The sequence below is a fragment of the Mustela nigripes genome, chromosome 10 (assembly GCF_022355385.1).
Source record: "Mustela nigripes isolate SB6536 chromosome 10, MUSNIG.SB6536, whole genome shotgun sequence".
NCBI classification, from domain to species: Eukaryota; Metazoa; Chordata; class Mammalia; order Carnivora; family Mustelidae; genus Mustela; species Mustela nigripes.
Window position 1 is genome coordinate 39,746,439 of NC_081566.1, and position 69,840 is coordinate 39,816,278.

The 69,840-nt window shown below is 49.3% G+C and overlaps 3 protein-coding genes across 3 annotated transcripts in view; all 3 read left to right on the forward strand.

Moving 5' to 3' along the window:
• The window catches only part of TIMM17A (translocase of inner mitochondrial membrane 17A), a 13,776-nt gene extending 12,435 nt beyond the window's left edge, over positions 1-1,341 (forward strand). The window contains exon 6 of the mRNA XM_059413094.1: positions 591-1,341. Coding sequence (XP_059269077.1) covers positions 591-676 — 86 coding nt within the window. The 3' untranslated portion in view covers positions 677-1,341. The remainder of the gene's footprint in view (positions 1-590) is intronic.
• Positions 1,342-17,305: 15,964 nt separating this feature from the next.
• Positions 17,306-34,524, forward strand: RNPEP (arginyl aminopeptidase). Its single transcript, XM_059413095.1, has 11 exons — positions 17,306-17,828; positions 21,511-21,651; positions 21,964-22,112; positions 26,160-26,276; positions 26,938-27,173; positions 29,175-29,288; positions 30,170-30,282; positions 30,446-30,554; positions 31,783-32,007; positions 32,791-32,933; positions 33,899-34,524. The coding sequence occupies exons 1-11, from the start codon at positions 17,382-17,384 to the stop codon at positions 34,055-34,057; spliced, it is 1,953 nt and encodes a 650-aa protein (XP_059269078.1). The 5' UTR covers positions 17,306-17,381; the 3' UTR covers positions 34,058-34,524.
• Positions 34,525-37,984: 3,460 nt separating this feature from the next.
• ELF3 (E74 like ETS transcription factor 3) lies at positions 37,985-43,085 on the forward strand. Its single transcript, XM_059413096.1, has 9 exons — positions 37,985-38,128; positions 38,567-38,737; positions 39,105-39,326; positions 39,565-39,651; positions 39,854-39,973; positions 40,168-40,257; positions 40,435-40,551; positions 41,445-41,640; positions 42,279-43,085. Exons 2-9 carry the CDS (start codon positions 38,575-38,577, stop codon positions 42,391-42,393), a joined length of 1,110 nt encoding a protein of 369 aa, XP_059269079.1. The 5' UTR covers positions 37,985-38,128; positions 38,567-38,574; the 3' UTR covers positions 42,394-43,085.
• The last annotated feature ends 26,755 nt before the right edge of the window (positions 43,086-69,840 follow it).

A 69,840-nucleotide genomic window follows, 5' to 3' on the forward strand; every position in this document is an offset into this window, starting at 1 on the left:
CACCCTTCACACTTGCTCTTTCTCTCAAATAAATCTTAAAACAAAACACTTTTTTCCCTCAGTTCACAGGCCCTCCCATCCTTTGAAAACTAAATATTATAAGACTTTGTTCTACAGCAAACTAGGGGATGTCTTCCCATTTCGGAACTCATTCTCTAACTGGTTGTATAAACCGGGTTACTGATTGCTCTTAAAACATGACTAAGATACTTAAACTTTGTGAAAATAATTTTAAATAGCTACTGAAAAATATGTCAAGATGTGCGAGATTTTTGCCATCTTTATAGCAGCCTGTTACAGCAATTGCTTTAAAAACTTGAATTCACTTCTTGCTATAATTAACCCATCGGACTTTCCTGGCATACCCATTGAGAGCTGTTCATTCTGGAGCATAAGGGAAGCCAGGCTGTCGTGATTTACCACATTTGGAGGCACTCTCATGAAAATTTAGGCAGTAGAAATTCAGAGGACAGCTCTAAGGTAGCACATTATTTTTACTGAGTTGATTGATTTGCTCTCTACAGAGACTTGTTCTTTTTAATTGTGTAATAGTAAGGTGGTTTTAAGATTCTTTTCTTTCTTAACTGCAGGTCCTCAGTTCACTGAAGACCCTTCTCAGCTGCCTTCAGCCCAGTTACCATCTTCACCTTTTGGAGACTATCGACAATATCAGTAGGACTTCTTTCCCAGGATTTCTGTAACAGAATGAGCTGTAGTTCAAGAAGGAATTTCAGAAGATAAGTTATAGTCTGTTTTTAAAGCCACAGGTGGGACAGCTATGGCCAAATAGGCTTTGAAGAGACATTTAGCTCTTTTTTCTATTTAAGGGAACATTGCAGGGGTGGGGCGAAGACATTAAAAGATAATACATTTATTTATTCACAGTTGGATTGCATTTGTGATCAAAATAAATGTCTAATACCTTTAAAAGAAAATATAATAAATGCTTAGAAGATGAAGGACTACAGGGCAAACAACAGTGAGACGTGACCATCATTTCTTTGGGGATTTCTCTGCCTGGTTTTGTGTGTTCTGTCAGCCAAACAATAAAAAACTGGAATTCGCTCTTTCTTTTAAGATAAGTTGTACAGTTCTACTTTTCAACCTCGAATACTTCAGATAATGCAAATTGTGTTGAAAATTGCATGATTTATAGTTAGGCTCTCATCTCACTTGAAGTAAATTATGTATGAGAAGAATTATACAGAGTTAACACGGATTGTCTCACAGTAGATACTGTGTGGATTGAAGGGTGAGATGAAGTACCCTTTACTTTGAAAGTAAAATATGTGATTTTTTGGTTTTGAAGATGTCAGATGTAAAATTTCCTTTACCTTTGAGGCTCCTGTGTCTTGATTCTTTTTTTTTTAAAATATATAAAGATTTTTATTTATTTATTTAGAGCGGGTTTGGGGGGACGGGGTGAGGAGCAGAAGGAGAGAGAGAATCCCAAGTCGAATCCATGCTGAGCATGGAGCCCGACTTAGGGCTCGATCCCAGAACTCTGAGATCATGGCCCAAGCTGATACCAAGAGCCAGACGCTCAACTGACTGAGCCACCCAGGTGCCCCTCCCGTGTCTTGATTCTTGATAATCAGCAGCCTCACCAAAAACAACTTCCTTCCAATTCTACCTAATTCTATACAAGAAGAATTCATGCAGGGTATAGTAAGCCCTGGAAAAGTTTGGTATTTACTGTGTGCTTGAAAATAAAATGTATGCTGGTTTTAATGTGTTCCAAGTCCCCTGAAGCTAATCTTCATAAAGGGTGTATTTTGGGGTCTGATTGAGCCTGGAAAATGGATTAGCATTTCAGAATAGGCCATTTTACTGTTAATATTGGAAATGACATGTGGCCTTACAGAAGGCATGATGCTGTTATCCATTTTCCTACATCTGTGCAAGATGGAGAACAAAGCCGTGTGGCTATGGCGAACACATAGTTCTCTTTTGGCCCAATGCCATACACATAGTAAGCATTTAATTACTAATTGTGGTTTCATCTTTTTTCTGCTTGGTAGGATATATATAAAATACTATTTATCATTTTAACCATTTGTAAGTGTAGAGTTCACTGGCATTTAAATATAGTTCAGTGTTGCATAATCATTACAATTATGTATATCCAAAACTTCTCATTATCACCAACATCAATTCTGTACCCATTGAACAATAACTTCCCATCCCTGTGCCTCCCCCCATCCCTGTAACCACAGTGCTACTTCCTGTCTCTGAACAAGCCTATGAGGTACCTCTATAAGTGGAATCATACAGTGTTTGTCCTTTGTCTTATTTCATTTAGCATAGTGTTTGAAGGTCCATCTGGTTTTTCTTTTTAAAGATTTTATTTATTTATTTGAGAGAACGAGTGGGAGGAGGGGCAGAAGGAGAAGAAGCAGACACCCCGCAGAGCTGGGAGCCCAGCACAGGACTCCATCCCAGGACCCTGGGATTGTGACCCGAGCAAAAGGCAGATGCTTACCTGATTGAGCCATCCAGGTGTCCCGAGGCTCCATCTATTTTGTCACATATATCAAAATTTCATTTCTTTTGATAGCTGATTAAATATTCCATTGTATGTATATACCACATTTTATTTATATATTCATCCACTGACGGATACTTGGGTCACTTCCACCTTTTGACTGTTGTGAAGAATGCTGCTGTGAGCGTGGGTTAGTCCCTGCTTGCATCCCTGCTTACTGTTCTTTAGGATACATACCTGGGAGCAGATACTGGGGCTTCTGGTAGTTCTATGTTTAACTTCATGAGGAACCGCCAAACTTCTCCACAGCAGATGCACCATTTTATGCTCCCCCAGCAATGCACAAGGGTTCCAATTTCTCCACATCCTTCCTTACCCCAATTATTTTCCTTTTCAAAAAAATTATAGTCATTCTAGTAAGTGTAAGGTGTTACCTCATGGGTTTGATTTACATTCTCCTAATGACGGGGCATCTGGGTGGCTCAGTGGGTTAAAGCCTCTGCCTTCGGCTCAGGTCATGATCCCAGGGTCCTGGGATCAAGCCCCACATTGGGCTCTGCACAGCCAGGAGCCTGCTTCCTCCTTCTCTCTACCGGCCTCTCTGCCTACTTGTGATCTCTGTCAAATTAAAAAAAAAAAAAAAGAAATTCTAATGACAAATGATACTGTGCTTATTGGCCATTTGTGTGTCATCTATGGAGATTTGTTCTTAAGAGAACTCTAACTTTCAGCCACAAACACAAGGGGATGGCTATTGGAAGAGCAGTTCAAAGCTGAGAAAATGTTTAATTGCATATAGTTCTCAAGATCTGAATTCCTTCTCTTAAATGGTATATCAGTTTGGAAAGTAAGTTCCTTTCTTATGAGTTCTGATTCTTTAAATATTGGGTATTATGTGATGTTGATATGTTTTTGCCATTTTATTTATTTATTTTTATTTTTAAAAAATATTTTTGTTATTTATCTGACAGATCACAAGTAGAGAGGCAGGCAGAGAGGGAGAGGAGGAAGCAGGCTCCCCGCTGAGCAGAGAGCCTGATGCAGGGCCTGATCCTAGGACCCTGGGATTGTGACCTGAGCTGAAGGCAGAGGCTTTAGCCCACTGAGCCACTCAGGCCCCCGGTGTTTTTGCCATTTTATTGGTTAACTCTGGTATCTTAAACTCAGCATTCTGAAGCAATCCTTGGTTACAGATGAGATTTCTGGAATTAGGAGTAGAGTAGAAGAGAAAAAGTTTGAAAAAGATGGAAAACCAGTTCTTTTTGAATAGTATTTCTATTGCTATTTTTAGAATGGGGAGGGGCAGAGGGAGAATCTTAAGCTGGTTCCACACCCAACGCAGAGCCCAATGCAGGGCCTGATCTCATGACCTAGAGATCATGACCTGAGCAGAAATCAGGGGTTGGACACTTAACTTACTGAGCTATCCAGGTGCCCCAAAGAGAAGAATTTTAAATTTCCACCATATGCAGGACACCTGGTAGAATAAAACCTTGCGGGGCGCCTGGGTGGCTCAGTGGGTTAAGCCTCTGCCTTTGGCTCAGGTTATGATCTCAGCGTCCTGGGATGGAGCCCCGCGTCAGGCTCTCTGCTCAGTGGGGAGCCTGCTTCCTCCTCTCTCTCTGCCTGCCTCTCTGCCTACTTGTGATATCTCTGTCAAATAAATAAATAAAATCTTTAAAACAAACAAAAAACCTTGCTAGCATGTTTCCCAGGCTTCCTGCCTCTCCTACTTGGTTGATATTCTCCTTACTCTTCACATCGTGCAGTTAGGAGAGGCTTCGCTTTCTTTTCTTTTTTTTTTTTTTTTTCCTTCAAGATTTATGTATTTGACAGAGAGAGAGAGATCACAAGTAGGAAGAGAGGCAGGTGGAGAGAGGGGGAAGCAGACTCCGCTGAGCAGAGAGCTTGATGCCAGGACCCTGAGATCATGACCTGAGCTGAAGGCAGAGGCTTAACCCACTGAGCCGCCCAGTGAGGCTTTGCTCTTATGGAAAGGCTTTCTACCTTTAATGCTAGAGCCAGCTTGCAGACAGTGGTTCAAACTTACCTAGAGATGGGAGCTAGAGGAAGAAGGTGTAAAAGGGGGAAAACCAACTATTCCTTTATGTTTCTTCTGAAAACCCTGTGGAGCATGGGTGCCGTCCTGGCACAGGTGTTTTCGCAGGTGTTCTTTTTCTTTTTTTCTTTTTTTTTTAACGGTTTTATTTGACAGAGACACAGTGAGAGAGGGAAACAAGCAGGGGAAGTGGGAGAGGGAGAAGCAGACTTTCCACTGAGCAGGGAGCCCCATGTGGCGCCAGTCCCAGGATCCTGAGATCATGGCCTGAGCTGAAGGCAGACACTTAACGACTGAGCCACCCAGGTGTCCCTTAACAGTGTTTCATAACAACCAGGAGCTTCTGTGCTGCCCTCATCTTTGCTGGGTCATTCCTGGTAGTCTTCGAAGACCCAGCTCAGATGGCTTCTCTGCAGCCGACCAGGAGTGCTTGGACTGAACCAGGTCTTCTTTGCCCATCTGTCATCACACCAGCACAGCAGGGGGTGATTGTCAGCGGAGTTTTACAAGGTACACCCATACACACGCTGCCTAGTTTCTGTTATTTTTTTCCCAAGTTTAGCAAATAAGAGAAAAGGTGGTTTAGATTTTAATAAACGTCTTAAAAATACTGACTTGAAGTCTGTAATAAGTATTTTAAAACTAATTTTTGGTATACTAAAATAGAGCCCAGAATATCAAAGCTAAAATAAGCAAATTGTTTTAACAAATAATTGGAGGAACAAGCAGACAGGAGGTTTTTCCTAGGTCTTTCCTGGAATAGTGGAGTGAGTTGCTCAGTTTCAAGGTTGAAATGCCCATCTGAAAGATCCCATCTGCTTCTCCTGTTTTTGATGAGCATCTGACACTTGGTGTGAAATTGGCACGTAATCATTTCTGAGTCAAGAGATTGAAAGACGTGTGGGTACGGCTGCATCTACCATTGAAAGTGCATCTGTTTTCGTATATGAAATGTCTGCAAACTCTGAAAACATGGGCATAGCTCCACCCTGTGGTATCTTCGTTTGAGTTAAAGCTGTCTAAATTCTCAGTCTGTTAATTATGGGTCAGAAAGCTACATGTAGCTTATGTTTGTAAATATCTCATTGGAACACAGACACATCCTTTCATGTATGTGCTGTCTGTGGCTGCTTTCTTTTTTTTAAGCATTTCTTTTTTTTTTTTTTTTTTTTTTAATTTATGTATTTGACAGAGATCACAAGAGAGGCAGGCAGAGAGAGAGGGGGAAGCAGGTTCCCTGCTGAGCAGAGAGCCCGATCTGGGGCTTGATCCAGACCTTAGCCGAAGGCAGAGGCTTTAACCCACTGAGCCACCCAGGAGCCCCTTTGGCTGCTTTCTTGCTACAATATCAGACTAGAGTAGTTGTAAGAAAGACTGACCTACAACCAGCACAGGAGAAGCAGGATTGAGTCTCAGTAGGTGTTGAAATTGGATTTGAGGACAGGAATACATTTTATAATAGTTACGTGTTAAATATTGAGTGAATGGATTAATTATAAGCAGATGTGTCTGTACCGAATTTAAAAGTCTGAAACATTTTAAAGAAGTTATAAGCTATTTCAGGCATACAAGCGTAATTTTAAAAATATCCATGTACCATCTACATAGCCGAAGAAAGAAACCTGCCTCAAACAGTTGAAGCCTGAATTTCCTTCACCTGCCTCTGCACAAGAATTAGCTGTGATCCTGAATTTGATTCTTGGCATTGTCAGGTATCTATGTTTGTATGTATGTATTTAAGATTTTATTTATTAGAGCACAAGCTGGGGGTGGGAAGGTGCTTAACTGACTGAGCCACCCAGGCGCCCCGCCATGTATGTATGTATGAATGTCTGTATTTATTTATAAAAAGATTTTATTTCAGAGAGAAAAAGATCATGAGGGCAAGCATGAGTGGGTAGAGGGGGAGGTGTAGAGGGAGAAACAGACACCCTGCTGAGCAGGGAGCCCAATGAGGGGCTCAATCCTAGGACCCTGGGAACATGGCCTGAGCCAAAGGCAGACACTTAACCAACTGAGCCACCCAGGCATCTCTTATTTTTAATTGGCCATTTTAATTTGAGATAATTTTAGATTTACAGAAAAATTGCAAAAATAGTTTCAGTATACCTTGCAGGCAGCTTTGCTTTATGTTAGCATCTTGCATAACCATAAGATAATGATCAAAACTAAGACATTCATATTGCTTATATTAACTAAATTACAGATGTAATTTGAATCTCTTGAGTTTTTCCTGTAATACCCTTTTTCTGTTTCAGGATCTAATACACAATCCCAAATTTTATTAGTTGTCAAGTCTCCTTAATCTCTTGGCAATTTGTGACAATATCTCAGTCTTTCCTTGTTTATGACCTTGATACTTTTGAGGAGTAATAGTCTGTTATTTTGAAGGAACCCCAGTTTGGGTTTGTCCAGTGCTTTCTTAAAGTTCTGCATTATTGGAAAGGACAACACACAGATCTGCCCTTCTCGGTATATCATATCAGGGGATACGTGATGTCTATACTTATTACTAGTGATGTTGACCTTGATCAATTGATTAAGGTGGTATCTGCTGGCTTCCTCCACTGTAAAATTACCATTTTTCCCTTTGCAATAAATATCTTGGGGGGAGGATACTTTGCATATGTCATGTTTTGCAAATGTCATTTTTTTTAAGCATTTGCCCACTACCTTTGCCATGTAGTAGTGATTTTCTGCTTTTCTCTTACCTTCCACATACATTAATTGGAAGTCTGCTGTAAGAGCTGCCTCTTTTCTCTCATTTATTTGTCTATTTACTTAGTTATTTATGTTCGTATAGATTCATGGGTCTTATTTGGGGGTTATAATGCAGTATTACTATTTATTTGCTGAGGTTGTTCTAACTTTGGCCCTTGGGAGCTCTTTCATGTTGGCTCTTAGGCCCTTTGAACATTGCTTTTTGTTTTTTTTTGTTAGTCCTTAATTACTTCCTAGCACTACAAGATGCTCCAGGTTCATCTTCTGTTTCCTTGCCCAAGCCCTGGAATTAACCTTTTTTTTTTTCCAAGGAGCTCTAGTTCCCTTCACTGGATAATGGTATTTGGAAACCAAACTTCTGGTTGGTAGGTGTGCTCATTGCTACTTGGATGTTACTGCTGTTAGTTTCTTTCAGAGCAAAAAAGCTAGGAAATGTATGAAGTATACTAACCAATGCACATTACACATCTTTGTTTCACATCCATAAGACAAAAACTGTGAGTCTTTCCAACTCCAGTCCAGCATCATAGGATTCATTCTAGCCTTCTCTCTGTATTTCTAAGAGAAATAAAGAAAGAAACCTGACTCTTGTTATCCACAATAACTTGCTTATTCAATCCTAGCTACATAAAAGGTGATTTCAGAATGGCTTAACCAATACCTCTGTGAGAAACAAATTTGCCAGCTAGAGTACAGCGTTTGTTCACAGTTCTTTTTAGTGTTCAGTATTTATTCAAGACATTTTCCAAAGCTAATTAGGTCCACTTCTTTCTTACCCACCTTCTTCAGTATGGCCATGTGATTCATTGGTAATACAGTCATACTTGCTGTAGTATGTGTTCCATCTTTCACATCCTGGTGGATTTTTTGTTTGTTTTAAATTTACATTCAGTAGAATTCACTCTTTGTGGTGTGCAGTTCTGTGGTTTTGATAAATGTTGACAGGTATCCACTGCCACAGTTTGACATACAACAGTTACATCATCCCCAGATTTTCTCATGCTGTCCTTTTGTTGTTAATCATTCCCTCCAACCCATGGCAACTGCTCATATGTTTTCTGACTCTGAGTTTTTCTTTTCAAGAATTTCATATAAATGGAATTCTACAATATGTAGTCTTGGGTCTGGCTTTCATTTACTGAAGGGCACTGAAGATTTGTCTATGATGTGTGAATCAAGTTTGCTCCTTTTTATTGCTGAGTAGTATTCCACTGTGCAGATGTACCATTATTCATTTATTTACTAGCAGAAGGACATTGGGTGGTTTCCATTTTTTTAGCGATTATGAATAAAAGTGCTGTAAACATTTGCTTACTGATTTTTGTGTGAACATGTTTTCATTTCTTTTGGTAAACACCTAGGATTACTGGGTCATAAGGTAGGTATATATTTAAATTTACAAGAAATTCCCAAAATGTTTTCCAAACTGACTACCATTTTGTTTTTTGTTTAAAAATTTTATTTATTTGAAAGAGAGAGCACAAGTAGGCAGAGAGAGAGAGAGAGTGAGAAGCAGGCTCCCTGCTGAGCAGAGAGCCCAATGTGGGGCTCCATGCCAGGACCCTGAGATCATGACCTGAGCCGAAGGCAGCGGCATAACCCACTGAGCTATCCAGGTGCCCCCTGACTACCATTTTGTACATGCATCAGGAACATAGGAGAGTGCTGGTCGTTCTGCATCCTCACCAGCACTTGGCAGTACCAATTTTTGTTCTTGTTTTTTCAGTTTAGCAGTTCTAGGTACATCTTGTTTTAATTTGAATTTCTCTCATGACAAAGGTGTTGGGCAGCTTTTTGTATGTTTATTTGCCATCTTTGTATCTTTTTAGAAAAGTGGTTCAAATCTCCACCTATTATTTTTCTTATTATTTGGTCTTGAGTGTTCTTTCTATATTGTGAATACAAGCCCTTTGTCAGACATTGTATTTGTAAGTGTTTTTTGCACCTTTGTCAAAAATTAGTTGTGTAGATCTGTTTCTGGGCTCTCTGTTCTTTTCCATTCTTCTACATCTCTACCTTCCACTGGTATTACACAACAGTTTTATATTGTTTAGAAACTGGATAGTGTGAGTCCCCCAGCTTTATTCATCTTTCTCAAAATTGCTTTGGCTATTCTAGTTCTTTTACTTATCCCTATACATTTTACAGTGAGCATGTTGATATCTACAAAAACCCCTGCTGGAATGTTTATTGGGATTGAGTTTCATTAGTGTTCTATAATTTTTAAAAAATATTTTTATTTATTTATTTGACAGACAGAGATCACAGGTAGGCAGAGAGGCAGGCAGAGAGAGAGGAGGAAGCAGGCTTCCCACTGAGCAGAGAGCGGGGTGTGGGGCTTGATCCCAGGACCCTGGGATCGTGACCTGAGCTGAAGGCAGAGGCTTTAACCCACTGAGCCACCCAGGTGCCCCTAGTGTTCTGTAATTTTAAGCATACAGATCCTGCATAGATTTTGTTAGATTTAAACCTAACCATTTTGGGGGAGGGGGTAGGGAGAAGTTGGGGGGCTTATGGACACTGGGGAAGGTGTGTGCTATGGTGAGTGCTGTGAAGTGTGTAAACCTGGCAATTCACAGACCTGTACCCCTGGGGTTAATAATACATTATATGTTAATAAAAAATTAAAAAAAAAACCTAACTATTTCATTTTGGGATGTTATTTAAATGGTATTGCTTTTAAAATTTCAAATTCCATCATTCATTACCAGCAGTGGAAATACAGTCGATTTTTATCTATTGACCTTGTATCCTATAAACGTGATGAACTGTTACTAGTTCTAGGATCCTTTTTGTAGATTCTTTGAGATTTTTTCTGTAAACAGTCATGTTGTCTGGAATAGAAGCAGTTCTGTATTTTCCATCTGTGTGGCTTTTTTTTTATCTTCTCTCTCTCTCTCTTTTGACTTATTGCACAGTGTAATATTGGATAGTAGTAGTAAGAGAGCACATCTTTTCTTATTCCCCATCTTGGAGGAGAAGCATTCAGTAAAATTTTTGTGATTCTCTTTGTAAGGTTAAGGAAGTTCCTTTCTATTCCTAGTTTACTGAGTTTTTGTTTGCTTCTCTGTTTTGGTCATGAATGGATTTTGTCAAATGCTTTTTCCGCATCCACTGAGATGATCTCATGGCTTCTCTTTAGTTTCTTCTTGTAGTGGATTACATTGATTAATTTTCAAATGTGAACCAGGTTTATACTGCCAAGATAAACCCTACTAAGCTATGGTGTGTTATGCTTTTTTATGTATTTCTGGATTGATTTGTTAATGTTTAGGTGATCAGTTTTACATTGACATTCATGAGGAATATTAGTCTATTATTTTTTCCATGAGGTCTTTGTCTGGATTTGGCATTAGAGTAATGGAGATCTGAAAATGAGTTCGGAATTATTTCTACCTTTTCTGTTTTCTGAAAGACATTGTATAGAATTGGTATTTTTTTCCTTAAATGTTTGATAGAATTTAGACATTTGATAGAAACCATCTGGTCCTGGAGTTTTCTTTGTTGGAAGGTTTTGGGTTTTTTTAGTGATTTTATTTACCTATTTAGAGAGAGAGAGAAAGAGACCCCGTGTGAGTGGGGAAAAGGACAGAGCTAGGAGAGAAAGCATCCCCAGCTGACTGTGCTGAGTGCAGAACCTGATGCCAGGCTCTGTCGCAGGTTCAAGCCTGTGACCCTGAGATCATGATGTCCTAAGCAGGTATCAAGAGTCGGAAGCTTAACCTACCGAGCCACTCAGGCGCCCCTGGTGGAAGGTTTTTAAACTACAAATTCAATTTCTTCCTTCCTTCCTTCCTTCCTTTCTTTCTTTCTTTAAAACATTTTATTTATTTATTTGACAGAGAGAGAGAGAGATCACAAGTAGGCAGAGCAGCAGGCAGAGACAGAGGGGAAAGCAGGCTCTCCGCTGAGCAGAGAGCCCAACACAGGGCTCAATCCCACCATCCTGAGATCATGACCTGAGCCGAAGGCAGAGGCTTAACCCACTGAGCCACCCAGGCGCCCCCAAATTCAATTTCTTTACTAGATACAGGACTTTTAGATTATAAATTCCTTCTTGGGTGACTTGGTAGTTTGTGTCATTTGAAGACTTGATCTATTTCATCTGTGTTGTCAAAAATTTTTTTTTTAAGATTTTATTTATGTATTTGATAGAGATCACAAGTAGACAGAGAGGCAGGCAGAGAGAGAGAGGAGGAAGCAGGCTTCCTGCTGAGCAGAGAGCCCGATGCGGGGCTTGATGTGGGGCTTGATCCCAGGAGCCTGGGATCATGACCTGAGCGGAGGGCAGAGACTTTAACCCACTGAGCCACCCAGGCACCCCTGTGTTGTCAAATTTATGAACATAGTGTTGTCTGCAGTATTTCTTTTTGTTGTCCCTTTTAATGTTCAGGAGATCCATATGGATACCTTCTTTTGTTCTTGATACAGTTTGTATCTTTTCTCTTTTTTGTTGGTCAGTTTAAAAAGATGTTTATCAATTGCATTGATTTTCTCCAAAAAACAACTTTTGGTTTCAGTTATTTTCTGTGTTGTTTTTGTTTTCAATTTCATTGATTTATGCCTTCATTATTCTGCTTGCTTTGAGTTTAATCTACTCCAATCTAGTTTCTTAAGAATGAAGCTTAGAGGGGCGCCTGGGTGGCTCAGTGGGTTGGGTCTCTGCCTTCGGCTTGGGTCATAGTCCCAGGGTCCTGGGATTGAGCCCCTCATCTGGTTCTGTGCTCAGCAGGGAGCCTGCTTCCCCTCCTCCTCTCTCTCTGCCTGCCTCTCTGCCTACCTGTGATCTCTGTCTGTCAAATAAATAAAATCTTAAAAAAAAAAAACATAAAAATAAAAAATAAAAAAAAAGAATAAAGCTTAGATGATTGATTTGAGAACCTTCTTTTCTAATATAATCATTTAATGCTATAAATTTCAGATATTTTTATTTTATTGTTTATTTATTTATAAATAGTCTCCACATCCAGCATGGAGCCCAATATGGGGCTTGAACTCATGACCCTGAGATCAAAACCTGAGCTCAAGACACTTAACTGAACGAGCCACCCAGGTGCCCCTAGTTCGGAATAATTTTAAATTTACATTGACCCATCCTCTTTGAACCATGGATTATCTAAAAGTGTGTTTTTCAATTTTCAAATCAATGGGTATTTTTCAGATATCTTTCTGTTAAATGATTTCTAATTTAATACTGTTTGAGAACACTTTGTATGATTTCTGTTCTTTTTAATATGTGAAGGTTTGCTTTATGGCCCAGACTAGGGTCTATTTGGTGAATGTTCCATGTGTTCTTGCACGGGATGTACACTCTGATACTGTTCTATGAAGGCCAGTTGGTGGGCTGACAGTGTTGTTCAGACTTTACATATCCTTAATGACTATCTGTTCACGTGTTCTATCAATTACTGAGATGAGTAGTGAAATCTCCAGTTATAGTTGTGGATTCATTTGAGAGAGAGAGAGAGCATGAGAGGGGAGAAGGTCACAGGTAGAAGCATACTCCCCATAGAGCTGGGAGCCTGGTGTGGAACTTGATCCCCGGGACTCCGGGATCATGACCTGAGCTGAAGGCAGTGGCTTAACCAACTGAGCCCCCCAGGTGCTCCTATCTCTTTATATTTAAAGTGATAGGATAGCAGAAGCTTAACCCACTGAGCCACTCAGGTGCCCTACAGTTGCTTTTATACATGCCAGAGACACACAGCACATTGCAGCTGCTTTCACTTTGTACAGCACACTTTCAGAGCAGAAGTCAGCAAACCAAGGCCCATTGGCCAAACTCACCCTGCCACCTCTTTTTGTATGGCCTGCAAATGAGGAATAGTTTTAAAAACTTTTTTTAATGGTTGGAAAAAATCAAAAGAAAAAACAATGATGACGTGTGAGAATTACATGAAACTGAAATTTCAGTGCCACCAAATAAAGTTTTATTGGAATATAGCTACAATCATTTCATTATGTTTTGCCAATGTCTGATTTCATACTTAAAGGCAGTTAAGTGGTTGCAGCAGAGACCATAAGGCCCGTAAAGCCTAAAATATTTGCCTTTTACAGAAAAAACTTTTTGCCACCCTCTGCTTTAGAGCAATTAAAAATAAGAAAAAGATTAATTTTTAAAAAAGATTTTATTTATTTATTTGCAGACAGAGATCACAAGTAGGCAGAGAGGCAGGCAGAGAGAGATAGAGGAGGAAGCAGGCTCCCTGATGAGCAGAGAGCCCGATGTGGGGCTCAATCCCAGGACCCTGGGATCATGACTGGAGCCAAAGGCAGAGGCTTTAACCCACTGAGCCACCCAGGCGCCCCAAGAAAAGGGTTAATTTTATTTTACCTACAGTTATTCCATTTCTAGCACTGTTCTTTGTGCGAACCCAGGTTTCTGTCTGATACCATATTCCTTCTGTCTGAAGAACTTCCTTCAACTTTTTTTTATAGACTAAATCGGCTAGCCCTTAATTCCTTCAGTTTTTGTCTGAGAAAGTCTATTTCCTCTTTATTTAAAAAATTATTTTCTGTAGGTTAACAGGTTTGTTTTTTTCTTTTAGTGCTTTAGGCACTTCATTGGTGTCTGGCTTGTATCATTTCTCTCTTTGTATCATTTTTTTATTTTTTTAAAGATTTATTTATTTATTTATTTATTTGACAGAGAGAGAGAGAGAGAGAGAGATCACAAGTAGGCAGAGAGTCAGGTGGAGAGAGAGGGGGAAGCAGGCTCCCCACTGAGCAGAGAGCCTGATGCGGGATTCCATCCCAAGACCCTGAGATCACGACCCAAGTTGAAGGCCGTGGCTTAATCCACTGAGCCACTCAGGTGCCCCTGGCTTATATCATTTCTGACTAGAAGTTAACTAATTATCTTTGTTCCCCTGCATGCCTTTTATTCTCTGTCTTTAAGATTTTCTCTTCACGTTTTTAAAAATATGATATGCCGAGGTATTCTTTGTCTGGCATTCATGCTTCTTGGTGGCCTTTGAGCTTCTTTGTGGTTTCATGTCTGTCCTTACTTTTGGAAAATTCTTGGGATTATTTCTTCATATTGTACTCTCCTCTTCCTGGGATCCCAGTTATTTAAAGATAAATAAATCTTTAAAAAAATAAAAAAATGATATTGTCCAGCAGCTCTTGGATGTCTTTTGTTTCCCATCCTCTGTTGTTTTTCCTTTATATTAAGTTGGGTAATTCCTACTGACTTATCCAATTCTCTTCTTTGGCTGTGTTGAGTCTACTGATGAGCTAGGTGAAGCTAGGTGAAGACATCTCATCTCTGCTATTGTCTTTTACATTTTCACTTGATTTTTTTTTTGTTTTGTTTTTAAGATTTTATTTATTTGTCAGAGAGAGAGAGAGAGAGAGAGAGAGCACAAGCAGGGGGAGAGGCAGGCAAAGGAAGAAGCAGGCTCCTCACTGAGCAAAGAGCCCAATGTGGGACTCGATCCCAGGATCCAAAGACAGACACTTAACTGACTGAGCCATCCAGGCATCCCTCACTTGATTTTTTTGCAGAAATTACCCATCTTATCTTGCATATTATTCATCTTTTCCATCAGTCTTTAACGTATTAATCATAATTATTTTGAATTCCCTGTCCCAACATCTGGATCACATTTGTGTCTAGTTCTGATGTTTTCGTGTATTTCAATTTTTTTTTTCCAAACCCGACCTAGTGTAGGTATAGCAGACACTGAGGTATATAAAATTTGTATCTGGAAATGGAAATACCTTTCCTCTTGCTATGCCTTTAGTGGAGGTAAGGGATAAGTTAAACTAGTTGGGGTCTGGTCTTGGTCTGAGGTCTGTTGCTAAGGTTATCTAGGGTGTACCAAAGGTACCAAATTCTGTAGTCATATCTGGGTAGATGCTTGTTTTCCAGGCAATGTCTGCCTTCAGCTTTAGAACTTCTCTCTGCATTGCACTAAAGAGGAGGTCTCTGTATGCTCTTTCTTGTTCTCCTCCTGTCCCTCTCCCATTGATATTCTACTCTGACTGGTTTATAGAAGCTTGTTAGCTTGGGAGGTGGGTGGTGGTGTGTTCCTGGTTCTGGTTAGGCCTCAGGATCTCAGGAGGGTAGCCTTCTCATTTTTCCTGTTCCTCCTCCCTTGTAGTTCTGGAGTCAGCAAATATTCCTGCCTTTCCCTTTTGAATAGATTTTCTTTTTCTCATTCCCTTCCCCTACAGATTAAATATTATGCTGTTTAAGGGGAAGGCATCCCAGTGGATTTGTGCCTGTACAGCTGTGGTTGTTGTACCCTCTCGCCAGGTCTGCACCACAACACACACTTTGTTGGGGCTCTTTCTGATCTCTGTTATGTACTTTGAGAGAAAAACCTGTAAGAGGGCACAAACTCCCAATTTCTGTAGTCCTCAAGGACCAGCCCATGTCTGGCCTTCACCAATTCATTAACCATCCTAACTGAACTATTACATATGTCTGGTTGTGTCTACTCCAGGTATGAGGCCCTACTCTGCTTATCCTTCTGGTGCCTTCCTTTCTTTAGATTCTTGGCCAGTAGGTTATCCTGGGACTGCAATTCTCTGATTGGTTTAGAAATATTATAGATTGTAATTTATCTAGTTTTTTCTTTGAGAGGGTGAGTGTGTGTGTGTGTGTGTGTGTAAAATATTCCCGTACATCCCCTAGTGGAAGTCAGCTGTCTGTATTTCTACTATATCTGCAGCTATTACTAACCCATATATAAAAGAATGTAAATGGTATGCTGCATGTATTCTTACAGTTTTGCTTTCCACTCAACATGATATTTGTGTTCAGAAACAAAGGACAGGGGCGCCTGGGTGGCTCGGTGGGTTGGGCCGCTGCCTTCCGCTCGGGTCGTGATCTCAGGGTCCTGGGATCGAGTCCCGCATGGGGCTCTCTGCTCAGCGGGGAGCCTGCTTCCCTCTCTCTCTCTCTCTCTGCCTGCCTCTCCATCTACTTGTGATCTCTTTCTGTCAATTAAATAAATAAAATCTTTAAAAAAAAAAAAAGAAACAAAGGACAAATTATTATAGCAATAGCAATATCCAGAAGATCATCATTTGAACTGCTTCCCCTTGCCCCCAAGTCCCATGGGTGGATCGAGATGGACGCCTGCCTATGGAATGGGTTGCATTAGAGGAGAAGGACCTGAGCTTAGGAAACCTGGAACTGTTAGAGTAGGCAGTAGCAAACCTGTTCTTTGCTTTAAGGGAGGCATTTCCTTTATTATAATAGACGATATGTATTACTTCCCTTTGTTCCAAAGGAAGACACTAGATCTTCTCAGGTTATAAGCTACAGTTGATCAACGTTGTACTATGGACATTTGGGGTTGGACACTTCTTAGTTGTGGGGACCTGCCCTGTCATTGTAGGGTGTTTAGTAGCATCCCTGGCCTTTGCCCGCTGCGTGCCAGTAGTTCCTCTCCTCTCAGGGCTGACTATTCCTTGGCAGAAGAACGGAAAGATAAGTGTGTTCGGAGCCCCTGGGAATGGATGAACCTTGATCTGGTGTGGAACTCTGTGTTTACCAAGTGTGTTTAGACAAATTACCCGATTGTGTTATCACCATTAACTCGTGAGATATTACTCCTACCTTACAGGTGCAGAAAGGGGTTTGGAGAGATCCATCTTTGTTGGAGGTGATATGCCCAAGGACACACACAGTCCTACTGATTGGTTCAGCGCAGAATGTGAGATCCCGAACTCAGACACTTCCAGTTCAGGGGTCAATGTACATCCTGCTACCTTCCTGCAAGATTAGGGAACGCAACGTCAGCAGAGAAAGGTGCGCCACAAGGAGTACTGAAGCATCGCAGTAGGATGAGTAGGGACAAATGTGGACCAAAATATCCCACAAAATACCTTTTTGTCCAAGGTCCTGAATAGACCTTGTATAAAGGTCTATAGACTTCGTATAAAGCTGGAAATTGGGCGACCTGGAGAGCAACGGAGAGGTGTGGTTAGGTGTCAGGTTTTTGGAGAGGGGAGCGACCAGCGGAGCGGGGCGGGGCCGGCGGGGCGGGGAGGGGCGGGGCCTGGCCTGCGGCGGCCCGGCGCGCTCGGGGCGTGGCTTCCCGGCGGCAGTCCGCGAGCTGGTGGGCTCCCAGCACAGTCGTTCAACGGCGGCGCTGCGGGATCATGGGGAGCGACGGGCCTCCGAGCGACGGCTGCGCGCCCCCGCGGCCGCTGCACTCGGCGCAGGCGGTGGACGTGGCCTCGGCCTCCAATTTCCGGGCTTTCCAGATGCTGCACTTGCACCTGGACCTGCGGGCCGAGTTCGGGCCTCCGGGGCCGGGCCCAGGGAGCCGGGGCTTGAGCGGCACCGCGGTCCTGGAGCTGCGCTGCCTGGTGCCCGAGGGCGCCACCGAGCTGCGGCTCGACTCGCACCCGTGCCTCGAGGTGACGGCGGCGGCGCTGCGGCGACTGCGGCCCGGCTCGAAGGAGCCGCCCGCGGAGCCCGTGCCCTTCCACACGCAGCCCTTCTCGCACTACGGCCAGGCCCTGTGCGTGGCCCTCCCGCAGCCCTGCCCGGCCGGCGAGCGCTTCCAGGTTCTGCTCACCTACCGCGTCGGGGAGGGACCCGGGGTGAGTTCGACCCCGGGTCCCTGCCCCGCCGCGGCCTCACTCGGCCCCTTCCTGCCCGCCCTTCCCCCTCGTTGCTGGTCTCCCGACCCGCACTCATGCCCACCCTCAAAGAGAGAGAAGATTCTTCCACCATTGCCGGGAGGGGTCCCGGAGCTCTCCGGTGCACGCCCTCCCACCCTCCGCGCCCTCTCTTCCTCCCGGGCTGCCCAGATCTCCGTCTTCTGGCTTCGGGCCAGCCTCCGAGCTGTGCACCTCCGTCTTTTCCGCCCTTCCTGCCTCCCCAACGGTTCTGCTTCCTTCTCACACACCGCGCTGTCTGGCTCCGGTTCTGCCTGCAGAGGAAATCCTATCCTGTGCGGCTTTCTGGATCACCGACTCTTTATAAATCGAATTTGACGTGTCACCGGGCTTTGGGGCCTAGGTCCCTGATAATGAGTTACTTCGTTTTTCCTTTCTAGCAGCCGGGGACAAAGCCGGTTAATTAGCTCTGAGTGCCGACTCAGCCCTTTGTCCGCGTGCTCTTGCGGTGCCACAGGCTGAAGTAACTCTGAACCCCAGAGAGTTATTTTGTTTTCTTACGAGAAGTCCTAGATCGGTGTAATGGAAAAATTTGAGTAAAAATGAGAACTGGAATTAGAGTGTTCTAAGCTTTGTAGTAAGTTGGTCCTGTTCTTATTCTTGGTTGATTCTTAAATATTGATTGACTCTTAAATATTAAATTTTTGGGGTGTGGGACAAATACTGGAACTAAAAGGATGGGTGGTTATGTGGCCTACAGTTGTAAGAGTTTGGAGCTCCTTCATAAAGAGTCCTGAGGCCATGGTTGCAAGTCATGTCTCAGGCAGAGTGAGTTACAAGTTCCAGGGGTAGACTGCTTGCCTACAATCAAAGTTTACTTATCTAGCTAGCAGTTCCTTTCACTCTTAGAGCTGGCCGAAAGGACGGTTCTGTTTCCGTCTTTATTCAGGGAATAAAGGAACCCATGATAGAACTTGTTTAAAAAATGAAAAGTCCAAAGCAATGTAAATTGACCTCCAAGGCAAAGGAAAAACCCAGTGCCCTCTGGGGATAACATAGCATTGGTAAATGCGTTTGGTTGCTCTGTTATGTGCTAGCTTCTGGTTTGGGGTAGGAACAGGGGAACTGGAAATGTCAAGCCATCTCTGAAATCGCCTACTGAAAATGGCACCTCAAATTGTACTAAATAGCTTTCATTAGAGACGTAAGAGCAGACACCCGCACTTTGCACTGTGAAGATCTACGTTAAAGAAACCCGCATTTATTCCTTCTTCTCATTGCCACCATCCCAAGGGAGGACACTCACCTTAATCACTCACTGTACATTATAGCCCCACCCTAAGTTGAGACTCTTTCTTACATAGTGGAAATACTTGTATTACCAGGCTCCTTCATGTCATTATATGTCCACTATGTCATTATAAACAAAACCCCCCCAAAACCTCGAAGATGAAAAATAAGGAATTATGGTACGCTAGAGGGAATGACCAGTACTTATGAACTTGACAAAAGTTAAATTAGTTGTCTTTATAGAAGTGCCTAATATAGTGCCTAGTACCTAGTGAATATGTGTGTTAGTCTTAACTAACTCGTTAACTCGTTAAATTTCTTTCAATAATATGATTAAAGGCAGTTTAGGGGTGCTGAGTGGTTTAGTTGGCTAAGTGGCTGACTCTTGATTTGAGCTTAAGTCATGATCTCAGAGTTGTGAGATTGAGCCCTGTGCCCGCAGTGGGCTCCGTGCTGGATGTGGAGCCTGCTTGAGATTCTTTCTCATCCTCCATCTGCCCCTCCCCCTGCAAATTTAATCTAAATTAAAAACAATTTAGATTAACAAGAAAAGTGAGCAGATAGTAATGGAGTTTTCCTATACCCTTCCATACACAGATTGCTCTATTAACATTTTGTAAGTATGATACAATCTGTTAAAATTAATGAACCAGTACTGATACAGTATTATTAACTAAAGTTCATAGTTGGGTTTTTTGTTTGTTTGTTTGTTTGTTTTAAGGATTTTTTATATTTGACAGAGACAGAAAGAGAGTAGCTTCAGAGGGAGAAGCAGGCTCTCCACTGAGCAGGAAGCCTGATCTGGGACTTGATCCCAAGACCTCGGGATCATGACCTGAGCCAACTGAGCCACCCAGGCGCCCCTGAAGCTTAGTTTTTTGTTTGTTTGTTTTCAGTTTTTTCCTAGGCTTTACTTAGTATCATTTTCTCTTCCAGGATCCCATCCAGAATACTACAGTGTATTTAGCTTTCATATATCCTAAGGCTCCCCTTGGCTATGACAATTTCTCAGACTTATCTTGTTTTTGATGACCTTGGCAGTTTTGAGGAGTATTGTATAGGACGCCTCTCTATTGGAATTTTTTTCCCCATGATCAGACTAGAGTTGTTAAAAAATTTTAAGAAGTTTATTTTTTTACAGCAGCTTTAGGTTCACTGCAAAATTTAGTGGAATGTCACAAAGGCAAAGTGCTGTCTTCACATCGCATTCCGCGTACCTGGTACCACCATGATTTCTGACTGTTTCTTCATGACCTCACTCATCTGGCCGAAGTAGTGCTGTTTTTTCCACTGTGGTATTCCGTTCTCCTCCTTTCCATCTGTACTATACCCTTTGGAAGGAGGCTCATTAAATTTTCACACACACACACAAGAAACTCAAGCAAAGAAAAACCCAACATCTCCACGTGGTGTCCTTATGCCTCTTTAAAGTAGGTCTCCAATACCCATGTTCAAAGCCTTCCAGTCCACCTGCCAAGGCATGCCTCCCACCTCTGTATCTGAAATACCTCCAGTTCCCAAGGATGTCCCATCCATTCCCTTCTTCATGTTGCTGTCTACCTCCTTGAGAATGTCTTCTCCTTTCCTTTTTGACCATCTCGATCCTACTCACCTTTAGACCAGAAAGTTTTGCTTCCCCTTTAAAACCTTGCCAGAATTATTGAATCCTTTTCTAAATTCTAAGTGGCATTTGGTGCTGACATAGCCTCTGCTCCCTCAAGTTAGAGCGATGTAGGAAGTATGTATAGTTTGGGGGGCCTGGCTGGCGCAGTCGGTAGAGCATGCAACTCTTGATCTTGGAGTTGTAAGTTTGAGCCCCATGTTGGGAGTAGAGATTGCTGAAGAATAAAATCTTTAAAAGAAATTTAAATAACATAGCCAATGCCTATGATAGAAAAATACATTTATTCTGAAAGGGTAAGTTTCAGGAATGGAGAATGTTGTTCAGAATGGAGACTCCTCCGACTTTCCTTCTGCTTTTCTGTGGCTCTTATCTCAAGTTGAAATACAACTGCTGCTCAATTGGTTTTTGTTTGATTTTTAATGAGAAACTACTATACCGTGAAGGACTCAGGGGAGGAAGACAGGATGCCAGGGTCAGAGGCCGTGTCTGGAATTCTTAAGATACCCAGTGGGATACAGTGAGAAATAAAGCCTTTGTGGTGTTTCTATTATGGGAGGTGGATGTCAATACCTTGGCGTGGGTTCCAGGGTGGATTAAATACACAGTAGGAGAGAACTTCCCAGTCAGGACCAAACTGCTGGCAGGATCGTAAAGATTACCTAACATTCTCCCCTGCTAGCCAGCTCCTTTTCTCTGGCTGGACTGAGCTCACATAGAGGGTGTCAATTTTGAAATGTTCTGTTCTCTTAGGTTTGCTGGTTGTCTCCCGAGCAGACCGCAGGAAAGAAGAAGCCTTTTGTCTACACCCAGGGTCAGGCTGTGCTGAACAGGGCCTTCTTCCCTTGCTTCGACACTCCTGCAGTGAAATGCACATATTCAGCTCATGTTGAGGTAAGAGGATTAAAGTTAAGCAAACCTGCCCTTGGGATTGAAAATTTTAGATCTATCTCGTCACATTTCAACTGCTCAGTTGTTAACATCCATCCAGTGGTACGTCTGCAAAATTCCATCATCTACAAATATTTTATCTTTGCCAAATCCCATCAGCCTAGCACAAGTTCAGTCTCTGGAAACCTTTGTGTTCTCCAAGACAGGCTCCTGGTGGTGGCTGGCACCATGCAGGTTGCCAGCCATGCTGTTCTTCCAGCGAATCAAAAGGACACTCTCTCCGATAAAAATCTCCTAAGCTTCCTCTGTTGTCAGGTTCCAGATGGCTTCACTGCTGTGATGAGTGCTAACACTTGGGAGAAGAAAGGCCCAAATAAGTTCTTCTTTGAGATGTGTCATCCCATTCCCTCCTATCTGATAGCTTTGGCCATCGGAGATCTGGTGTCGGCGGAAGTTGGACCCAGGTAGGAGACAAAGACCCCCACAGACAAGGTCAGACAGACTGACCACTGGCCCAGCTGGGATGGTTCTTGGGACACTCTCGCAACTGCTCTGAATAGACAGCCTGTTCGCAGCCCAGTAGCGTGTGGCATGAGTGCAGAGGAAGGATGGGCTGTCCCCGCCTCTGCCCCGCTCCGCTTCTTGTCCTGCTGTCTGGAATGAGGTCGTCAGTCCTACTAGTGGCAGGAGCTCCTGTCCTGGGCCACCTCGTAGCCTGTGGTTGGCACCGAGGCAGCAGTTCTAGAAGACTCATCTTTGTTAGGATCTTTTAGTTCTGAATTCCCCTCTAGCAATTATATTTGCTTTTTAATCTTTCTACCAAATATCCCCATTTTCTCTAGCACGTAGTTCCCAGAAATGTACACTCTGATCTCGTTGTTGGCCTCTGGAGAGGAAAGTGGGAGTTCCTTCTCCTCCGCAGATACATACACCTGAACCCATGGTGGCAGAGATACCTCCGCGAAGTTAGATGAGTTTAATGGAGATGAATAAGGATTTTGTAAGGTTTCCTGCAAACAGAAACTTGACCGGGAGTATCAGTTTCTCCGGCTCTCTTATCATCTGCCCGTACGGTGTAATCCTGTGGTAAAATGCCCAAAGGCTGGGCAGTAAAGCTGTGGCACTTTGCCCGGCTCTGTTGCTGCCACCCTGCTCTCCAGTCCTGGAGGCGGAGCTGACCTTGACCGCATTGGTTACGGGTATCAGACCTCATAGCTGGGCTCAGTAGCCCTGCTCAGATCATGAATCTTCATTCCTGGACTTCATCGAGAATGAGAGGTGGGATGCCACTGGCATCTGCCTCCAGCACACACACTCAGAATGGTACCTGTCCTGAAAGACCTCTCCGTCATGAAGGTCAGTCTTTCTGATAGAGAGGGGAGTAGGGAAGCAGAGGAGTGTCATTGTTGCGGCTAACCAGAAAGTAAAGGAAGGTGATTTTAGAGTATTTACTCTTGCTAAGGTTCTGTTAGTAAGAGAATGAACTATTTTATTTATTTGAGAGAGAGAGAGATCAGGAGCAGGATGAGGGGCAGGGGGAGAAGCAGGGAGTCTGATGTGGGACTCAATCCCAGGACCCCAGGATCATGATCTGAGCTGAAGGCAGATGCTCAACCAATTGAGCCACCCAGACGCCCAAGAGTGTGACCTATTAATGAGAAATGAAAGAAAAAAATATTCTAAATGCACCAGAAAATACTGATTTTTTTCTGAGCCTTCTGTAATAAAAAGACAATATGATATACTAGTCCATGCGATAGAATCCATTTAACTGATGATGATGTCTTCTTCCCCCTCCCAGGTAGACAGTCCTCACCTCACAGGGAACATCTTAGGGTCTTGTGAAGCTGTGTTAGATGAGAGGCTCTTCTGGCAAACTTGGCCACCAATCCCAGTCCCTGTTAACACAGGAGGAAAATCCCGGGCACAAGAGCTAGTGGGCATGTTCTAGTCCTGATTTATGTATAATCTCTTCTAACCCTCACATAACCTCACTGAGGGGGTTACTGTTGTCTCCGTGTCGCAGATAAGCAAACTGAGGCTTTTGGTCGCATTGCCTGTACAAAGTCACGTCGCTGGCAGAACTGGAACGCCAACCCAGGCTTTTCCATTGCATATCCAGTCCTTACTGTGCTAGTCTGCTGGTGATAAAATACCAGCTTGCCTGAGAATATCCCAGTTTCTTTTGAGAGAAATCTCTGTGCTAGAGGAAGTATCTTGGATGCCATCCATCTAGCCTAGGCTTTGCCTTCTAGTTGTAGCAAGCTAAAGTAGCTTGGGGCGCCTGGGTGGCTCAGTGGGTTAAGCCTCTGCCTTCGGCTCAGGTCATGATTCCAGGGTCCTGGGATAGAGCCCTGCTTTGGGCTCCCTGCTTATCGGCGAGCCTGCTTCTTCCTCTGCCCTTCACCCCTCTCATGCTCTCTCTCTCAAATAAATAAAATCTTAAAAAAAAAAGTTGAAATAGACATTCATGTGGTTTTCAAGAAAAATAGAACAAATGCTGTCTTCAACTACAGATACGCCTTCAGTATTGGTCGCCTGCAGTATTGGTCACTGGTCGTTTCATTGATCTTCCTGGCTCCCTCTCCTTAAAGGAAGACTTTTGCCTTCAAATTTCCTATTCAGACACCAGACCCTCCCTCCAAGCAGATGATCTTGTCTCCTACTTTATTGAGAATATTTAATTCGTCAGATACACTTATGTCAGCTTCCTGTTTTCTATGTAGAAAGTCATCTTCATCGGCTGTCGTCCTTCCCTTTCTCCCTCTGAACTCCAGAGAGGGATGTCCGTGCTTCTGTTGGAACCACATCTCTGCCTTTGAGCCATCATTGGTTGGGTCCCTCCCCAAATCTGGTGGGGCTTTGTCTTGTTGTTTACCCCTCTTTCTTCAGATGTGCAGCTTTCTCCCCCGTTGGCTCTTTCCTTCCAACCCTAACCATGTTCCTGTCTCTCGTAGTTCAAAAACAAAGCAGAAAACATGCTCATTGACTCCACGCTCCCTCCTAGCACAGGACCTTCTGCTTCCCTACTTAGCCGAGTTTCTTACAAGACTAGCATTTCTCCTGCGCACCCTCCATGTACTGCTTGGACCTGTGGGAATCCAGCACCTGCCCCGTTGTGCCACAGAAACTCCCGCAGTGAGAGAGGCCACTGGCCTCAACATGTGTAGCATGTTGCCCTCTCCTCCATCCTTGTCTTGGTGTTCTGCACTTTCCTTCTGCCTCTCGACCCTCCTCTGGCTTCCATGACACAATTCTGTCCTGGTTCTAGGACCTCGGCTCGTCCTCTCTGGTCTCCTTTGTGGGCTTTGCTCTGCCCAGCAGCCCCCGTGTGCTGGTGCTGTCCAGGACTCTGTTTTGGGCCCATTCTCTTCTCCTCCGTACTCTTCTTGGGGATATGCTCTCGCTTTTGTAATTTAATCTCTCAGGACTCACTCTGATAATACTACTTAGTGGTTTACTTATTTATTTGAGAGAGAGAGAGCACAAGCAGGGGGGAGGGGTAGAGGGAGAAGCAGACTCCCTGCTGAGCAAGGAGCCCAATGTGAGACTCAATCCCAGGACACTGGAATCATGACCTGAGCTGAAGGCAGATGCTTAACCCACTGAGCCACCCAGGCTCCCACCACTTATTGGTTTAAAATGCTGACATGGGGGGCCTGGGTGGCTCAGTCATTAGGCGTCTGCCTTCGACTCGGGTTGTGGTCCCAGGGTCCTGGGATCAAGCCCCGCATCAAGGCTCCCTGTGGGCAGGAAGCCTGCTTCTCCCTCTCCCACGCCCCTCTGCTTGTGTTCCCTCTTTTGCTGTGTCTCTCTCTGTCAAATAAATAAATAAAAATCTTAAATAAAATACTGTCATGGCTCTGAAGGGCCAGCTGTGTCCCATGGCGTATCGGGCCCTTTGTGACTGGAGTGTCGAGGGCTCTGTACCCGCCCTTGCCTCCCTGCCCCAGCCCCGATCTGACGGTGAGCGTGCCAGTAGTCCAGACTCTTGGTGGTTCCTCCCCTGCGTGTACAGTTTCCACTCCGAGGCCCCTGCTTCTGCTCCTTCTCCTGCTAGAACAGTTCCTGAGCTTCCACAGGGGCAGAGAGGAAGCCTTCCCTCCTCCTCACCTGGACCCCATCCCCTTTGCTATCTTACGTGCTGTCTTCTTTCATCTTCCCCACCCGCTTTACAGATGGGCACACTGAGGCCCAGGTCAGTGACTTTTGCAAGGTCACATTCATTGCTGGAGACAGAATAGGACAGTGCTGTGAGTTAGAGCCTGCTGTGCACGGGAGCCAGCTCCGCCACGACACGGCGCTGGGATCTCATTCATCAGGTGTGGCGAGCAGCCTCGGACCCGCGCAGGCGACCTGACCTTGCACCTCCTGTCTCTGTGGCTGGCCACGCTGTCACATTCATGTGGCTCAAATATGAGACCGCCACATTTCTCCAGGTGCTTTTGGGCTCGAGTCTCCATGATAGGTCTCCAAACACCAGCCTGCTTTTTCTGTGCTCTTGCCTTTAGGAGCCGCGTGTGGGCCGAGCCCTGCCTGATCGACGCTGCCAAGGAGGAGTACAACGGGGTGATAGAAGAATTTCTGGCCACAGGAGAGAAACTTTTCGGACCCTACGTTTGGGGAAGGTGTGGTATCACATTGACTCCAATGTCTTTGGCTAAACTGAGTCCCTGGTTTCCTCCTCTTCTTCCTTCTGGTGTTGCTTCTCCTCCTCTGTCTCCTAGAGCCAAGTTCCCCAATCCCAGAAGTAGAGGAGAGGAGGAAGGGCGAAGCCAGGCCTCCTTCATTGTTGCTGAGGAGGGGACCCTGAGAGAAGGTTCTTGAAGTGTTAAAAATGGGCCTTCTAGCTGCTGAGTGTGGAGATGGGGAAACGCTGTCAGGGGACCTTTGTGACTTACCTTTCCTGATTGCTGGAGGCAGCCACACACTCCCATGTTAGCCTCCCCAGATCAAAGGCTCTGTTAGATCTTGGCGACCCCAAGCGAGCCGTCAGTGAGCTAACCGTGACAGAACTGATGATACGGCCATACCCTGCTTGGAAGGAGAACAGGGAGCAGCTTTCCGAGAGCCACCTCCGAGAGAGCAAAACCTGGCGAAAAGGAGGTCCCAGCGACCTGGCTGGAGGATAGAGAAGGCTGAGTGTCATTTCAGCGCTGGGCCCAGGGTTGGGTGCCACCTCTTCAGTGGCTGTGTCTCTCAGGGCTGAGGGCCCTGCCTAAGGAAGTGAGGCAGGGTCTCTGCCCTGGGGAGCCGAGACTTGTCTGTGACCTCCTGCTCTCTTGGCAGGTATGATCTGCTCTTCATGCCACCATCCTTTCCATTTGGAGGAATGGAGAACCCTTGTCTGACCTTTGTCACCCCCTGCCTGCTGGCAGGGGACCGCTCCTTAGCCGACGTCATCATCCACGAGATCTCCCACAGTTGGTTCGGGAACCTGGTCACTAATGCCAACTGGGGTGAATTCTGGCTCAATGAAGGTTTCACCATGTATGCCCAGAGGAGGATCTCCACTGTCCTCTTTGGTAAGCCAGCTCTCCGGTGCCGGCCTTCTCCTAGGGACCCCGTGCCCCATTCTTTCATCTGTGAGGCTGTGTGGGACACAGGTGGGCATGAAGGATGGGGCAGTGGTGCAGAAAGCTCTGGTGAGAGGCCAGCAAGGACCGACTCTAGACAAGAGTCCCTTCTGAATGGATGAGCCCCATGGAGTGACATGGCACCGAGTCGTTGGTGGTGAGTGGCGGGGGGGAGGGTCCCAGAAACTGCGTATTGGTGGCATGAATCGATAGGGGGCCCGACAGTAATAGGACCCCTCAGCTAAGCTGAAACCTCACTCGATGCTCAGCCAGGCAGCCCCTCGGGGAGAGCTGCCCAGGGTCATTCACCCACACAGCTAGTTAATTTTACAAATGAATCATAAGATCATTATAATCATTACCTTCTCTTGAACACCTACCTACCAGCTTTGTACAGGCACCTTATTAAAAATACCTCATTTAACAATTTCTCAGTAGCCCTATGAAACAGATAGGATTTCCATTTTATGTATGAGTTCACCGTGACTCAAAAAGCACAAGAAATTTGCCCAAGCCACTTAGCAGGTGGGGACAGAACCCCACATGGAGCCCAGGTGTGCTTTTAAAATATTTTCTCAACATTGTGTCATTGAAAACCTGCTATATATCAAGTCTTTAAAAATATAACATATATTATTTTTATTATTTCTCACATGAAAATCTATTTTGATCTCTCTGAGAAAGAACACACAGTAGGTTTATCCACAATCTCACTGTTCAGAGATCATCGATGTCTGTCTTTTCCGACATTTTCCTATGTGTGTGTGAATCCTCAAACCTTCCAGCTGCATTTTTTTAAAAAAACTTAATGAAGTTAATGAACATTTTCCCAAGTCATTAAATTTTCTTCTATAGCTGCATAGTATGGATGTTTCTTAACGTATTCAGTTTCTAGTTGTTAGGTTATCTTTAGTTTTTCTTTACTTTTTTTTTTAGAGAGAGAATGTGTGAGCAGGGGAAGGGGCTAAGGGAGAGGGAGAGAGAATCTCAAGCGGACTCCCTGCTCGATGCTCAGCGTGGAGCCCAACAGGGGGCTCCATCTCATGACCCTGAGATCATGACCTGATCCGGAATCAGGAGTTGGATGCTTAACCCACTGAGCCACTCAGGCGCCCCCGTTAGTTTCAGTTTTCTAATCAGAGAATGTTTTGACAAATATTTTTACATATAAATGTTCATGCATATCTAAGACAATGTTAGGGAAGATGAATTCCTAGAAATGTAATTTCTGGATCTGAACATTTTAAAGGCTTTTTAGCACACATTGTCCATTGCCTCCCAGAAAGTTGGTACAAATGGACGCTTTCATCCAGAGTATATGGAACAAGAGACCGTTTGTGAATATCTTACCCAGGCACTAAGAATCCTCGAAGCAGATGTTGTCAGCCCACTGTGCAGATGAAGAAGTTGAGGCTGAGAGAGATTGAGTACCTCACCCAGAGGCAGAACTCCCTATGAGCGGCAGAGGTGGCTGGTTCAAAACCTGGTCCCCTTCCCTCCACCATGCCCTCTGTCATTTTTAGAGCCAGAATGAGATGTAGAGACCACTAGAAAAATTTGGGGTGACAGTTTCTCTTGTCTGACTGGAACGATCAAATGAAAAATAGTTTGCTTTTATAGATCAAATTACTATCTCTAAAACTAAAAATATACAGATAGGGAAAGATAACAGTCATGGGAAAAGGTGAGATTCCCTCATCATGTCTGGGCGAGACCGACAGCCAGAGCAAAGTGAGTCATTTGTAGTCCAGAGCAACCAGAAGCTAGGGGCTGACTCAGGTTCTCTGTGGCCAGGTTGCCCTGGCGTCCCCAGGGAGGTGAGGATATGAATCTTCAGTTATCTGTCATGGTTCTTGTGGCCACAAGGGGGCAGCACACCCTCTTTTGTCTGGAAATTATTCTTGGGGGTGGTGTTCTTGAGTTGAGGCCTAAGGATTCTTTTTGCCCCAGGCTCTGCTTATACCTGCTTGGAAGCTGCAACTGGGCGGGCTCTGCTTCGGCAGCACATGGACATCACTGGCGAGGAGAACCCACTCAACAAGCTCCGCGTGAAGATCGAACCAGGTCCGGGAAACTCCTCTCTCTTAATACCCACTTCCCAGCACTGAGCTTGGAGCCCCAAGTTATTTGAGCTTCAAGTTAATCAGTGTACTCCCTGAGTACTCTCCTTGGGAAGGAGGAGACCTCCAGAGCCCTTTTAGCCATTCCCTGACCTCTAGGCAGACTCAACCGAAGCCATTCCAGTCTGATAGGAGTTCCTTCCAGTTTCATGTACGGGCCCCTGTCGTTTTCCAGGACTCTTTGCCGTGATTTTTCTATCAAGTGAGAACTGTAGTCGTGTAGCTCGAGCATTAGCCTTATTTTACAGAAGACGTGAGTGAGCGCCCAATAAGTCAAATGACTTGTCCAAGGTCATGTGTTTTTATTTTCTGACATTTGTCTTTAGTTCCACGTATGACTAATCTAAAACCTGTCTGTGTGATTTAAACTTACGTTCCTTGATGCCAATGACCATGAAAACGAACTTCTTGTAGCCTGGTCATTAGTTTATTTTGGTCTAGAACATTCGTAGAAACAACCAGTTGTTCTGGGAGGGGCACTTGAGTGTAGGTGGTGACCGACTGGCCTGGAAGAGGCAGCAAGCCCTGTGCTCAGTCCTAAGAGTCCATGGAACCCACTGGAGCAAAGCAACCCCAGGAATAAGGAAACTTGCCAGTTCCCCTGGAAGGCTGGTTCTTTGTCCTCTTATTAGGTCCATAGTTAATGACCCTTTAAGATCAACTTTGAAGTCGCTTGAGAGAGGCCATGGTCGATCTGGAGACTTTCCTGGCCTTTGCCAAACCCAAGGAAGCTGAAGTCTGATCTCTTCCATAATTACTTGTAGAATCTGGAGCTGGAGAGGAACAATGACGGTGACAAGTTACAAGTGTCTGCTTTCTCTGTAGGTGTCGACCCGGATGATACCTATAACGAGACTCCCTACGAGAAAGGCTTCTGCTTTGTCTCATACCTGGCCCACTTGGTGGGTGATCAGGATCAGTTTGACAGTTTTCTCAAGGTATAGTCAACTCAGAGATGAGGGGGGAAGGAGGCGGTACAGAGAAGCCAGCCGGGCCAGAGTACAGGGGTAGAGGCAGGGGGTTGGAGGAGAACCCGAGGCACAGAGGGACTGTTCTCCCCATAGGATCCAGAATGACTGAAAAGTACCTCCCTCCCTGCAGGCCTATGTTAATGAATTCAAATTCCAAAGTATCGTAGCTGAGGACTTTCTAGAATTCTACTTGGAATACTTCCCTGAGCTGAAGAAAAAGAGAGTGGAGTCCATTCCAGGTGAGCAGAGGAGCTGGCCTACAGGGTACTAGGAGATAGTAGAGAATTCTGTCTAATTTCCATCCAGGAAGACGAAGATCGGGGCCGGAAACCTGAAATCTGAGTCCTCCATTAAGTGGCAGCTAGGGGCCCAGACCCGCTCAGGGTCCCAGGCCTTGTTCCACAAGAATGATTTCTCTCCGCTCCTCCCAGCCTCCTTTTCTCCACTGTTCTCCCCTCGGTGTCTCCTCTCTGTCCCCATTTTTCTCAAACCTACACACACACGACCAAACCCCCACCTCTGCCCCGGGAGCTGCAGCCGCCCCAGCTATGACCCAGGGCCGCAGGACCAGCAGCCGCCCCAGCTTGCAAGCGTGGAGTTGCCTCTGTGGCCTTCAGAGTGCCCGAGAAGCCCCGTGGCTGCCCTGATTTCAGCTTGGGAGGCCCTGCTCCCTAAGAGTAGACAGTGGCCTGTCGTGGACGAGGCTGCCTGCTGGAGGCACCCGATCCGTGCTGGGCACTCTGAGTCAGGCCACGGTTGGTCTGGTAAAGTCACTTCCCCTGACAGCCGGGGCTGGTCAGGCCTAGAGCACCTACTCTCTGCTTGGAGGCTCCCACTTCAAGGTCATGAGACTCCCTGGCTGATGAAAGTTAATAATTACTGAGTGCTCCCTTCGCACCAGGCAGCCTGCTAAACTCACCCTGTGTATTTGCTTATTTAATCCTCACCACTGCCAACAAATGCAGGGCCTCTCACCCTGCCTTTTATCATTTTACAGATAAAAGGGAGGCGCAGAGAGGTGAAGTAATGTGCCAGTGGCCTCCTAGCTAGTTAATGGCAGGGCTGGGTAGCCTAGGTAGGAGCCTAGGTAGCCCAGTCCCAGGGCCCAGGGGCCTCGGCACCACGCTGTTCTGCTCATCTGAAGGAGAACGTGAACTTGACTGAAGCTAGGAAAGCCTTTATCCACTTGGTTCTGGCAGCACAGTGTTAATTTGGACTGCGAACTACTGTCACAGTAGGAAAAGGGGCCGGGCTGTCCACTCTGACTGTTAACAGTCTGTGGGCCTCCGTGGAAGTGGGACCTGCCTGGAGCAGGTCGTCGTGTGGGAAAGGGATGTTAAAATCAGAGAAGCAGTTTGGGATCAAGAGAGGCAGACAGGACCTTGAGGTATGGGTGTTGCTGGAGCCAAGTTGACCTTGACGCTGCCGGAGAATTCCGATGGCCCCCTCTCTCCTTCCACCAAACAGGTTTTGAGTTTGATCGGTGGTTGAATGTCCCGGGCTGGCCCCCCTACCTCCCTGACCTTTCCCCTGGCGACTCACTTATGAAGCCCGCTGAAGAGCTGGCCCAGCTGTGGGAGACCGAGGAGCTGGACATGAAGGCCATTGAAGCTGTGGCCATTTCTACCTGGAAGACATACCAGCTGGTCTATTTCCTCGATAAGATCCTCCAGAAATCCCCTCTCCCCCCTGGTAAGAAAAAGTGGGGCAAATGAACGCAGCAGATCAAGGTTCCGTGTGTACAGAGCTTGATATCAGGGGCGAGAGGGAGACCCAGAGGAAGCCATTGCAATGCTCACTCCCAGGCGACTGCCGGGTGTTGGCAGGTGGTCACAAGCATGTCACGGGGAGCACCTCGACGGCTGCTGGGAGTCCCACACACGGGTGGGGGGAAGGGAATCCCGCAGCCCAGTGCTCACTGCGCCCTCCGGCTCTGCACGGGATTCTGAAGCCTTGAGTCCTCCTAACCGCTCATGCCTGGGGGCTGTGACGGTGACCCTGCAGGTAACAGGAGATGAAATAGGTCCCAGAGCCAGTGGATGGCGGGCTTGGGATCTGGACGGTCTCAACCACTACTGCTGTGTGGCCGCTCAGCCAGAAATAACCTTCCTCCAGGAGTGCTGGAAAGAGAAAAAGTGAGAGTCCAGATAGTTCTCAGCAGCTGGGCGGTGATGGGAGAAAAAGGGGTCACAGCGTGTTTTAGGGAGAGAACCTGGAAGGTAAGTGAGATGACGACAGAAGGTCTGTCATCACATTCAGGCAAGTTGTGTGGAAGAGCCTTAGACATGAACGTGAACTTGCGGGTCAGGCAGTGGTTCCCTTCCCGAGCATAAGGTGAGCAGGAAGAGTGTCAAGTGGGGTGTCGGGAACCTCCCTGATGTCATCGCGGGGGCTTTCGGGAGGGCCTGGAGGCCTGTAGCCACGCGCTTGGGGCTCTGATGACACAGCCTTTAAAAACCCATTTTCTTTTTTCAGGGAATGTGAAAAAACTTGGAGAGACATACCCAAAGATCTCAAACTCCCAGAATGCAGAGCTCCGGCTACGCTGGGGCCACATCGTCCTTAAGAATGACTACCAGGAAGATTTCTGGAAGGTGAAGGAATTCCTGCAGAGCCAGGTAGGGAACCCCGAGCTCCTCGACCCCTTCAGGCTCACACAGTGGGCCGCCCCGCCTGTAAGGCATAGTCCTGTGGGCGGAGGGGAAGGGAGAGGACCCCACTCAGCAGTCGTATTCCTGAGTGTGGCCAGGGAAGGCATTGCCATGGCAGGGAGAAGCCTCCAGGGTTGGAAGCATTTTGCGGATGACCTGGTGAGGCCGGAAGGCCCCAAGCTGGTCAGAGCTAACCCCACACTGGGAAGAAGGGTAAAGCAGGTCTTGAGGGCTGGTCTTGGGGAGAGGGGCCCAAGGAAAAGAGAGGTGAGTGGAGGGTAAGAGCATAGATGCCTGCTTCCTGGGGAAGCCCACCACCCGGGAGGGCTCCGAGGCCAGCAGTGGTTCTGCTGGGGAAGGGCCGGAGCGCCTCCGAGCCTGGGGCAGGACAGGGCTGCTCCTAAAGCAGCACTCAGATGCCCCCCTCTATTGGCGCTGGGAGCTGCGTTCCCGTCTGGAGGAGTTCCGAGCCCTCCTCAGTCTTCTCCAAGTCTCTGGACTTGAGGAGCTTTGCGACATGGCATTCTCACACTGGTGCAAATTTGACTTGTGGGTTTTCCGGTGCTTGCCTGCGGTTGGGCCTTACGCGGCCCTCTGTTTTAATGTGCTGTCAGCTCAGGCCTTGATCTCGGTCGTGAGTTTAGGCCCTGTGCTGGGCTCCACGCTAAGAAGCCTACTTTAAAAAAAAAAAAAAGTGTAGACACCCCTGTCCTGTGCTAGCATGGATTGGAGTGGATACCAAGATCTACCTGCAGGGATCTTTGGCCCCCAAGAAGGTACCAGAGCAAGAGCTCGCCTGTCTGGGGCCCTCCTCGTTCCAGCCCTGATAACTGGCTCCTGAGCAGGCCGGCTGTTAGGGCGACCCTGGGTTTGGGGCTGTGCCGACTCACTGAGCAGGCCGCTCAGGCCGCGGGTATGTGTGTCTCTTGTAGGGGAAGCAGAAGTACACTCTTCCGCTGTACCACGCGATGATGGCTGGCAGCAAGGTAGCCCAGACCCTTGCCAAGGAGACCTTCGCGGCCACTGCCCCCCAGCTCCACAGCAATGTTGTCAACTACGTCCAGCAGATCGTGGCGCCCAAGGGCAGTTAGAGGCTCCTGGGCATGGCTTCTGCCTCTTCTGACTTTTCAGGCTTTCAGAATACTGTTCCCAAATTCCAGTTCTCCAATCAAATTCCTGAAGTTTACACACCCTTCGGAAAATCTGTTCTCAGGGCATGGTGTCTGTGACTCTTGGGCCTCTGCTCTGGTGGAAACTTCTCTGGATCAGTAAGTCCTGAGACCAGAGAACCTTCCACAGCTCTCTCAGTATAGGCTGCCGGCTTTGGTGGAGGCGAACAGTCTTCTCCCTCCTCCCAGTTGTCTGGGAAGAGCAGAGGGGATTTTCTTATCTCTTCCCTCCCCTTCCCTCCCCTACTCTCTCCTACTCTTCCTTCCCCTCCCCTCCCCTCTCATCCCCATCTCTGATTCTTGAAGTACTATGCAAAGGGCTGTATTCTGGTAACTCATGTTTTTCAGGTTTAATCTTTATTTTAATAAATATTTTTAAGTGAAAAGTATTTAAGTTGGAGTTATGACCTGAGTGGCCATGAAATTTCCACTTCCACAAGTGTCCTCTGTGCGGACAGATGTTCTAAGAAGGTTACAAGGGGGCGGGGGGCTGGGGGGGAGATGCCCCGGAGGCTGACAGTGCTTCTCTGTCTGCAGGGAACTCCCAGACATAGGAGATGGGGGTCCCACACCTGCAGATGGGAAAATACAGGGCAGCATTGTCGAAGCCCACTTATAGCAAATGAACCTCATTCCAGTGTTCTGTGAAGGCAGCTACGTTCCCTGCCTGTAGTGCCATTCCTCTTCATGTGTTCCATTGCTTTAAAAATGTGTACTTTAATGTTTTTTTCTCTGCCCTTCTCACCATCCTCCACTGGGCCCCACCTACTTTTGATCCTGGATAAGGAATAGAGTGGGTTTAGAACTTGGCACTGCGTTCTGATTTCCTGGTTTCAGCATGGGAATCTCAGCAGTTAGCAGCTTGGATTTGAGGGAAGGGTCACCAAAAGATATTTCAATATATTTAAGTTGCCTTTCTTCAGTACAAGGCACTCCTGACTAAGTCTCCATGTGTGGCCATGTCCTTAGCTTTGAGGTTATGCATTCAGGCCTCCTGCCTTCCCCGCACCGGGGCTTCGATAGATCTGTTCTCGCTCTTACTCAGCAAGAGTTAGGGAACGGCCGTGAGCGGGTGGCAGGCTGGTGAGGGTCTCCATCCCCTGCCACGCCAGGAGCTTCACTAGCAGCGAGGGAACTTGGGGTCTGAGGAGAGGGATTCGGAGGCCCAGGGTTGTAGGATCTCATCTTGCAATTTGATGGCAGACTGTCTCCATAGATCTTTCAGGGATGTTTTTGTCAATATGCTATATGCAAGGCTGATTTTAGGGCTCCCCAGATGCCTCACCGACTCCCCAACTCGGTGTCTGGCTTATCAGCTCTGACACCAGGGGCTGTCTTGCCTTGTTTGCACGAAAACCTGTGGCATAATAGTCATGGTGATGGCGCAGGGTCACCATGGAAGCTCTTCCTCTGGCCGCTGCTCTCGGAGCCCACTAACTTCGGGACCTCTCACCGTGCACAGCCTGGGTATCTGCAGTTGTGGTGCCTGGCCTGCTCACCACCTTTGCCACCCAACAGTCCTGCTGGGTGTGCCTGTCCCTGTATAGGGTTGGGAGACCGTGCTCTTGCCATCCCATATCCCAGGGATGAGGCTGCGCCATTGTCTGGGCAAGCTTCATGGGGAGGGCCAAGGGGCTCTTCCTGCCATTGGCAGGGTATTGGGAACACTTACTCCACAGCTCCTCTACCACTGTCCTAGAACTCCCCACTCCACCTCCAAGGCACTGACCTCAGACTGACATCTTTCCCGCTTACCCTCCATAAAATCGCCCATTATTGGGCTATTGAAGACCTTAATATTTAGAGATAAGGTGCTAGCATATAGGGATTCCTTATCTCAGCCCCATTTCTTTGGTGAAGCCCCGTGAAGGCAAACATCCTCATCCCACCCTCTGGAGCCTGAGCCAGGTGTCCCCCAGGGCAGGGGAGCATGTGAGCCGTCCTGGGGCTAGAAGCCGGTTCTCCCACATTCCAGGGTGAGTGACTGGGTGGAGGGTGTGCCCGCCTCAGGCTCCTTGGGGGAGGCCCCCTGAAGGGCTGGGGAAAATCCTACCGCCAGAGCCCCAGGCTCTTGGGCCACCCCTGGCCCAGTGGAGGGGGCTCTGACCCTGAGTCCCTCTCTTAGGTGCCCAGCACTTTCAGGGACAAAGAGAAGGTTCTGGGAGATGGTCGTCTTGGTCATCTGGCTCTAGAGGATAAAGAAGGGGCAGCTCTGGAGGGGGAGTCATTTTGTTTTGTTTGGTTTGGAGCCATTTCACCCACCAAGGCTAAGCCTGGCCACAAACCACCCAGGGTTGTGGCATTAACAAAGGAGATGTGGAAGGAGACACTCAGATCCTACATCTTAGATGCATAAAAAACTAGATCTGGAAGAGACCATAGGGATATTAGGTCCAAACAACCTTGTTTTTACCCATGGGGAAAAAAGCAGAATCACGTAGCTGGGGAGTCACCTGAACACAGGTCTCCTGCCTCCTTTTCCCCGTCCTCGGCTGCCTGTCTCCAGTGGGGTCTGTGCTCACACACAAAGGACTCACTGTGCCCAAGGGGAGGGCAAGGGGCTGGCTGAGTGGCTGAGTGGGAGGACCCTGAAGCCAGGACACGCCTGCTATCAGGAAAGAGCACCAGCCCCGCCACTTAACGAGCTCCGGTGGCCTGGGCAAGTCATGTCACCACCCCCTCCCCACCCCAACCTGAACTAGGATGTTCTCAGTTTTAAAATGGGGACAATCGGGGCGCCTGGGTGGCTCAGTGGGTTAAAGCCTCTGCCTTCGGCTCAGGTCATGATTCCAGGGTCCTGGGATCGAGTCCCACATCGGGCTCTCTGCTCAGCAGGGAGCCTGCTTCCCCCTCTCTCTCTGCCTGCCTCTCTGCCTACTTGGGATCTCTCTCTCACTGTGTCAAATAAGTAAATAAAATCTTAAAAAAAAATAAAATGGGGACAATCACACATTCTTTACGTGTTTTGTTTTGGAGACTGTGTTACATGTGCCTGGGGAACACTGAGTGTTCCATTTTCTACGTGGAATGCCAGGAACCAGTTTGAGTCGGGCTTCTGGCCACTAGAGGGTAGCAGACAGGTACAGGTCAACTAGGCGGAGGGCGGGGAAACTAGGGGAGACAAACCCCGCTGTGTGGATCCCAGCACCTGCAGCCGCCCCCAGGGTCCCAGGGCTCCGGCTAGGGCAGAGGAAGAGCCAGGTCTCTCCGGCTGCAGGTTGCATGGGGTCCGGGCAGGCAAAGCGAGTCAAGACTACCACCGAGTAGATGCCAGCAAGCAGGCTACAGAGGACACTGGGGACAATGGGGACACCAGGGCCCCGAGGCTAGGCCGTATTAGCCCATGGATATTGCCTAGTGTCTGGAGATCCTTCCAGCAGGAATCGGGCATGTAGGAAAATTCCCTCAACCCCACTCTCTGCTCTGCCTGCTAGGCCCCCTTGTCCTCAGACCTTTTTGGGGACTAGCAGTCCTCCTCCCTGCTTCTATCGCATTCCCTTCCCCCTTCTAGCCCATCCCCGGCCTGGCCCCCCTGAGGAATTTCCTGCACCAGAGGGTGGCCGAAAGTACAGATGCCTACCCCCGCGACTCCTGCCACCCGCCCAGGCCAGTGCCCTGTGCCCAACCCCAGAGGGTGCGGGATGACAGACTCTGACAATCATTAAACCAGCCGGGCCTGATTTCCCAGCACCGCCTGCCAGGATCCGGGCCAAGTGGCACAAAATATGCAAATCACCTGGGGCCAGAAGCCCAGTGTAAAGGCCAGGAAATCCCCTCTGTCCAATGAGCCACCAGCTCCGGTTACCGCCAGGCGCACTATAAAGGCCTGGGCTCGGGGAGGAGCTCCCACAGGCCTCTATTTAGGGCGGGAGGGGAGTGCGGGCTAGACTCCTCAGAGCTGGCTACCTGGCGCAGCTCTTTGCCTCCTGGATTTCTCGCCAGCCTGCTGTGCCTTGGTCCTGCCTGCTGCCACACCCACACTCCGCCCCTCAGGTAGGACCACCACCTGTCGTACTGCCCAGCCTGGGCCCTGGGAAGCCGGAGAGGGGTCGAGTGGACGCATAGCTCTCAACCCACCCGCTGCAGCTCTGCCTGTGGGGCAGGAGTGTCGGGCGGTGGGAGTGCCCTGAAGGTCGCAGAGGCACGGTGTCAGGGAGGGACAGAGTGGCCCTAGCTCTGCCAGTCTGACTCAAAGGGTCAGGGATGGGGGGTACTGAGGAGGGGGCCCAGCAGGAGGCCTGGTGCCCACAGCAGGCTCTGCGGTCTTGGAGCCCTTCATGAAGAAGGGGGTATCCGAAGAGATATTGACCTTCACCATGCGCCCCGCCCCCACCCCTTGAGGCTCTTCCTGGCCCAGGTTTGGCTGGAACAGAAGAGCTGGAGGGTGAGGGGAGGACCCTGGCCCTCACCAGCCTTGGCCTCCGTCCCCAGGTAGCCTCATGGCTGCAGCCTGTGAGATTAGCAACGTCTTCAGCAACTACTTCAGTACTATGTACAGCGCAGAGGACCCCGCTCTGGCTTCTGTCCCCCCTGCTGCCACCTTTGGGGCTGATGACCTGGTGCTGACCCTGGGCAACCCCCAGATGCCGCTGGAGGGCACAGGTGGGTCTCGGCAGGTGGGACGGGGTGTTTGGGGAAGGGAAAGACAGCCCTCTTCTGCCTGTTAGATAAGTGGGGAAGTCAGGCAGGGATGAGGGTCCCCCCTCCCCAGCAAATTCCAGCACTAGGGGCTGGGGTCACTTGTAAGAGGCTGAGGTACTGAGGCTGAGGGGCAGCGAGCGATGGTGAGGTGCTGGGCAAGGGCACTGTGACTGCCGCCCCTGCCCCCCCCTGCCCCCCCCCCCCCCCGCTGGGCAGGGTCGCCGAGACTTGGGCCGGTGGGGGCAGATGGGATGTACATGGAAGCCCAGATGGGCAGTGAGGATCCGGGTGGCTCCGGCTGAACTGACGCTTGCGCGGTCCCTTGCAGAGAAGGCCAGCTGGTCGGGGAAGCAACCCCAGTTCTGGTCAAAGGCCCAGGTTCTGGACTGGATCAGCTACCAAGTGGAGAAGAACAAATACGACGCAAGCTCCATCGACTTCTCGCGGTGTGACATGGACGGGGCCACGCTCTGCAACTGTGCCCCCGAGGAGCTGCGGCTGGTCTTCGGGCCTCTAGGGGACCAACTCTATTCCCAGCTGTGGGACCTCAGTGAGTCTGGTGCCCCTGGGAGCCCAGGACTTGGAGGGGGAGGCCTACCTCCTGCCCGTCTCCCGCTCAGTTAGGGTGGCTGGCCTAGGGACCGGCCCACACTCCCGGCCGAGACCACATGGCTATGGGAAGGACCTGGAGCCCCAGGCCAGTGAGCACAGACAGAGAAAGAAGTCCTGAGGGGAGGGGGCAGTGGGACGCCTACCAGGGTTCTGACCCCTCCTCGCTTCCTTATCAGCTTCCAGCTTTCCTGATGAACTCAGCTGGATCATTGAGCTGCTGGAGAAGGACAGTACGGCCTTCCAGGAGCCCCTCGGCCCTTTTGGTGAGAATTCATTTCCTCCATCATTCCCTAGCTTGTCCTATCCCATCTCTGCCTCTCCCCAGAGCACTAGAGCTGACCCTCTCTCTCCAGACTTTCCCCCAACTGGAAAAACAGCAGGTCACTGGCCCTCTGGGCTCTGGGGAGCCGAGTGCCCCTGCCTGTTCCTCTGAGCCCTGTCTGAACCCTTACCTCCTCTTCCTAGACCAGGGAAGCCCCTTCAGCCAGGAGATGCTGGAGGAGTGCCGGCAGGCCAGCCCCTACTTCCCGGGCAGCTACGGTCCCGGAGCCCCCTCCCCCGGCAGCTCTGATGTCTCCACCGCAGGTGAGCTCCCTCGTCTGGACCACAGCCTCCCTTCCCCCCCAAATGCCCCGCAGCTCTTGGTTCCCTGCAGGAGAGCCCAGGCTTTCTGGGAGGAACAGGAGCAGGCTGGGTAGTGTGTCCTGAGACCCCCAGCAGCCGATTCCCCAGAAGGTGTGGGTTGGCAGGGGGACTCACTCGGACCCCACCTCCCCTAGGGACCGGTACTTCCCAGAGCCCCCACTCCTCAGACTCCGGTGGAAGTGACGTGGACCTGGATTCCAGTGACAGCAAACTCTTCTCCAGGGGTGAGTCCAGGGAGCCTCCTGGTCCCTTGGGGTGTCCCAGTGGGCAGTGTCCATGGCGCTGGTCCTTCCCCTCATCCCTGCTCCCCTGCAGGGTTTTCCTCCTGGGTAGGAGCTGCCCCCTTGAGTCCCCCCTGCCCCATTCCTTCCCTTCCTGACCTTGCCCCTCCCCTGTCTTAGATGGCTTTCCCGACTATAAGAAGGGGGATCCTAAGCATGGGAAGCGGAAACGGGGTCGGCCCCGAAAGCTGAGCAAAGAGTCTCGGGAGTGTCTGGAGGGCAAGAAGAGCAAACATGGTGAGCTCCTGGAGTCCCCCCCTTTACTCTGAGGCCTGGCGGGTTCCTGGGGGTGCCGCTGATGCTTTCTCCTCCTGCGTTCGCTGGCTGTCCACACTGCTTCTCCCTCCCACTATCACAGCTGCGCATGGGGCCCGAGGCTGTGTGGTACCGGTTACCACCTCCTTGCAGAGCCTGGATGGGTGGTCCTGGAGATGAGGGGAAACTGAGGCCCTGGAAGAAGGCCCGAGGGACTAGAGCCCAGGTGCCCAGCCCACCCACTCTCTGCACTTGCTCTGTCTTGCCTGCTGGGATACCCTTAGTGGTGTGAGGGGGAAGCTGGTGGGTGCTGGGAGGGCCTGCGGGGCCGCCAGGGGCTTGGGCAGAGGACTGTGCCCCAGTGGCAGGCCTCAGGCCCCAGTGTGCGCCAGCCAGACACTGGGAACCGCCAGGTCATGAGCGGCTCCTTGCCTCCGTTTTGTGCTAGCAGCCTCCCTTCCCCCCAACACTGGGCCTGGCTGCTTCTTACCTTCAGGGGGCTCTTTTTTCCAGAAAGCTGTCCCCTCATCCCCCAGGCCAGGGCCAGCTCCCTGGTCTGTACTTGCCAAGCTCTCACCACCTGTAGGTGTGTCTGCTTTCTCACGGTGGCACCCACCGAACCATGGGCTCCTTCAGGCAGTCGTGTGTCTCAGTCACTGTCCAGTCCAGCCAGACACAGGATCAATATTTGAGCATAAAACAGCTGTGCTGTGTGAGAGGCAGTCCCCGTCTGGTGTGGGAGGCGGGAGGCGAGCAGCCCTGGTGTGGCGCGGCCCCCTGTGCGTGGGCCGCGTGCTAGGCCCCGCGGGGGCCCCGCCACCTTCGGAGGAGAGAGCGGCCACCCTGGTCTCTGACCGAAGTCTCCGGCCTTGCAGCCCCCAGAGGCACCCACCTGTGGGAGTTTATCCGGGACATCCTCATCCACCCGGAGCTCAATGAAGGCCTCATGAAGTGGGAGAACCGGCAAGAGGGCGTCTTCAAGTTCCTGCGGTCGGAGGCGGTGGCCCAGCTTTGGGGCCAAAAGAAGAAGAACAGCAGCATGACCTACGAGAAGCTGAGCAGGGCCATGAGGTGAGCGGGCGCCCGGCCCCCACAGGGGCTGCCGGGACAGCTCGTCCGCGTTCCCCCGGCCCCCTCTGACCGCCGCTCTCCTGACGGGTTTGAGTCCCATCTGCTGAGAACAGTGGCTGCCTACTTCGTGGGTTGAAGGATGACACGGAGAGAGCAGTAGGCTGGCAGGGCAAACACAGGGGACCCTCTGACAACATTCCTTTGCATTATCTGCAAGGCTTGTCCTGAGAAAAGTTCTCCGTGGTGAAAAGAGCGTAGTAAGCCAAAGCCTCCACCGAGACCTGGCTCTCCCTCTCTTGAATCGATTCGATTGCTTGTCTGACCTCAGTGTCCCCCTGAACGATCACCAAGGTCCCTTCCAGCCCTAAAACCACTTGGTTTCATGATCAAGCCCCAGGGCAGAGCCATAAGAGCCACAGAAGCACGGGTGGCATCAGGGACCGTGGACACCTTCTAGGCTGGGGTGCCGTGACGGGCGGGAGGAAAGAAGAGGAAAGTTGCCGGAAGTGGGTCAGGCTCAGGCTGGAACCCAGTGGGCCAGGCCCGGCGAGGATAATGGGGCTGGGGTGGGGGGAGGGCGTCAGCAGTCCGGGCTGCCCCCTACCTGGGCAAGTCTGATCACCCCTGTCCACACGCAGGTACTACTACAAACGGGAGATCCTGGAGCGGGTGGATGGCCGGCGGCTGGTCTACAAGTTTGGCAAAAACTCCAGCGGCTGGAAGGAGGAGGAAGTTGCTGGGAGTCGGAACTGAGGGTCCGAACGGGACCCGGGACCGAACCCACGGACTTGAGGCCTGCAGCCCTTCCTGGGACAACCACCAGGCCCTCACCGTTCGGGCATGCTGGGGCCGGGCCACAGAGAGAAGCTGAGGTTCTGCTACCTTGTTCAGCCGTCATCCTGGGATCCGGGGCTGGTGGCCTCTACTCTCCGCCCTGCTCTTGGAATAACGAGCCCTGGGGTTTGAGGTGACTTGTCGGCTGACCACAGCGGCCAGCATCACTCCCCTTACCTGGTGCCTCCTCAGACCCCACCCAGACAGCAGCTGCAGACGGTGCCCTCCGCCTCCAGATGCCTGCACTGAGCCCCAGAGGCCCAAGGAAGCAACAAAGGCGCTGTGAGAGAGGGGGCCGGGCAGGGTCCTCCTGCCTCCAGCTCTTGGACTGGCTTCCACCTCAGTGCTTGGACTCCGCAGGCAGGGGTCGGAGCACTCCCTAATTTATGTGCTATAAATATGTCAGATGTACATAGAGATCTATTTTTTCTAAGACATTCCCCTCCCTGCTCCTCTCCACGTGTTCGTGGTCAAACAGACTGTCCTAGGTCCTCGGCAGGGCCGGTGAGGGCAGGGAGATGCCGGGACCCTCAGGATGGGGCTCCTGGCTCCTCTCTCCTGGGAATGGAGGCAGAGACCCTCCAATAAAGTGTCTTTGGGACTTTTTCTAACCTTCGTCTTCGTTCCCTGTGTACTGAGATTTGGGTCTCCAGATTGGATGAGGCCCGCGGGGTTGGAGCAAGGGGCCAGAGCAGGCCGGTTACCCGGCTCGGGCAGTGGGAGGCAGAGGCTGGCTTGCAGGGTAGGGACAGGTGTCCTAGAGCAGGAGAGCTGGCTCCACAGACAAGCTGCCCCGGGGGCTGGCGGGCAAGCAAAGGAAACAAGGTGAGACTGAGAAAGTGTCCCAGGCTCCGTGCAAGCAAGGGCATGAGCCGGACACCGGGCCGGCCCTGCTGCTCCCGCCAGACATTGGCTCTGTGACCTTGGCCAGGCAGACATTGGCTCTGTGACCTTGGCCAGGTCAGCCCTCCCAGCCTGCTTCCGTGCTGTAAGGCTGGGGTTTGGATCCGATGCTCTCTAAGACGTCGAGAATTAGCTACCCAACCTTGTGGAATAGACACCTTGGATTCCAGCCGTGTTGGCCATAAACGGAGATGAGTACTTGGTGAGAAAGAAGCGGGGATGGGATAGACGTTTGCCAGCCTAGTGTACCAGGCACTGTGCTAGACGGGCCCTCAGCCCACCTCTTCTTCTCCCAAAAAGGGAAAGGGAGGTTTATCCCTCCCAGTCTACAGATGCAGAAGGTGAGGTTCAACAGGGCCAGTGACTCAGCTAAGGCTGCCAGGACAGCACCTTGTTGCTCAGTAGCTTTTTCCCTGAGGGTGTCCCCAGGGTTAGGGCTCTTCCGACTTAATCCTCAGTACATTCCAGAACTGTGTTACTCTGTCTCCCCAGTGACCCTGCAGACAGGTTCTTGGAGAGGACGTTTTGCTAACGGGGTGTACAGTTCCTCATGAAGGGTATCTTCCAGCGGAAAGCTCCTTAAGTTTGAGGCTTCAGATTCCAGAGAGCACATTAAAAAGGCATGTTGTTAAGTTTGGAATGCTCTTTAATTGTCTTAGAAATAGCAGATTATTCGCTGAAGGCCGCGGGTAAGGAAGGGAGCTTAGAAAACCAGACGTGGGGAAGATGGGCTTGCTCTGGAGAAACACTGGCAAAAAGGAAAGTGGGGAAGTTGGAGAGGATGGTGGGGTTACCATCCAGATGCTGGAATCTTCTGGAGCCATTTTGGGCAAAGTGTTGTATAGCTGTACTGGCAAGTTAGTTGAGGAGAATAAGGGGGAGGGGTTAGCCTCAAACAGCCCTGGCGTCCAGGCCCGTCAGGCCACCTCTCAGCCGGGGAGCCTTCGGCGACTTAGCCTCAGAATGACCTCATTTCTTGGAAATGAAGACATGCTAGGCACTGTGCTAATTTCTCAGCCCATGTTATTTTGGGGGAGTCTTTATACCCTAAAGAGAGGTGACCCTGGTCGCCTGAAGTTGCCTAGCCAGGAGTGTTGGCCGAACCTTAGGGACTCAGAGAACACGGCCCTGATTGTCCCTGTCTTCAGTTCTAAAATGGAATTGCCAGCCCTGGGTGTGCCCCAGAGGGTCTGAGGGGGAGGGGAGCTGGGACCCTGGGGCCTGGGCCCCTTTATCCTCTGCCGAAAAGGGCTGGGAGATGGCTCTGGGCCCAGCACTACACTCCGACCTTTGTCCTGCCATTTTCTGTTTATGAGGTGCTTTCCTCCTCCCATTATCTCCTTTTATCCACACCGTAGCCCTTTGAGGAGACTGGGCGTCCCCGTGTCCCTGTAGAGGCTAGTGGTTGGTCCAAGGTCACCCTCCCCGCCAGGTGAGCGGGAAGCAAGATCTGAGGGCTCCTGCCTCTGTGGGAGCCCGGACGGCAGTAGCCCCATGCTGTGGCTCTGGGAGGGGAAACTGGGAGCAGTTGGGGAGCCCTGGCAGCCCTGGCGTTGGGGAGGCACAGAGGACTCCGCTGCGCCCTGTAAGGGACTTCTTTTTTTTTTTTTGAGGGACATGTTTCTTATTCAAGATGTCTTTTGTGCCAGCACCGCTCTTCCCTCTCAGGCCACTGCAGAGCCCAGACACAGACAGACCCCAGGCCTGGCCTTTCTCATTCCCCCTCCTTGCTGTCCTCTCCGTCAGGTGTCAGCCCCCCCCACACCCCCAACTTTCACCAGCTCAGGAGCCACTTGGAACCAGAGTTGACCCACCCACCCCAGAGATGGGCCCCGTCTCTGCCCAGGGGTGTGCGGCTCTTTGGGTGGGGCTGGGCTGTTTAGGTCCTGCCCCGGGGCTGCTGGTCACCTCTTATCTGCTTCTGCAACCGGGTGTGCTGCGGGGCAGGTCGGAGGGAGGTCACCCCTCCCGTGTTTGGGTGTGTCTGCTGGGGGCAGGTGGGGGTTGGCGGGCTTTGGCCCTGGGCCTCCCTGAGAGAGTTCCCGGATTCTCCCCACAGCCTACCCCTCCCCCAGTTCTGGGGAAGTCTAATTTTCCCTGCTCTCCTGGGTGAATTGGGTAAACTTGTTGTAGTTTTGTGAAGGATTTATTTCAGTCTGTTCTTTCACTCCATTTACCTGTTTCCAAGTCTCTCTCCCCTGTGGGGCTGACAGGGCCTCCGGGCAGGGGCCAGGCTTACTCATCTCAGCACCTTGCACAGCACCTGGCACACAGAAGGTGCTCAATAAATATTTGTTAAACTGCCCAGTGACTCTCCCTGCCTCTCCCTGCCCGGCCACCACCTCCCCCTAGGCACACACTGTCACATACTCACACATACATACACGCTCACACCTCACAGACGTCACACACGTTCTCACACACGCTCATACACAGTTGCACACCCCACACATTCTCACACACACCGCGGTCTCACACAGCCACACCACTCCCATACCCCACATATGTGCACACACACATATCCCAGTCACACCCATACCCACTGTTGCATATCAGTCACACTCCCTCACACATCAGTCACATACACTCACATATTAGTCACACTGACACATGTCAACTGCATACACACTCTCCCACACACATCACACACACACACACATCAGTCACACACACTCATTAGTCACACTCATACTGACACATGTCAACTACACACACACTCCCACACATGTCATAGTCACATGTCAGTGACACTCATACACCCAGCCTCAACATCCCCCCCCAGTGGATTAAACCCCCAGGCTCACCCTGCCTGAGCCCTGCTGTCACACTGCTCATCTCTTCCCTCTGGAACAACTGACCCCCTCCCCCACTTTCCTTTTTTTTTTTTTTTTTTAAAGATTTTATTTATTTATTTGACAGAGACAGAGATCACAAGTAGGCAGAGAGGCAGGCAGAGAGAGAGGAGGAAGCAGGCTCCCTGATGAGCAGAGAGCCTGATGTGGGGCTCCATCCCAGAACCCTGGGATCATGACCTGAGCCGAAGGCAGAGGCTTTAACCCACTGAGCCACCCAGGCGCCCCTCCCCCATTTTCCTTTAAAGAGGGAGAGAGGGAGCTCACAGGGGAGGGGAGATCTTAAGCAGGCCTCACGCCCAGTGCTGGGCGTATCTTGGGGCTTGATCTCATGACTTCAGCTGAAATCAAGAGTCAGATGCTTGACTGACTGAGCCACCCAGGCTCCCCAGCTGACCCCCTTTCTGAAGCATTTCCTGCCCTCTGCTCTGCCCTTTCTCCTCACCAGATGGGCTCAGATTTTCCCTCCCCCTGGGCCAGTTGCATAATTTGCAGCGCCCGTGCAAAATGAAAACTTGGGCCCTTGCTGGGGTGTCTGGGTGACTCAGTTGGTGAGGTATCTGCCTTCGATTCAGGTCATGGTCTCAGGTCCTGGGATCAAGCCCTGCGTCAGGCTCCCTGCTCAGCGGGGATGCTCTCTCTTTCTCTCAAATAAATAAATAAAATCTTTGAAAAAAAGAAACAGAAATCAGAAGATCTGGCAGAACTGAGTCAGCTCTCCAACTGGACCACAGTCTGCAAAAGCAAGATCCGGCTGTCCCCTCTATATTCCCCAGTCCACCATACAGCCGCCACAGAAAATCTGGGTAGCCTCAGAGGCAGGAAGTCTTCAACCCCTTTAACCGCTGGTTGAAAATATCTACACCTAACCCCCTGCTGCTCCCAGACTGGGAGCTCATTGTGTACCCCCTCCACCCAGCAAAATGATGGTTATTAAGGATGTCAGTAAGTAAATGCATGACGGCAGTGTGGTGGTGGGGGGGAGGGGTGGGCACAAGGAATAGTCGTGCTCACAGGTGTGGAAACCCAGGACACCTGGGTGGCTCAGTTGGTTGGGCAACCAACTCTTGATTTCAGCTCAGGTCATGATCTCTGGGTCTTGAGATAGAGCCCCTGCGTTGGGCTCTGCACTCAACAAGGAGTCTGCTTGAGGATTCTTGCTCTCCCTCTGCCTCTGCCCCTCCCCCCACCAACACTCATTCTTTCTCTCTCTCTCTCTCTCTCTCTCTCTCCCAAAATAAATAAATAAAATCTTTAAAAACAAAAACAATATAGAAACCTAGCCAGCTCCTTCTACTATAAGGGTCTGGGATGGGGACCAGAGTTCTCTGATACTCACTAGAAGTCTCACATTTTTTTTTTTTTTTACCTCCAAGAACATTTTTTTAAGTCCAGTTCAGCACATGGATATAATAGGCACTCGTGCACACTGGAGTATCAGCGATGGCCTTCTGGGCTGGGCATGGCTGCCTAACCCAGAGCGCCCAAAGATACCAGGTCTGCCCAGCAACCTTCACTCATCTAGGTAGCTCTCTCCCTGCTGAAGGGGAAGGAGAGTTGGCATGACCTCATTCATCTATGCAATAGCTCTATTATTATACTTATCTATTACTATCTATTATTATATCTCTAGTATTTCTTCTCTCAACCCACCTCTTTTCAGGAAGAACAATGCCCTTAGTCCCTACATCATAACCATCTCCCTGTGATTTGTAAAATAGAGCACAAGATCCAGATGAACAAGCCCATTTTATAGGTAAAGAAGTGGAGGCTCAGAGAAGGAAGGCGACTTGCTCAAAGTCACACAGCATGACAGTGCAGAACCCGAGATTAATGTCGACAACTGGCCCCAAGCCATATGCTAAGTGAGTGCTTAATGTACCACATTCATTTACGCTCTCAGTGAGTGTTCAAGGAGCGTCTTCTGAGTGCCTGGCTCCATGCAGGGTGCAGGGGACCTGGCTGGGAAGAAGTCACCCAGGGATTGTAGAGAGCCGGGGCTGGAGCCCAAGAAATTCCAAAGTCATGGACATGAGCGCCCCAGCAAGTCTGCAGGGTAGGATGAGGCCTCGTTTCATAGATGAGAAACTGAGGCTTTAGAGAGATTCAGAAACAGCTCAAGTTTCCAGAGCCAGTGAGTTGAAGAAATCAGGATTTGAACCCTGGCTTCCTGACCTTCTCTCAACCCCGCAACCGACTCTGTTTTGAGAGGCACCAAGCAACACCAATGTCGCTGACCAGTGCCTGAAATCCCACCATTAGATGCATGCTTTGAGAAGGGCTCTACAATCTACAAACCCACCTGGGATGAGGGGGTGCGTGGATTCACTTAGAAATGCTTTTCAGGGACTTCCTGATCCTACAGGAAGGATGGAGAGTGAGTTTTTAGTTTTTGAGATCCTCATGGGGCCATCCCTTGGGAGTGCTGCACCCCTTCTCCCTCTCCTCCTCTTCCCTTGGGCCCCTCCTCCCTCTTCTCCTACAGGAAGGGCTGGTCTGGGGCAGCAGCAGCAATTAGCCCAGCTCAGCTGCCCGTTACTGGAACCTTTGTGTCAACTCTGGAGCTGATCCAGGAAACCATGCCCAGTGTCCCACATGACTCAGCCCCACCTGCCCACCTCTACACCTGCGCCAGCCTCAGTAACCCAGGCCACAACACTCAGGGGAAAGTCCCAGCATGCTTTGGTCCATCCCTCACCTATAACAAGGGTTTGCAAAGCATGCTGGGGTTTAGAGTCCTTATAGCACAAGCTTGGGTTCTTGGCTGATGTCTAGCTAGACAAAATGGTCCAGGCAGGGCCAATACTAAGGTTCAGAAAACTGAAATCTCTATGGAGAATGCAGACAGAAGCATCTATTCTTCTCTACCATGGTTTGATATGAGAGAAACTTACAACCATGGGAGACGCTACCTTTCACATAGCAAACTGGAAAAAGAATAATAAGAACATTCCTGATGTCTAGAGCTGTGGACAATGTAAAGATAAACTCAAACATGCCATGAACTGTTGGTCTAGGTGTGAATTAGGAGACACTTTCTGAAGAGCAATTTGACAAATTGTCCAAAAGCCTTAAAAAAACATGCCTACCCACTTCACACAGCAATTTCACGTTTGAGAATTTTTCCAAAGAAAATAGCTGGATAGGTTCACAAAGATATATATGTACAAGGACTCTCATGGTGTCATAATTGCAGACAGACAGCAGTGACCCAAGTGTCACTTGAAAGAGGACCGGCGAAATTAACAGCAGGAGAGAGATTTATTCAAATACTAGGCAGCCGTTAAAGTGACGTTTCAGAGCTATAATTATAGACATATAGACTTGTCCTGGATATATTATGAAGTGGAGGGGAAGAGGCAGGTTTACGTTCATCGTGTACAGAGTGATCTCACCTTTGTAAAATGTTATGGCTCTCTCTGGGTGGCATGATGAGAAATCACTTCGTGTTTTCTGAAAAAAGTTAGATTATGTATATATTGCTATGAAGGAATTTAAACCATTTCTCCTTTTGAAAAAGAAATTTAGGTATCCATGGGATTGGAAAAAGAATTCAGGGGCTGTTATTTATATCTCTTCAGACATTAAAAAAAAATGTCTCGGGGTGGGGGAAGGTAGTGGGTGCCTGCGGGTGGCTCAGTCGGTTAAGCGTCTGCCTTTGGCTCAGGTCATGATCCCAGGGTTCTGGGATGGAGCCCCACAGTTCATTGGTCAGGCCCCCTTCTTTCTGCTTCTCTCTCACCCTTTACCCCGCCCCTGCCCTGCCCCCCCCCATGCTCTCTCTTTCTCAAATAAATAGAATCTTAAAAAAAAATGTCTCCAGGGTGTTTCTTCCTTTCAGTCACTCAGAGGCAAGAATGATTCCATTCAAATGGTGAGAAAACCTTGGCTCTGAGAGATTAAGACTGTCCAGAGATTCACAGCACATTATGGTGCTCTTTTATTGATTCTTTCTTTCCTCAGCTGTATTGTCTTCTGATGAGCCTGTTGAAGCCATTCTTCATTTCTGTGTCCATTTTTCAATTCCAGCATTCCTCTTTGGTTCTTAGAATTTTCCTGCCTCTGCTGAAATTCCCCGTCTGTTCCTGCGTATCGTCTACCTTTTCTGCTAGAGGCTTTAACATTTGGGTCATTATGACTCTGGTTCTACTGGTCACATTGTTTCTTGGCAGTGGGGCTTTTTTTCCCCTTTGATTATTTTTGTAAGTCTCATAATTTTCATTTAATTATTTTTTAAAGACTATTTATTTATTTGAAAAGGAGAGAGAGAGAAAGAGAGAGCACAAGCAGAGGGAGGCAAAAGGACAAGCAGACTCCATGTTGAGCACAGAGCCTGACTCGGGGCCCGATCCAAGGACCCTGAGATCACGACCTGAACCATAATCAAGAGTTGGACACCCAGCCGACTGAGCCACCCAGGCACCCTGTCTCTTAATTTTTTATTAAATGCTGGACATCTGTGTAGAAGAGTAATGATTGAGATAAATAGTACATATGGCTAGAAATGGGTATACCTTCTCTGCTAGGTCATTAGGGTGTGTGTGTCTTTCTGTCTGTCTGTCTAGGGGCATGGAGCCAGTCTGGTGAGGAGCCTGGTTTAGCTTCAGCTTTGCTGTTGCTGTGGTTGGTAGTCTTCAGGATGCCTTTGGCTTCCTGTTCCTACAGCATCACCTTGGGCTCGGTGCTGGGTTTTCTCACTGCTCCTGCTCTGCCCTCAGCATCCTGCCTCCCCTGTGTGCCTGTGCCCAGGAGGGTTCTCTCCGTGCTCTCCTATCATCCCTACGGGTGGACGGCTATTGCTGGCTATGTCAGTCTTTTAGCCTGGTGGCACAGGGCCTCGGGTCAGGAGGGTTCTGTTATTCTGGTCCAGACTCCATTTTAGGCAGGCCCTGTGTGTTTGGGTCTCGAAGGTGGGAATTTTTCAACCATCGTGACTCTCCTTCCTGTGGCAGCCAAACTGCCTTGTGTCTATAGCAGATCCTGTATGGGGAAGAGTTTCCTGCCACTCTTTCAGCTGTGGGAGACCTGTAACCCCCACCAGTAGCCCCACTTCAAGTTGACACGATTGACATTGTACGCTGGATAATTCTTTGCTGATGGGGCTGGTCTTGGGCGTTGTAAGATGTTCAGCAACATCTCGGACCTCTACCTACCAAATACCCATAGCAAAACCTTTTCCCCCAGCTGTGACAACCAAAACCGTCTCTAGACTTAGCAAATGTCCCCTGGGAGGCAAAATTCCCCATCCCCAGAATGGCTGCTTTAACAGGCTTCCTTCCACCACCGAGGGAGGCTCTCTGCTGTCTCCGGCCTGCCCCCACTCTCACCCCTGAGCCCCAGGGAGGTCTGAGTCCACCTGTGAATGTGCAGCTCTGTCACTCTGTCACTGTCACTCCAACCCTCACTCAGCCTTCAGCAATTTGTTAAAAACATCAACAAAGCTCTTCCCTACCGGTATGGCCTACTGAGTGCTCCCGCTTGCTTGCCTTGGGCCAGCCTGTTCCTGCGTCCCACCTCTCCTTAGACGGGCCTGTCTGTCCTTGGGTTCTGTGTTACTTGGTTGCCCCATGCCCCCAGCTCTCTGATAGGCTCAAGGAAAGCTCTGGTTTTGTAGATCATCTGACTGTTACTAGGGTGGGAGTGACGCCCTTTTCAGCTTGCTACATCCCGAGTGGAAATGTAACCTTCACTCATTCTTCATCCACATGGAGCTGGCCCTCTCTTACACGCTAGGTCAGCGTGTAAGAGAGGGCCAGCGTGCATATTGGTTCTTTGAGGGGGGAGTTCTAGATTTCTTCGAGTGCTTTCAGAAAAAAAAAAAATCCTTCCCCTGACCCCCCAAATACATGCATGTGTGTAATTTCGCCTCCCAATGAATCTTTCTCCGGGCCCAAGAGCATCTTTATCCCATTTTTAATGACTCATCCTCCAGAAAAAATGTTCATCTTGGTACAGGGGTAACCACTGCAGAATTTGGGGGAGAATAACAAAATGCTGGAAAGAAAAAATATAAGTCGCTTTCTTGAGTGGGTTATTACGTGTCAGGTGTTGTTAGTGTTCTACACGTGCAAACTCTCCACCTTCACGACCGCCTTTTGAGGTGCGTCTACATCATCCCCCAGTTTACTGATGAGAAAACTTGCAGAGCTTAAAGGCCCATTCCGAGGTTTCACAGCCAGTCAGTTTGAAACTAGTGCTCAAACCCATGCACTCTGATTCCGGAGCTGATGCTCTTAAGCACGTGCGAAATGTCTGGTAATAGAGTACTGGTTGGATAATCTCAATTGAATTAAAAAGAATGCATAAATTTATGTAGACCAATCTCCAAAACAGTTTACATGGAAAAAGCAGATAATAGCAATGTATATAATTTGTTATCACATGTGCCGACACGTTGGGGGGTGGGTAGCAAGAAAGAAAGAATGACGGAAAGAATCTCTAGAAGGACACAAAAGGAACCGGTAACTTGTGTTACTTCCAGGGACGCCTGAGTGGCTCAGTGGGTTAAGCCTCTGCCTTCAGATCAGGTCATGATCTCAGGGTCATGGGATCGAGTCCCGCATCGGTCTCTCTGCTCGGAAGCAGGGAGCCTGCTTTCCCCTCTGTCTCTGCCTGCCTCTCTGCCTACTTGTCATCCCTCTCTTTCTCTGTCAAATAAATAATTTAAAAAAAAAAATCTTTAAAAAAAAAAAGTAGACAGTTGCCTTTTCTATTTTGAAAAATAAACATTAGTAACTGGAAAAAAAAAGTAAAACAAACAATACCTCTCATATTTGGGATAAGTTCACTAAAGTATGACTCATCTATTTACAATCTAGAATATTACGCCTCCATTAAAAATGATGATTCACTGAAGACTCTGCTGTGTGCCAGACGTTGATGATAGGAAGGAAGGAAGGACAAGGCCGGCGCTCTACTCCCGTCATGAAATCATATGAGTAAGCAGGTGTTTACCACACACTGGGATTCCTCGTGTGATGAAAGTAGTTACCAAGTGATATTGAAACCACAGAGCAGAGCAGGGAATCTGGAATGAGGTGTGGGTGGGAAGATGAGCGGAAACTTGCCAGGGCACAGAGATGAGGCTCATCCAGGCTGAGAGAACATCACGTCCAAAGGTAAAGATGCACAAAGTGGTCCCGTTTGTACAGAGAATGGTAGGAGATTGAGTAGGAGGGTGAGCATAGCATTCCGGGCAGCGGTGGCAAAAAAAAAAAAAAAAAAAGAAAGAAAGAAAGAAAAATTGAGCCAAGGGTTTGTAGACCATGAAATGCTTTGTCAGGTCCTAAGGGGAATGGTACCCACGGAGGGGGTTGAGGTATTGGTAATGGAATGACAGAGTCGTAATTGCTTTAGGGAAACATCCCGCGAAGGGGGTTGAGGACGGTGAGGGCGGTGGAGGGTGTAGATTGATGGGGTGAAGACCAGAGTGATGGTGATGGTGGCGGAGACAGGCTTGGGGCGGCGCAATGGGTCAGGAGATCCAAGGATGTCTAACGGGCAAAGATGTCTACGGGGCAGGGTAACGGAAAAGATCTGCCTCAATGACGGGTGACTCGGGCTGCCATTCTTCAGGAGAAAAACCCAATGGGCTGAGGGAGGCAGTGATCTGACCCTGCACTTGTTAGAACTGAGGACTTGAGGGGGGTGCCTGGGTGGCTCAGTTGGTTGGGCATCTGCCTTCAGCTCAGGTCATGGTCTCAGGGTTCTGGGATCGAGTTCTGCGCGGGCTCTCTCCTCAGCAGGGGGCCTATTTCCCTCTCTCACTCTCTCTCTCTGTCTGCCTCTCTGCCTACCTGTGATCTTTCTCTCTGTCAAAGAAATAAATAAAATCTTAAAAAAAAAAAAAAAAAGGAAAACCCAGAGGATAATAATAGGGAGCATTTCCCATATGTACTAGAGATTGGGATTTCCCAACCCAATCCTGAGAAATATAAGTCACATTTTATGAGAGCAAGATAGACAGAAGAGTAAAATGTCACATGTGTTCCTGATAAATCTGACCTTGGAGAATGTGGATTTTCTCTGTAGGCAGAAATACTAAGCTCACAATTAGACAGACCCACTCACCCAGTCTTGGAGGCGCTAGACGCGCTCCTCCACACCCCAACCCTTGTAAAAATTAGATGCATGGAAGCAGGACAGGGCTTGCGCTCTCTCACTCCAGAGAGAAAGAGGGAGGAAGGGTCTGGGCTACGTTTCATCTGTTCATGTTCCTCAATTTACCAGTCACTCTGTCCTGCCAGGAGAGAAGTGAGTGAGGGGCCTAGAAAGGCCAGGAAAGTTATCCTCCCAACGAAACAGCAGGAATGAGGAATGGGTATTCCCCCTTAAGTACAGCTACTCTGCTCATGGATAATCTGAATTAAACCTCAGCAACCCGGGCGCCTGGATGGCTCAGTAGGTTAAGCCTCTGCCTTCGGCTCAGATCCTGATCCCGCATTGGGATCTCTGCTCAGTGGTGACCCTGCTTCCCTCTCTCTCTCTCTGCCTGTCTCTCTGCCTACTTGTGATCTCTGTCAAACAAATAAATAAAAAATCTTAAACCTTCAGCAATCTTATGAAGCTGGGATTACCACCATTCATGTTTACAGATGAGAAAGTGAAGCCCAGGTAGGTTAAATAATCACCTGGTGTCAACAAAGCCAAGTATGTGATAGGACCCGGCTCCCAAGGATCCTAACTCCAGAGACCAGAGTCTTAGCTCCCAGTCATGAATGTCATGAGGACGTGGTGTTTCACGGGAGAGAGAGAGTAATGAATGGCTGACAGATCAGGACTCCATGAGCAAGCGAGCACACGAAGTCAGCCACCGATGGAGGCCGAGCTGGGGTACGGGGGAAGGTATCCCCTCTCTGACTGTGGCCGGAGGGAAGGGTGTAGAAGGGGGAAGCGGAGGGCCTTCTCTTCTGATGGCTTTCTCAGTGAACGGAGAGTCTAGGTGCAATTACTTGAAAACATGTGTAGTTTCCCTCCTCTTGAATACAGTCAGGTCTTGGTAACTCCAGTGGGTAGAATGCCGTGGAAAGACTTTGTGTCTTCTCGATGCTGGTTCACATAAGGCAATATAGTTTCCATCTGGTTCATTCTCTTGGACACTTGCTCCCAGGACCCAGCCACCATGCTGTGAGAAAGCCCCAGCCACACAGGGAGGAAATAAGGAGCTGTTCTGTCCAGTAGCCCCATCTGAGGTCCCAGATGATGACCAGCATCAAATGCCGGATGTATAAGGAAGAGTTCAAGGTGACTTCAGCCACAGCCACCATATGCTTATGACTGTATGAGATGCCCTCAGTGAGAGCCACCTCGCTGAGCTCAGTTAGCCCCAAGAACCATGAAAGATAATAATACTAAAGTGGTTGTTGTTTTAAGTCACTAAGATGTGAGGTGATTTTCCATCAGCAATAGAGAATTAGAACAGAATTAGAGGTGTGATGCTATTGTGAAAACAGACAACAACCCTAAAACATGGGCTGTTGGCTTTAGGACCAGGTGGTGGGTAGAAGCTGAAAAGAAGTTGAGGAGGCTAAGTATTGAGGAGTCTGTAGCCTGACAATCCTGGTGGGGGCTGTTCTCTCTCTCCCCCTTTACCCAGATTGAATTCCATATTCAGTCATTATCATCACTCTCCTTCAGAGAACCTGCACTCTCCTGCCTCCTTTTTTTTTTTTTTAAACGAACATATAATGTATTATTTGCTTTAGGGGTACAGGTCTGTGAATCATCAGTCTTACACACTTCACAGCACTCACCATAGCACATCCCCTCCGCAAGGTCCATCACCCAGCTGCCCTATCCTTCCTACCTTCCTCCCCTCCAGCAACCCTCGGTTTGTTTCCTGAGATTAAGAGTCTCTTATGGTTTGTCTTGTTTCATTTTCCCCTGCCTTCCCCTATGATCCTCTGTCTTGTTTCTCAAATTCCTCATATCAGTGAGATCATATGATAATTGTTTCTCTGATTGACTTATTTCACTTGGTATAATACCCTCTAGTTCCAGCCACAATGTTGCAAATTCTCTTGTCTCCTTTGACTTTATTCCCCTTACTTGGCAAAACCACCATCTTGATCTAATTCAACTCTCAGTCCCCCCCAATCAGCATCTGTGCTGATTAACAGCCACTCTGTCCTCAGTCTCTGTCTGTGGTTCTTCATGGGGCCAATTTTGCCACCACATCTGGGAACATTTGGCAATGTCTGGAGGCATATTGATTGTCACAACTGGGGAGAGGTGCCCTGGCATCTAAGGGGAGAGGCCAAGTATGCTAAGTATCCAGTTAAAGGCGGGACAGCGCCCCACAGCAAAGACTTATTGAGGCTAAAATGTCAGTAATGCTGAGATGAGAAACTCTAGCCTTGATCACTGATCGTGCATCCCAAGGGGGCCTTAGGGTCGACAATTACTCTGCCTTTCCCTAGTTGGTTCATTCTCCTGTTCTCTCAGCGGATCATCTCACGTCCTCAGTCATGCCACACCTCCACCTCCTTTCCCATTCCTTGCTCTTATTTGAGGACCTTTTTTCCTATTTCGCCGACAGAATGGAAACAATCAGAAGAGAACCCCTGACGCCTCTCACTGCCTCCTCCCCCTTAGCACCCTCCACGCCTGGACCCTTTACCTTTCTCCTTTACCATTTCAGATGAACTGTCTGTGCTCCTGGCTGTGGCCAACCCCTCATTCGTGCCCTAAATACCCTCCCATCTCCCCTCCCCTCTCCCTTACTCCAGCAAATCCCTCCTCCCCTCCTCAGCATGTTCCTCTTTACTTGATTATCCGCATGGCCGTGTAAGGGTGCTTTTCTTTCTTCCATCTTATACCACCAACAACACAAAACTCTCTTTTGACCCACATTCCCATCTAGCTACTGCCCATTCCTCTGCTCCCCTTAATGGCAAAGAGCTGTCCGTCTTAGTGGTGTCCTAAACTCAGTCAGGCTTTGGTGTCCCCACTGACAATGCTCTAACCAATGTCCTCAGCGACCTTCGTCATGTTAAATCCAAGTCTTAGTCCTGATCTCCCTGATCTAGCAGTGGACATGACACCACTGATCACGACCTCCTCCTTGAGACACTGTCTTCGCCAGGCTTGATTTGGACACCACCTCAGGGACTGTCCTTCTCAGACTCCTTTCCCCGGGTGTCTTCGTCTCCCCAATGTCAGTGTTGGAGTGCCCAGAGCTCAGTGTTTGCTCCTTTCTATCTCCACTTCCTGTCACAGTGACATTACTTAGTTGCACGGTATTAAACGCCATCTACGCCTGACCTCCCCTGACGTCCAGACTCCCATGTCCAGCTGCCTCCGTGATATCTCTACTTGCCACTCCAACTCCATATACTCAAACCCAACTTGCAACCTCCCTCTTAAAACACCTCTTCCATAATCAATGCAAACTTCTTTTTGTTATTCAAGCCAAAAATAGGTCATATCCTATCTGGACGCAATCCTGTTGTCTTTACATTCAAAATACATCAAGAATCCAACCACTTCACCCATCTCCTCTGCGGCCAACCAGATCTCTTAACCCCAAAGCCTCCTAATTGTTCCAGCCTTGAGAGCTAGTGGATCCTTTGCTCCATCTGAAGCTTCCCTCCCCATCAGAGGAGAAGCTGAGATCCTGCCAGGGGTAGGTGAGGCCAGACTCCCGCTGTGGCCTCACCTCTCTGACGGCACTGACTGCTTCCTGCTCTGCTAGACACTCAGACCTTATGGCTCTGGAACATGCTGTTTGTTGCCTCAGAACTTTCAACCTCCTCTTCTTTCTGCCTGGAGTCCTCTCCAGACCCAGATACTTTACTGTCTCACTTCTTGTGAGTCTTTGTTTAAATGTGACCTCCTGGGGCGCCTGGGTGGCTCAGTGGGTTAGAGCCTCTGCTTTTGGCTCAGGTGAGGGTCCTGAGATCGAGTCCCATGTCAGGCTCTCTGCCCAGTGGGGAGTCTGCTTCCCTCCCTCTATCTCTGTCTGCCTCTGTGCCTACTTGTGATCTCTGTCTGTCAAATAAATAAATAAAATCTTTAAATAAATAAATAAATAAATAAATGCGACATTCTCTGCGAAGTCCTCCGATCTCCGTGATTAAAATGGCACCCCGTCGCGCGCTTCCGCCCTGCCGGCACTCCTCATCCTCTCTTCTCGTTTCGGTGCTTTCTCCACCGCATTAATCTTGATCAGACACACCATATCGAGGTTTCTTTCTTTCTTTTTGTCAACTGACCTTCTCTCCCATGAATCTGTATGCTTCTCGAAGCTGTAACTTTTTGCCCATTTTGTCACAAGGCCGCAGTGTGGACAAAACATTCAATAAATAATGTATTGAATAAATGAGTGGACCCACTTCATATTTCCTACAGAAATTAATAACCATTAGTTATCGTCTTTGCCCCCTCCTCCCTGGTGACCTCTGGCAAGGCTGAGGACCTTTAGCTCTAACCAACAGATAAAAGATTGGCCTCTTTGCTACCGTGGTCTTTTCTTTGTCGGAGTTTAGGGAGAGATGAGGAAACTGTGTGAATGAGCTCATCACAGGCCTTCCTCTCAGAACGGACAGGGCCTGGGGTTTGCCAGGAATTCGTATGAAAAGGCAGAGGGAGGGCACCTGGGTGGCTCAGTGGGTTAAGCCGCTGCCTTCGGCTCAGGTCATGATCTCGAGTTCCCGGGATCGAGTCCCGAATCGGGCTCTCTGCTCAGCGGGGAGCCTGCTTCCTCCTCTCTCTCTCTGCCTGCCTCTCTGTCTACTTGTGATCCCTCTCTGTCAAATAAATAAATAAAATCTTTAAAAAAAAAAAGAAAAGGCAGAGGGAGGAAGGGTAGGGTGTGGAGGCTAAGCTGGGGGACCAGAGGGAGGGGAGGGCCACCGGGGGCAGCAGGCAAGATGGTGCTGTGGTTCAGAGCCTCGGAGCCAACCTGCGTGGGGCAGAGTCCTCAGTCGGCCTTGCTGGTCCTGAGGCAGGTTCTAGCTTCCCTGACTCTGAAACAAGGCTATACTCATATCCATCTCCTGGGGCTGTTCTGAGGATTAAACAGGGTCATTGGTGTAAAGCACCTGACACACCTTAGGGCTTTACCAGCAGAGACAGTAGGCCAAGGAGCTTCTGGTCTGTCCTTATTGGGGAGTAAGGATGGGAGCTTGGGGTCATGGCAGAGCCAGGACTAAGGTCTAGAGACTCCCAATGTAGGGCTCTGTCCTCAGTTCCCGGATTGTCTCCAACCATTTCTTCTCTTGCCTTGCCACACAGCCTGCCCCCACCACCAGGTCCCCTCAAATTAGGTGGAAGGGCTCTTCCAGATTCCCTTTCCTTTTTCCATTTTTTTTTTTTTAAAGATTTTATTTATTTATTTGACAGAGAGAGAGATCACAAGTAGGCAGAGCAACAGGCAGAGAGAGAGGGGAAAGCAGGCTCCCCGCCAAGCAGGGAGCCCGCTGGGGGGCTTGATCCCAGGACCCCGAGATCATGACCTGAGCCACCCAGGTGCCCCTTCCTTTTTTAAAATTTAATTTAATTTTTAAGATTTTATTTATTTGTTTGAGACTGAGCATGAGCGGGAGGGGGAGGGACAGAGCAGACGCATGGCTCCATCCCAGGACCATGACCTGAGCCAAAGGTAGACACTTAACCGACTGGGCCACCCAGGTGCCCCAAGATTCTCTCTCTGCCCTTCCTCTTGCTGTGCTGGGAGCTGGGGCTGGGTTTACGGGAGGGGGTTCCACGACACAGCTAGGGTGGGGAAAGGGTGACTTTAGTCTGGAATGTGCCCTTAGTTCAAGAAAGCACCCCCTGTTCCCCACCCATTCGAGGCCTGGCCAGGGTAGCGGCCTCGGGAAGGGTCAGGGTGACATCAGCCTCACGATGCAGGCTGGGCTGGTTTGCTGCAGGAATTACCTCTCCCAAGTGAGCCGGGATTACCTCACCCTGGAGCAGAGCAAATGGTTAACCAGATGCAAATGGCACCAGGGGGCCCGGCAGCCCGGGTGCGCTGAGCCTTAAAGACCTGGCTTGGCGGAGGGCACGTCCACAGGGCAAGAGACAGAGGAAACCCCTTGGCCCGAGCTGGGTACACGACAGTCCCTGCCTTACTATCTGTAATTTCTGGGATGCCAGGGTGGCTCAGTCAGTTAAGTGTCTGCCATTGGCTCAGATCATGATCCCAGAGTCCTGGGATCAAGTCCCGCATCAGGCTTCTCGCTCAGCAGGGAGCCTGCTTCTCCCTCCACCCGCTACTCCCTGTGCTTGTGCTCTCTCCCTGACTAATAAATAAAATCTTAAAAAAATTCTTTACCTGCATTACTGCTTATGAGCATTGAAATTTGACCACATGTGACCATAGGATATATAAATACACAAGTGATATGGAAGGTTTCCTGATGGCAAACCACATTTTACACTTTGCATAGGCTCAGGTGGTTTTATATTCATTCAGTATTGTCAAAAAGCATGTATTTATATCTAAACCATGTAGAGCATTTATTGTTAAAATACCTTCTAACACTTAATGGAGCACCTCAGTGGGGCAGTCCAAGTCTCGATTTCAGCTAGGGCTGTGATCTCAGGGTCGTGAGGTCGAGCCCAGCGGGTCCAACACAGTGTCTGTTTGAGATTCTCTGTCTCTCCCTCGCCCAATCAATCAATCAATAAATCTTAAAACACATACTTTGTACCACTTAAGATCTCGGTGTAGTCTCTCTTCCCTTCATCATTCTTCAGATTCTCCATGACACCAAAAGTACTTCCGCCCCAGAAAGAGACCCGAGATTGAAATAAAATAATGAAATGGGATCAGCAACTTGCAACGGAAAGTTCTTGACTGGGGACAAACATGGAATTCCTCTCATGAAGAAATGTAGTTCCCCACGGGGAACGTTGCCTAACAAGGACTTGGACTGGAGTTCTTTTCCTCACCCATGAAAACTCCATTCATGTCTGAATTGGGTCCTCCTTCAAAAAGAAGATTTCTCAGGATTCTTGTAATTTTTTTTTTAAAGATTTTATTTATTTATTTGACAGAGAGAGATCACAAGTAGGCAGAGAGGCAGGCAGAGAGAGAGGAAGGGAAGCAGGCCCCCCGCTGAGCAGAGAGCCCAATGCGGGACTCGATCCCAGGACCCTGAGATCATGACCTGAGCCGAAGGCAGTGGCTTAATCCACTGAGCCACCCAAGCGCCCCGGATTCTTGTAATTTTTAAGAAAGAAACTACTTTCTGAGACACTGTGGCTGTTGTGTAGCCGTTCCGTTTTCTGAGGTAGACAAGGGCTGATTCTTAGAATCCGTCCCAGCAGTGCAGATGCAAATTTTTTATATTTTAGAAAGCGAATATTTTTCTCAAGAAATTTCTCAAGAATCTAGATGTTGGGGCACCTGGGTGGCTCAGTTGTTAAGCGTCTGCCTTCGGCTCAGGTCATGATCCCAGGGTCCTGGGTTGGAGCCCCGCGTCGGGCTCCCTGCTCGGCAGTAGGCCTGCTTCCCTCTCTTCCACTCCCCCTGCTTGTGTTCCTTTTCTCTCTGTCTCTGTCAAATAAATAAATAAAATCTTAAAAAAAAAAAAAAGAACCTAGATGTTGACAAAGCTAGATATATAAAGCTAAAAATTATATGTTTACACAAACACACATACTTCACATACATACATGCATATACTTACATTGTATATCTTTACATATCATATATGTTAATATCACATATTTTTAAAAGAACAGTAAAGAAAGATGCAAATTCAGTAGAAGATATCAGAGCCGATGATCATGTGTACGTTGATTGATTCATCCCACAGATTTTCATGAGCTACATCACCTTGGTAGATACACTGAGTCCTGTGCTAGAAAGAGGGTACCGTGGGGGAATAGAACAGGGCTTATCTCTTCTCTCAAGGCTTTCCAGTCTGTGCGATTAAAGAATGATATTCTGGGTGCCTGGGTGGCTCAGTGGGTTAAGCCTCTGCTTTCGGCTCAGGTCATGGTCTCAGGGTCCTGGGATCGAGACCCACAGTGGGCTCTCTGCTCATCAGGGAGCCTGCTTCCCCTCTCTCTCTACCTGCCTCTCTGCCTACGTGTGATCTGTCAAATAAATAAATAAAATCTTAAAAAAAAAAATGATATCCTACAGCTGCACAGCTGGGGGAGGTCTGGCTGCTAGTTAGAGCTGACCTGAGTCAGAAACTAACTGATCCTGCCAGGCGAGACTGCTCTGAGGGGTCCACACCACAGACACGGCGGTAGTCCCTCCCATAGACCCAAAGGCACTCACCCACTCATCACAAAGCACGTTGTGGAGGGTACATGACATTTTTTAGAAAATTCCAGACAATGATTTCTCAGAAAGAAATCATACATCCTGACATTTCTGGTTCACTCAGGCATGGTGCTAGGAGTTTGCCTACTCTGACCTTGTGTCTGGACTCTGCCAGGACCCCAACCCTCAGGGAAGATCTGGCCTCCCTCTCTATTCTGAAAATGCTTTTATTTGTTGCAATCTCTGGAGCTTAGTCCCTGGGGATTTTCCAGCCTGTCTTCTGTCTGCTTGGTTCCTGCCTGAAGGATTATTATCTCCCTACTAACTCAGATCCTTGAGCTATGTGACTCCCGGTCATTGGTTTCCACTCGGTGTCTTGAACATACCTGGGTTAGCACCAGCTCGAAGTCCCTTGGATGATATCGCTTGGGCCTTGCCCGGTTATATGGGTGGAAAAAAATGGCACCAGAAGGCTTGGAGTGGAACCAGATGTAGCCTGTAGATTGGGCCATCTATCAGCTGCCCATCAGGCATTCACAGAGTGGACAGCCAATCCTCAGGCTCTGGGCGTGCAAAGTCTCCCAGAATAGCCCAGTTAATTCTTCACATAAGGAATTTATGCTTGGCTCCTTCTCTGCCTCCTTCACTGCCTCCTCTTTCTGGTGTCCCTGACATGTTTTCTGCACAGCCGGGCATAGCAGATGGAGCTCTGGCTTGTCCTCTGAAGACAGAAGCGGTGGAAAGTCTTCTGCTCTCCCAGCCTGACAATTCCCCAACTTATTCACCCCCCCATGCCATTGCCACATCTGCAGACCAACTAAGCTATTTATTTATTCTGTTATTCTCCTCTTTTATTGGCTTTAATTTTATTTTTTATAAAGATTTTATTTATTAGACAGACAGAGACAGCGAGAGAGGGAACACAAGCAGGGGGAGGGGAAGAGGAAGAAGCAGGCTTCCCACTGAGCAGGGAGCCCGATGTAGGGCTCGATCGCAGGACTCTGACTGAGATCATGACCTGAGCTGAAGGCAGACGCTTAACGAGCCCCCATTCTCTTCTATTTTAAAGATATTTATTTATTTATTCGAGAAAGAGAGAGCGCACGAGTGAGCAGGGGGAGAGCAGGAGGAAAGGGAGAGAGAGAATCTCAAGCAGACTCCCTCCTGTGTGGGGAGCCCGACTCAGGGCTCCACCTCACAACCCATGGGACCACGACCTGAGCTGAAATCAAGAGTCAGATGCTTAGCGGACTGAGCCACCCGGCGCCCTCCTCTATTTTAAATAGGCTTCCCTTGATATTTAAGCGAAATAACCCAGACAGATAAGGACAAAGACTGGGTACCTATACGAGGTACCCAGAATAGTCAAGGGCATAGAGACAGAAGGTCGGATGATGGTAAGTGGGGGCTGGGGAGTGGGGGGCTGGGGAGTCACTGTTTAGTGGGGACAGAGTTTCAGTTGGGACGATGAAGTTCTAGAGTCGGGTAGGGTGATGGTTGCAGACTAATGTGAACATACTTTGCGCCACTGAACTTTACACTTACAAATGATAGAACGGATGGGGCGCCTGGGTGGCTCAGTCAGTTAAGCATCCGATTCTGGATTTTGGCACAGGCCCTGGTCTCAGGGTCATGAGATTGAGCCACTTTGGTGCAGAGTCTGCTTAAGACTCTCTCTCATTCTCCCTCTGCCCCCCGCCCTCCTGCATGCGTGCTCTCTCATATAAAGAAATAAATCTTTTAAAAATGGTAGGATGGTCAATTTTTGTTTGTATATTTTACTAAAATTAAGAAAAAACCCTAGTTTATAAACACATAACATTTTTTAAAAAGATGTTATTTATTTATTTGACAGAGAGATAGAAAAAGAGCACAAGTAGGCAGAGAGGCAGGCAGAGAGAGAGGGAGAAGCAGGCTCTCCGCTGAGCAGGGAGCCCAAGTGGGGCTCAATCCCAGGACCCCAGGATCATGACCCGAGCAGAAGGCAATTGCTTAACCAACTGAGCCACCCAGGCACCCTAAACATAACATTTTTATGTGATACCTAGAAAAGTTTAATTAGAAGGGGATTGCGACCTTCAGAAAAAGCTCCCCCTTTTATGTAAATAAATCTAATTCGAAAAGAAACTTCACATTTCTATTTCTCATCAAGGGTTTGACATGCTAGTTACCATTTTCCTGGTATGCATTAAAACGAATGCACATCTACTGAGTTTTTAGAAATGTTTGTCCTTGTACCCCAAGGACCAGTGAGGACGACATTGAATCATCAGCAGTACACTTGCTCACACCTTGCGATACCCCGCCTTCAGGGAGGCAGCCTAGGGTACAAGCAAGCTCCCACTGAGGAGGTCAGGCAGACCTTGGATCCTCTCCTACCACTTCCACTGCCACATTTAAGCTACATAACCTTGAGCAAGTGGCTGACCTCTCTGAGCCTTAATTTCCTTAGCTGTCAAATGGGGATGCTAAGAGTTTCTGCCTCCTGGAATCAGCGAGAAGATTCGTTGGCGTAACGCAGGTAAAGCGTGCAGAGCAGCACGGCATCTCTCCTAAGCCTCTCCTACTAGAGTTATAACGGGGCAAAGGAAGGAGCAATATTTGGTCAGCTTTGGGTGGAAACCTTGGAAACCTTCACTGGCACCCTCCTCCACTACCCTGGACCAGGTTAGGGACATACTCCCGTGCGCTCCCTGACTCCTTGGGAATGTTGCCATCACCATATTTGTATCCAATAGCCGTTAGGGGTAAGTCTCTAGCATAGAGGCTCATGGGGTGTCTATGGTGGGCTGGCACTAGGACAGCCAGTCGCTTTAGGGAAATGTGCGGGGGGTGGCTCCGTCACTCCGGCAAGGTGGCAGGTGTATGTGCTCGGTGAACAACACAGATTCAACAGACAAGGGATGGTTAGCGGGGGTGGTGTAGGAGCAGTTGCTTCCGGTCCCTCATTAGGGTCAGCCCACCAGCTCCCCCACCTCCAAGCCCCCATGCCATGCCATAAAAGTTCACCCTTCCAGACCTCAGGTGGCTTCTTTGCTCTGCTTCCATGCTCTCCCTTCAAGATTCGACAGGACAGCTGCCTCACTGTCTTCAGATCCTTACTCAAATAACCTCTGGGGGAGGCTGCCCCGGCCGCCCCTCCCCCAGCTCTCTGCTTCATCATTCTCCTCCGCACTTTCCGTGTTTTCATGCACAGGGCGTTGATGGATTTCTCTTGAATGTCTCCCGTCCCACTAGAGTGGACACTAATGTGGACAGGTAGGGTCTTTGTTTTGTCCACTGATGGATCCTGGCACCTAGGAGAGCGTTTGACCATGGTAGGTAGTCAGCAAATGTCTGCTGAGTGCGTGAAATTTTTCTGAATTTCCTATGGCCCTGGGTACTCATGAGCATCTGAGATGGACCGCCCTTGGGAGGCAGGGAGCAGTGCTCTTCTCTTTCTGTCTGGGTTCCTAGCTGGTTCTTGCCGAGGCCCTTCCACATGTCCTCAGCCTTCTGTCTGCCACCTCCTCTCAAATCCTTGAAATGGGGAGCTGAAGCCAAAAGGGCGTCCTTGCTCAGGGCAGGCCACCTGGCAAACCGGTGACTCAGCCCGGTCGCTCTCTAGCTGTGTCCTGGAGAGAGGCTGCGGGGTAGGACCTTGCCTGAGGCTGAGACCACGGACAGACAGACGGCTGGCCGTGAGAGAGGACAGGTGGGCCAAGGACAGGCCCAGGAGAGGGGAAGGGGGACCTGTGGAGGGAAAGCGCAGATGGCTCTGGCCCTGCATGCTGCCCCTCGGTGTGTCCCCAGGTCTCTGGGTGTCAGCCCCCCTGGGGTGTGATGTGAGCAGCCTCTGGGCCAAACAAAAGCCTCGAGTCGCCTTTGTCCTCCGCCCGCCCCTTGTCCTCTGTTTACATCCTTCCTTCCCGTAAATGAGTTGGGCACTGGGCCCCGCTGGCTGCCAGCCAGACACACCTGTAGGACAGGTTGGGCAGAGCTCCTGGGGGTGGGGAGCCGGCAGCCAGGCTGGCAGGTGACTTGGGCCCTTGGGGAGTGAGCTCTGCTCCTTTCCCTAGCACCACTGGGGCCAGGCTTGCTGCCTTGGGCCAGGGATTCTTAGCCAACTCCAAGAGGATGAGATGCCTCCGGGGTGGGGGTGGGGGGGCCCCCTTGCCCAGAGAACACCAGGAAATCATGGCCAAGTCCCCAGAGGCTGGAGGACGAGCAACTCTGTTCTCAGTGGGCATATCCTAGAGGGAAAGTGAGGTCAGGGGAAAGAGAGGGTAGAGTTGGCAATGAGAGCCATGCTTGACCCACTGGACATCTCGATGAGAGACCCTGCCGTGCCCTGGGTGAGGCGGCTGCCATGGGGCTGGGCTCAGTCCCACCTTGGAACCAGGGGAGGCGCTCCCTCTCTGGGCTTTGTGGGGTCAGTGAAGCCAGTGAGGGTGAACCTAGAGTTTGTGCCTGTGGAGAGAGCAAGAGGAGAAGGCAGGTGGGGGATGGGGTGGATGGGGGTACCAAAAGTGTCAGGTGAGGCCCATCTGGGGGAGACTTAAGAAGTCGAATCTCTATCCCCAAAGAGGGAAGATGGTGGGGGGGGGCGGCCAGTCCCCAGGCTTATTTCCTGCAGGTCTAAGTAAGGCTGGGACTTGAGGGGGTGTGACTCAGTGGGGAGAAGTTTCCTCCTCCACAGGGAATGATTAACTGACCAAGTTCATGTAACGTGTGTTTCCCCATGGTCCCTTCTGTCTCTCGAGGTTGACGACTGGCCACTCAGTCACCACGTAGGTACTGACTGCCCACTACCCGCGCAGCACGTTGTTGGGATCCGATCGCTGGCTCTGTGTTCACTGGTGTCTATCCCATCCCCGCACCCCATCGTTCAGAGCTGTCCCCGTCGGCGCCCCCTCCCGCTCCCCCAACACCCCCCAGTCCTCTTTTCCAGTTCTAGTAACCCAACCTCCTCATTTCCCCTCCCCAAATGATCTTGCTGTTTCCTTCACCAGAATAGTCGGGAAATCTGACAGGACACCCTTTGGTTTCCGGCCCCATTGAATCTGCACCCACACCACCTTCTTTCCCAGCGGGGTCGGGGGGGGGGGGTGTATATGCCATCTCCGCCCTCTTTGCAGGGGCCCCTCTCAGGATGGGGGGCAGTGGTCAGCACACAGAAGCTCCACCCGAAGAGCCTCAGGGGTCCTACTTCAGGGGCCCCTGCTGTGCGGGTAAGGAGGCCCCACGTGCCCAGCTGCCCGCTGTATTAGGATGCCCGTGCCAAGGCCTGCAAGCCCCTGTATGTCCCGGACACAATTTCTTGGATTTCATTTTCACCTGCTCCTTGTCGAAGACAGTGCCTGATGCTGGGATGCCGCAGCAGGCCTCCGGGAGTGAATGTCTCTCCTCTCCTCCATGGCGGCCCCAAGACGAGGCCCCGGGGAGCCCGAGACCAGAGATTTCCTGGTTCCCGCCATCTGGGGAGTGTCAGGAGCTGTATCCCCAGGTCTCTGGCCACATCACCTCCCAGTAGCCTGTTCCTGCTTTGGCCACCCAGTTTGTCTCCCCCAAGGCCATGGCCCACGGCCACTTCCCCCAAGCCTGCAGTGCCCCAGTCCGGGGGAGAGCATGTCCGCAGACGTGGGCCAGCAGCCTGTTCCTGCCCCTGCAGCCCCCCGCATGGCAGGCTGCGGTCAACCCGCTGCTGGATTCACAGCCCACAGACTCTACTCCCCCAAGCCGCCGGGCTCCCACACCTTGTCCCCACGGGCCCCACTGGGTACCTCAGTGGCCTGGCGGTCCCTGAGCAGTGGCAGGCCGCCCACAGGGGATGCCAGGGTGCCGACGGCTGGCCAACTAAGGACTGGGCTGAGGAGCTGCCTGCAGCTGGGACCTCTGCCCCAAGGGGCACAGACTCTAAGGGAAACAGGCCCTCCCGGGAGGCCGAGCGCCTCTGCCCGGCTCTTGGTCCCTCCACAAGGGACTTTGCAGCTCTGCTTGCTGCCTCTCTGGCTCTTCAGAGCCGTGACTCTGCCTGTCTCCAGCCATGATTGCTCCATCTGTTTGTCTGTCACGAGGTTTCTCCTGTCCCTTAGAACACATGTCCCAGACTCCGCAGAAGGGATGGGAGGAAGGGGCCGGGGGTGCTGGAGCAGCTGCGTCTCCCATATGTGAGCGGCTTCCATATGTGGTCTCATCCCCATCCGACAGAAGCCCTGTGAGGGAAGTACCAGGATCCCGCGTGTACTGAGGACCTGGAGAGCCTCACGGGACAGCCAGGTCACCTAAGGCCAAAGTGTCAGCACCCAGCAGCGGGGAGCCTGGACACCAGCCCAGTCTCCCTTACTAGAGTCTCTGAAACTGTTTGTAGTGAAAGGACAGTGTGGTTTGGGTTTGTTTTGATTTTTCAATCAAATACTGTTGCAAGAGGCAATCAAAATGAGTAATTACACAAAAGAAAAGGGAAAAAAAAGTTTCACAAAGTGTGAGCCCCTTTTTTGTTGTTGTTCTAGCAGCAGATACAAAATTATACGCCCGGATTGCTGTAAAAATGTTTAAACTCGGGCTGGCTCTGGTCTGTGGGGCAATCACATGCTGTCTGAAGAGGATCTGGGTGACCCGTCCTCAGGGCAGCCATCCTCAGGGACAGGACCTGGCAGGTGGGGGGGGTGGGATGGGGGAGGGGGAAGCTTGGAAGGAAATCAGCCATTGGGTTACTGAGGGTAATATCACTGGTAATGGCAGGATTTAAAAAAAAAAAATAGGGACTTCTTTAGTTTCTGGGGTGGGATGGCTGGACTATGGGTAATCAGGACCCGCTGATGGCAGCCAGCTCCTCGGGGAAGCCGGAGGTAGCCTCTTAACCCCCCTGAGAGAGCACAGTCTTGGAGACACTCGAGGGGCTCACATTTCAAAGCCTGGGGGAAGACTTTGGACTCCTCTGGACCTTTGTTTATTCAATGCAAAATGGGGTGGATGAGGCCTTCTTATCTATTGACATTCAATAGACCACAAAGGAACTGAGGCCCAGGAGATGTTTTATAAATTCTAAAATTACCCCAGGGCAGCGGGGAGATGGTTTCTGACAGGACTCTTCACAACCTCCGGGACCTTTCGGAGAGCTGCTCCGGGTCAAATTTACTCTTTAATTTAACTATTCAGTTTATGTATTAATTCATTGTGTTTTCATTCTTCATCCTGGAGGCTCCCTGCTGGAGTCCGAGGGAGGCAAGGGAGGCAGCAAGACGCAGGTCCACCTTCCAGAGTGCCCTTGGGTTCTCTACCTTGGGGGGTGGGGGTGGGGTGCAAAACCAGGGGGGGACCTTGAATAGCTGGTGGGAGTGTTCACGCTGGCTTGAGTGGCCCCAAAGACTTCCTAGAAGAGATGGAAGCTTTAAGTAGATCCTGCAG

Excerpts from the sequence above, each read along its gene's own strand:
- RNPEP (XM_059413095.1), top strand. The coding sequence starts at position 17,382 with ATGGGGAGCGACGGGCCTCCGAGCGACGGCTGCGCGCCCCCGCGGCCG. Across the intron at positions 30,555-31,782 it reads GAGAGTGGAGTCCATTCCAG|GTTTTGAGTTTGATCGGTGG; the intron begins GTGAGCAGAGGA and ends TCCACCAAACAG. Across the intron at positions 32,008-32,790 it reads GAAATCCCCTCTCCCCCCTG|GGAATGTGAAAAAACTTGGA; the intron begins GTAAGAAAAAGT and ends TTCTTTTTTCAG.
- ELF3 (XM_059413096.1), top strand. The coding sequence starts at position 38,575 with ATGGCTGCAGCCTGTGAGATTAGCAACGTCTTCAGCAACTACTTCAGT. Across the intron at positions 40,552-41,444 it reads GGGCAAGAAGAGCAAACATG|CCCCCAGAGGCACCCACCTG; the intron begins GTGAGCTCCTGG and ends CCGGCCTTGCAG. Across the intron at positions 41,641-42,278 it reads AAGCTGAGCAGGGCCATGAG|GTACTACTACAAACGGGAGA; the intron begins GTGAGCGGGCGC and ends GTCCACACGCAG.